Source organism: Syzygium oleosum, unplaced genomic scaffold, assembly GCF_021117445.2.
Source record: "Syzygium oleosum isolate NSW1041296 unplaced genomic scaffold, Sole_v2.1 Sole_v2.27, whole genome shotgun sequence".
Taxonomy (NCBI): Eukaryota; Viridiplantae; Streptophyta; class Magnoliopsida; order Myrtales; family Myrtaceae; genus Syzygium; species Syzygium oleosum.
The window spans coordinates 1,542,240-1,613,113 of record NW_026607511.1 but is presented as its reverse complement, the minus strand read 5'-3'; the positions used below and the strand labels follow the sequence as shown (position 1 = coordinate 1,613,113).

At 40.4% G+C, this 70,874-nt stretch overlaps 6 protein-coding genes and 1 pseudogene across 22 annotated transcripts; 2 read left to right on the top strand and 5 right to left on the bottom strand.

The window, feature by feature from the left end:
• Positions 1–18,172: 18,172 nt before the first annotated feature.
• On the bottom strand, positions 18,173–22,379 carry LOC115684315 (2-oxoglutarate-dependent dioxygenase 19-like). Its single transcript, XM_056303288.1, has 5 exons — positions 22,174–22,379; positions 20,589–20,735; positions 20,396–20,506; positions 18,829–18,886; positions 18,173–18,478 (listed from the first exon to the last, which is right to left on the bottom strand). The coding sequence occupies exons 1-5, from the start codon at positions 22,377–22,379 to the stop codon at positions 18,233–18,235; spliced, it is 768 nt and encodes a 255-aa protein (XP_056159263.1). The 3' UTR covers positions 18,173–18,232.
• A 15,071-nt stretch (positions 22,380–37,450) lies between these two features.
• LOC115684354 (2-oxoglutarate-dependent dioxygenase 19-like) lies at positions 37,451–41,755 on the bottom strand (annotated as a pseudogene).
• Positions 41,756–46,620: 4,865 nt separating this feature from the next.
• On the bottom strand, positions 46,621–50,812 carry LOC115668460 (protein FAR1-RELATED SEQUENCE 5-like). Of its 2 annotated transcripts, XM_056303367.1 has the most exons (5): positions 49,287–50,812; positions 47,107–49,207; positions 46,883–47,013; positions 46,752–46,808; positions 46,621–46,667 (listed from the first exon to the last, which is right to left on the bottom strand). In XM_056303367.1, the coding sequence occupies exons 1-2, from the start codon at positions 49,299–49,301 to the stop codon at positions 48,350–48,352; spliced, it is 873 nt and encodes a 290-aa protein (XP_056159342.1). In that variant the 5' UTR covers positions 49,302–50,812; the 3' UTR covers positions 46,621–46,667; positions 46,752–46,808; positions 46,883–47,013; positions 47,107–48,349. The 2 variants fall into 2 exon arrangements, with proteins under 2 accessions (XP_056159342.1, XP_056159341.1); XM_056303366.1 differs by lacking the exon at positions 49,287–50,812 and having other exon boundaries at positions 47,107–48,344.
• An 82-nt stretch (positions 50,813–50,894) lies between these two features.
• On the bottom strand, positions 50,895–54,089 carry LOC115663807 (uncharacterized). 9 transcript variants are annotated; one of them, XR_008814552.1, is made up of 7 exons: positions 53,094–54,089; positions 52,935–52,973; positions 52,751–52,825; positions 52,281–52,340; positions 51,738–51,795; positions 51,553–51,655; positions 50,895–51,068 (listed from the first exon to the last, which is right to left on the bottom strand). XR_008814552.1 is itself a non-coding variant. In XM_056303373.1 (6 exons), exons 1-5 carry the CDS (start codon positions 53,268–53,270, stop codon positions 51,739–51,741), a joined length of 408 nt encoding a protein of 135 aa, XP_056159348.1. In that variant the 5' UTR covers positions 53,271–54,089; the 3' UTR covers positions 51,183–51,655; position 51,738. The 9 variants fall into 9 exon arrangements, 5 of the variants coding, with proteins under 5 accessions (XP_056159348.1, XP_056159347.1, XP_056159345.1 ...); XR_008814551.1 differs by having other exon boundaries at positions 51,553–51,795; XM_056303373.1 differs by lacking the exon at positions 50,895–51,068 and having other exon boundaries at positions 51,183–51,655.
• Positions 54,090–55,795: 1,706 nt separating this feature from the next.
• Positions 55,796–57,376, top strand: LOC115662100 (probable LRR receptor-like serine/threonine-protein kinase At4g29180). Its single transcript, XM_056303368.1, has 5 exons — positions 55,796–55,992; positions 56,088–56,214; positions 56,311–56,373; positions 56,448–56,634; positions 56,943–57,376. The coding sequence occupies exons 1-5, from the start codon at positions 55,804–55,806 to the stop codon at positions 57,295–57,297; spliced, it is 921 nt and encodes a 306-aa protein (XP_056159343.1). The 5' UTR covers positions 55,796–55,803; the 3' UTR covers positions 57,298–57,376.
• A 2,498-nt stretch (positions 57,377–59,874) lies between these two features.
• LOC115662101 (acetyl-CoA-benzylalcohol acetyltransferase-like) lies at positions 59,875–61,397 on the top strand. The gene has a single exon (XM_056303358.1). The coding sequence runs from the start codon at positions 59,993–59,995 to the stop codon at positions 61,283–61,285; it is 1,293 nt and encodes a 430-aa protein (XP_056159333.1). The 5' UTR covers positions 59,875–59,992; the 3' UTR covers positions 61,286–61,397.
• Positions 61,398–62,081: 684 nt separating this feature from the next.
• Positions 62,082–66,971, bottom strand: LOC115662102 (2-carboxy-1,4-naphthoquinone phytyltransferase, chloroplastic). 8 transcript variants are annotated; one of them, XM_056303361.1, is made up of 12 exons: positions 66,852–66,971; positions 66,521–66,648; positions 65,442–65,685; positions 64,554–64,657; positions 63,854–63,925; positions 63,616–63,754; positions 63,307–63,413; positions 63,127–63,226; positions 63,007–63,045; positions 62,821–62,931; positions 62,611–62,676; positions 62,082–62,463 (listed from the first exon to the last, which is right to left on the bottom strand). In XM_056303361.1, the coding sequence occupies exons 2-12, from the start codon at positions 66,610–66,612 to the stop codon at positions 62,329–62,331; spliced, it is 1,209 nt and encodes a 402-aa protein (XP_056159336.1). In that variant the 5' UTR covers positions 66,613–66,648; positions 66,852–66,971; the 3' UTR covers positions 62,082–62,328. The 8 variants fall into 8 exon arrangements, with proteins under 8 accessions (XP_056159336.1, XP_056159335.1, XP_056159338.1 ...); XM_056303360.1 differs by having other exon boundaries at positions 66,521–66,752; positions 66,851–66,964; XM_056303363.1 differs by having other exon boundaries at positions 65,442–65,673; positions 66,521–66,752; positions 66,851–66,964.
• Positions 66,972–70,874: the final 3,903 nt, after the last annotated feature.

Here is a 70,874-nt window from a genome sequence, read left to right as displayed (position 1 = left end):
TCTTTCTCTCTCCCTCCCCCTTTGGCCGAAACTCACTCACCACCGCCGTCCACCACCCTTGCACCCTCATGCCACCACCCCTGGACCGCCGTGGACCACCGTGAGCCGGCCCTAACCCGCCGATCATGCCCCGATCAGTCGCCGTTCGCCAGATCGCCGTTTGGCCGCCGCCGTTCGTCGAAAATTCCAGATCTGACCGTGACTTGTGCTGCTAGTTTTGGCTTAGTTCTTAGCTTAAATTAGTGGTAAGTAACTCCTTAAACCTTGATTAGGTTAGTAGGTTACCAATGGATAGTGTTTAGGAGTTGTTAGGGTAATTTAGGGGTTATGGTAGATGGTGAATTAAGGATTTGTTGGTAGCTGGATTTGATGATTATATGGCTGATTTGAATGTTAAGACAGATAGATTATGTGACTTGAGCTTGAGCATATGTTTAATGTTGCTAATTGTGCTTAATTTGGCTATTTATGATTGTTTATTGGTTGTTTTAATTAAATTCGTAGATTAGTCTTGTGGCTGCAATAATCATGTGGTAGTGGCTGAATTGAATGATTTGGACATTGATCATATGGCCCCCATTGATTCTAGATTGGTTAATGTTAATTTTAGCGCTTAATTAACATGATTATGTGCTAATTTTGATCGTACGGTTTAAATTAAATTAGGATGTGATAAAATTTGATCTTATGGCTTATTAGAGATTTGAAGTTGATCGTGTGGCTTTGATTGACATCGCATGGCTAATTAGTCAATTATGTGCCGATTAAATGTTAATGACGATCGTGTGGTGGATTAGTTATTTAATGCCGATCGCATGGTTAAATTGTTTATTCGTATGGTTAATTTATTAATCATGGGTGAGTAGTTGACTATGGCTTGATCGTGTGGTTGGAATGATGATTTCGTGGCCTAGAACGAAGATCGTTGTGACATCTTGAAATTTGCCCATTTGGGATTTATGAAATACTTGGTTTTATGAACGTACTCGTAGTTAGTTCTCGCCCGGAACTGATCATTCCTGGGATACTAACCATTCGGGAAAGGCTAATTATGGATTTAAATTCGTGCGACTAAAGAAAATTCGATCGTGAATTGATTTTCGACCATAAAATCGTCGAGGTGACATTTTGAGCCACTGCAGGCCGATCCAAGGACAGACAGGGGTCAGTTCGTCACTGTCATAGTTGTGGAACGCGGGTGATTCCGCTGGATCACGAAATGAACTGACAAATGATCCTGAACCTATACCAAACGATCGTACCCGATGGGACTAGCGATCGAACCTCGCGATTACATGACAATCGAAGTCGTCACGAATCGAATGAACTTGCACGTGACTTGATTTATTATCAGTCTAGGGTCGAATATGCGAATTTCCCCAAAAGCCGCCCGTTAGTTTGAGAAACGCTCGAGTTACGTTAAGTAAAATTCAATTATTAATTAGAGTCCAAATTGGGCATCGGAAAATTAAGAAGTCACGACAGGGCGTTAGGACGACGTTGTGGTTGGAACGTACAGTTTTGAATTTTTCCCGAATCCTTTAGAAAAATTTAAATTCGGCAAGAAAATGGAAAAGTGACCATTTTACCCTTGAAGGATTATAAAGGGCAAGTGTTAAAGGGGAAGGGCGTTTTGGTCATTTTGCCCTAATTTTTGAGTTGGACAATTTTGCCTTTGAAATTTTATGAAATTCCCAAATTGCCCTTGGATATTTTTGGGAAAGATTTGATCTCGGCCGTCGATCTTAAGATAAGATCGAATCTCGACCGTCGATTTGATTTGTGAGACAAGGGCAAGATGGTCATTTTGGCCCCTCAATTATTGGGCTTGGCTATTTAGACCAAAATCCTCTCTCTCTCCTCATTCTCTCTCTCTACTCTCGGCTCCCTCCCCTCCCTCACCGATCCGGCCGTCCTCTCCCTTGCCGTGCCGCCGCTCGCCGGCCACCGCTCGTCCGCCGTACCGCGCCGTTCAACCATCGAACTGTGACACCACCACCACCCTCACGCCACCGTTCCCCTCACCCTCTCGGTTTTCTCTCTCTCTCCCTTTCTCGTGGCCGTGAGTAACCAGCCCAAGCCGCCGTCGTCGCCGTACGCCGTCCAGCCCATCCGCCGCCGCCAACCTGCTCGCCGCCGCTCACCGTTGACCGCCGCCCATTTTTCGCTTTAGCCGAGTTAGTCTAGAGTTCGGTAAGTCGCGCCCTAAACTTTATTTAGGACTTCGGGTATCGACGGACAAATTTGAGGTGAAATCGGGTTTAATTAGACGCGGATTAGTATAGTTTTAGGGGCGGAATTGATTAGCGGGCCTAAGGAATAAATTTGGGAGATTTTGGTGGAAAATTAGAGGCTAAAAGCGGGCTGTGAGTGGCTAAAATGCGTGTTGTGATGTGTTGTACGGTATGTAAATTGGGTATTTGGATTTGGCGATTAATTGTGTGAAAATGTCGTGAAGGGCTGGAATTGATTTGCCGTAGTTTGGATGTGGAAAAATGGCAATTTGTATGTGGATTGTGTGTTTGTAATGTGGCTGTGATTGTGGGACCGTGAGTGGCCATGTATGTTGTTGAGTGGTGGATTGTATGATTAGACTTTGTATTGTGATGTGCACGCTTGGGCCTAACTGAGTTAATTGTCAATTGGTCGTGTCGAATGCTTTTTGAGCATGAAAAATGTGTGTGGATTGGTGCATGCACGGGCCTCATGTGATTGGCCAATTTATTGGCAAATGAGTGTTGAGCATGTGAACGGATGAGAAATCGTGTGTGACATGGTATGTGTGATTTCGGAAATCCCTGAGGCGGTACTACATATTGATCCGTCCTGAGGCGGTACGACTACACGGGACGATGCCCGGTATTACCGGAGGACGGCCGACCTGAGGCGGTACCATTACACGGGTTGTGTCGTAGGTGGTGGGTGTTGAGCCTGAGGCGGTACCACTACGCGGGCAAGATACACGGCCTGAGGCGGTACCATTACGCGGGCCTTGAAGTGTTGTTATGAGTTAGTCGTAGTGAACCTGAGACGGTATCATTACGCGGGTCACTGGCGAGTTGTGGTGGAAAGAATGTGATGAGGCCGGAACGAATGCATGAAACGTAATTAGAACGTGCATGTGATTGGAAATGGTGTTGTTGTGACTAACGTGCAGGTGGCACGCTGGAAAGGTCCAGGTAAGCATAATTGAGTGCTTGTTATGTGATGGCTGAGTGTGATTGTGGTTGTGATTATCTGGAGGTACGTGATAGCTTAGGTGGGGTTTAGGGTGTGTGTTTGCTAAGATGTATTCTCATGGTTGTTTCAATCAACAATTTCAGAACCCTGACCTGAGCAATGAATCCTCCTCCGCCACCGCCACCCGAGCATTTTGGAGTACCGGTGCACATCGACCACAATATTGTAGAGTTTCCTATAGATGATAATATGACCTGGGTTAAGCATATGACGGTAGTTTGGGTAGACGTAGGACTACCCCTCTTGCAAGCCAGCACGTACACGGCTTGGTTCTTTTGAGACGGGATAGACGAGTTTGGTCCCGTTCGTGGATTTGACGTCTCCTTTGATGGAGTTGGGAACTGAGACCCGTCTGCTATACCTCCTCCTGATGGCGAGTTGACTAGTGTGGAGACTAGTCTGGCGCAGTCTGGATTGCAACAAGCGCCTGCAGCACCTGAGCTCTCGGAGGCTGAGCATGAACCAGAACCTGATGAATCGCAAGCGGGGTGCGATCCAATGGACGTGGATCTCAAGGTGATCCTAGAAGAAGAACCGGAAGAAGAAGAGCCCGAGGCAGAACCCGAGGATGAACCTGCTAAGCCTGAAGGAGAACCGAAGTATATACCCCCGTATGAGCAGTGGATTGACCCCGAATTTGTACCAGAGTACGGGTCTGATGAGGAGTCCGACTCGGAGGAGCGGGACGAGGTTCCAGTGGAGTCGGGTGACATCAATCACCCAATCGAGATTGAGGCCGAGCTTGAGTCCTCGGAGGAGCAGACAGTCCAGGGGGATTCAGGTTCAGAGGATGAAGAATCAGACTCAGAGTAGACGCCAAACAGAGGGCGTAGAGGCTAGGTTTAGGGGTTGATAATAGGCTTTTTGAGGAGTTCCATTTTTGGCGATAGAATACCCAGGTCATAGATCGTTTTGAATATCGGTGGTTTATAGTACGATGTCCATATGTATATGGTGGTTTGACAAATGTGAATATTATATGAGTTTGAATGAGAAATGAATATGTGCATCCTCCCTATTTACCCCAGTTTTAATTGTCCGGGAATTGATGGTTTTCGCTGATCGTTTTAAATCTCTGATAAGTCAAATTGGGTCGGCGATACCCTGGGACATCGCATTAATCGACCAGAGAAGTGTGTCACGTGCTCGATAGGGTTCGGGGCGTGACAATCATATGGTTGAAATTGATGTTCCATGGTTGATCTTGCACTTGATGAATAATCGTAGGATTTTAAAAGTGGATCGTATGATTAATTATGGCTATTGTTGGCTTAGCATGACATATCGTGATCATATATTGATGTTTGATATGAAAACGAGTGCGATTCATGGCATATTTATTCGTAGTAAATTGAACATCATAAACACTTGCATTGGCTAATTAAGGAAGATTAAAATTGGCAACGCGTGATTGTTTACGTGTATGGCCATGGTGAGTTCCATCTAAGACGAGTTCTAGACGATGCCCGGCGGAAGTTCGGATGCTGTCTGGTACCCGACTTGTCGGGGGGGTTCGATCCCAGACATTGCCGATCGCGATGAAGGCCGGATCAATGCTCCTAAATGGAATGCCGTCCGATACTCGACTTGACGCGGGGGGGGGGGGGGGAGGAGGGGTTCGATCCTGGACGTTGCCACGTCCAAAGTAGTGGGGTGATTCCTGGCTATGCTGGAAGACCGGCGAGAGTTCGATGTGACCTATGTTGGGTCGTTAATAATCTGGACAACTTCGAGTGTTATGTGCATATGGCATGCTTTGCCCTTGATTATGGGATAAAATCGTGAGGCACGGTATGGGACGGGCCAAAGTGATTTCATCTTATAATCGAGACTCGTGTGAATAATTGAGTATGTATGGATTATTATTATTGCTGTTATGCATAATGATAGTATGCCATGATTGTGATGCAATTCGAGACTTTGCATGGTATGTAGTACCATTGTTCGTTTGATAGGAACTTACCCTATTGGTTAGAATTGCATGATTAGGGTGCCGGAGGTACGTATTGCCCTAATCGAGGCTTAGGCAGTTTACTTATTGAGATTTTATCTCATTCCACGTTGTTAAACATTTTAGTCCCTCGAACTTGATTATGACTGAGCCTCCGCTACATTTCAGGGTACCAACAGAAACGAAGCATTGGGTGACTGAGTACCCAGCTGGCGAGGTTAGGGAGTATCAGAAGTATGAGAGTACAGTTTGGGTCGATGATGGTCAGCAGTACTTGACAGCTCACAAGTATTGTAACATCCTCAATTTCAGTTCCTGAGAAATGGCTACGGTTTAATTTTGGTAGTTTTTCACATTGAAACCAATTTTTACTCTTGTTCTGGAAAACCCAATTTCGGATCCTTTGTACCCCTTCGTTTTGTTATTTTTGTGGAGACTTTTGTGATCCGAATTTCCAAACACTTCCTTCTTGAAAGTTTCTCCAAACATCTTAAAGTTTTACATATTTTAATTTCAGAATTTTTGGACTTGATATGAGTGGTACGATGGCCTGATTTTCGGACCGTGTAAAACTGCCCAGAATGGGTATTTCGGTGATGTTCACACTTTATTTATTTTCTACAAGCTTTTCTGGGCCGATTTTAGAAAATTTTCCTTCATAAAAGTTGTTGAGAACTTCCTTTTCTATAATGTATATAAATTTGGGAATTTTTCGAGATGATTTGGATTCTGGAAAGAGCTTACTTTTAGAAACAAGAATTCTGTTCCAGTAAACTGTTTTTAGTCTGTCTTTGAGCTACTAAAAATGGTGTTTAATGAAAGATTCCGATTTTGTGTTCTTCATGAGAAATGTTTGTTAAGGCCTTGTTTATGACATATTCAAATTTGAGAATTTTTGGAGTCCATTTACTATGTTTTCAAGTCCGATTTCGTGAACAGTGCAAAACTGTCCGGTTTTGTCAGATTTCAAAGATTCATCATTTCTATATAAGAACGTTGGAATCTCGATTTGATGTCTTTTGGTGATATTTGAGGATATTCCCGCGCCGAACCTCGGGTTGAACGAGATTATTATACATGTTTTGTCGTGAAAAACCCTCGGAAATCATGGAATTGATTAAGATGCGGGTTTGCGACTTAAATGTCGATTAGTTGTTATTGTGCAACCCGATGGTGCTGAGTTATTGTGAGCCGAACCGACATTTCTAGTAGGCCAAAATAGGCTCCGCGTTGGTTTTGTTGGGAAGAAACTAGAAGATAAGGCTTTGACACGGTCAAAGCTTCTCCTTCAAGCTTCATTTATTAAGGTTCATCATGACATGCATTAATGAATGAAGACTTTGAGGCCTCCCGTCATGATGATATGCAATAAATGAACGAAGACTTTGAGGCCCCCTTCATCATGACTTGCATTAATTAGTTGGACTTTAGAGGCACCACCATCATGACATACATTAATGGCCCTAAGACTTTAGGGGCATTTCATCATGTTATTTTGTCCATTGTCCATTAATGCAAAGATTTCCAACATCAAATTATTAATGGCATTTCATGATGATATTTTGGCTCTTATTCATTAATACCGAGATTTTCAAGATCATTTCATTAATGACTTAGATTCTCAAGATCATTTCATCATGACTTTTGACTCATATTCATTAATGGCTAAGATTCTAAGAAGATTTGGTAATGATGACCAAATTTAGCCATTAATGAAGGAAGATTTGGTAATGATGGCAAAATCTAGGAAGATTTTGTAATGATGCTATTTTGTCTCTTCTTTGCTTGGGCTATTATAAATAGGCTCCATTCTCACACATACCACCAACCTTCTCTCTTGCTTCTTTGCTTCTTGTTCATGCCGAGAGAGAGAGAGAGAGAGAGAGCTCACCGACTAGCTCGTGTCTCTTCTTGTTGTTCGGCAAACTAGAGAGCTCAAAGCCAAGACACCATCTTCCACGTGTTCAAGCCTCACGCCAAGATCCGTTTACTCACGTGTTCAAGCTCGAGAACCGCCGAGACTCCCGTGTTCCTTTCTTGTTCTTGTTTTTATCGTTGTGTAAGTGAATTCCCTAATATCGGGAAAGTACGTTGAGATGCATTGTGACGTGGTTTGCTTGGACCGTTTCTCGATCGTTTGGTTGGTCGTAGTTGGTTCATTTTCTTAGTTTGATCATGTTTCATGTTTGATGTTGTTTTGAGAATAGAACCAAGCCTTGGTTGGTAAAGTGTACATGATGTGGCCATGCATGATGTTCTCTTGTTTGAACTTTGCTATTGATTTGCCATCGATGCGGGTGCAGTAAGGGCCAACTTATGTTAACGGCGATCAATATATTCTCACTTGATATTAGTGTTTTCACTTGCTGAGTCTCTCCGACTCATCCCCCGTTGTTTCCCCTTTTCAGGTCCGTAGTATGGCATCTCCCCCAGCCCGCGTTGGCAATCCTGTGGAGCAGAGAGCTAAAGTGTTCACCATGATAGATGTCAGAGAAGACCACGCCTATCGCCGAATCACGATGCTTGTGATGTTTGATGAGGGCCTAACGGACTTGGTGCCTCATCCGTACGTGGCGTGATATTGCTATGTGAACGGATAATGGGTTGGATCCCTATGTGGGTTCAATGGTGCTTTGGCGGTGTGGGCGGGCCGGCTCCAGGATAAAGCCACGGGTGGGATGTGAGATGGCCAGGCGGACGGGATCGGGGTGGAGGTGAAGAAGCAAGGAGCGAGAAGCCATAGTGGGTATAGGACAACCCAAGCCGAGTTTTGCTATTCATAGTGCGTGTGAAATATGTGTTATTTGCCATGGCCCGAAGGGCTTGTTAAAACATGTTTGCATGCCCTGTAAACATAAGGTTTGCTCATGATGCTGTTTGTCTTAATCCCGCTGTTGTTCTTAATGTGATTGTCCCGAAATTATGCTTCCGCTTGTGTGTAAAGAAAGATAACAATAAATGGGACGTCATGTTAATGACCCCGAGGTGGGGGTGTTACAAGTATATGGCATGGTTTCTAAGGATTGGAGCTCAGACTTTTGGTCCTCTCCGGGGATTTGATATTCCCCCTGACGATGGTTTAGGAGAGTGGGATCTTATGGAGATTGATCCCCCTGATGGAGCTGTTGTTAATCCTGAGTCCGAACCGATGGTTACGGAACCCCAGGCGTGATCCGAGGAGTCAGACCCTGAACCGGAGCCTTTGCCGCCTGGTTCTTATAGCGAGGTATCTGACCCGACTTCGCTAGGATACTGTGGAGGTTTTTGATAGGATTAGAAATCCCTACCTTTTTGGAGCTCCTCTTTTGAATAGAGTAGTGGAGCAGATCAACCACCCCATCCCTTTTTGAGTATGCGTGGTCTGAGTTTGTGGCCTTTAGGAAGGTTTGTATATGTTATTGTTGTATGTGACGTTAAGTTTATAAAATGGTTTGTTGGTTTGTTTAAATTGTCTCTCTCTGTTATCCCGTTTGAATGTTTGTTGACTGGAGTGTTCGTTGGGCTTCCGCGTATATTCTCTTATTCGTTGGTAACGGGTCAGCGATGAATCCTGGGAGTCGCATTTTCAACGACCATGGTGGGATGTTACATGTTCGTAGGGTACGGGGCGTGATAGGTGAGCCGAGCGGCAAGGGGCGGCGCAAGGATACAGCGAGACACGGGCACAGGTGCGGCAAAGGCGCGGCCGAGATAGAGAGGGCGACCAAGAGAAAATGAGGGCATGAGAGAGAGAGAGAGAGAGAGAGAGAGAGAGAGAGAGTGGTGATGGTGGAATGGTGAACCAATGGTGCAAGAGGCGGCTTCTCTATTTGTAGGCCTCAACCTTATCATCACTCCTCCATTTAGACCAATAAAATTCTTTGAAATGGCAAGCCTATTTTGATGAGTTGGCTAGCCTAGCAAGAAGAGGTGGCAAGCCTAAATAGATGGTGTGGCAAGCCTAAGCATTGGGTGCAAACTTGCTTTCTTCTTATTGGGCCACTTAGGGTGTGAATCATCCTAACGTTAATGAAGTGTAATAATGTAGGAGACACCTAAGCTAGGTGACTCACCCTTCCTCATTAGTGCTTAGATTTGGTGTAATCATGAGCTTAGGATTTGATCTTACCTCTAACTTGCTCTCCAAGACAAGCCCTTCTCTCTAGAATCATCTATTTTGTCCATTTTCCAAGAAATAAGGCTAACATGAGAACTAGGCCAAATAAAGTGCTAACTTGGTAGGGTATGAGTTCCTCGTATTCATCCACGATTGACCATGCCTACTAAACCGAGGTTCGTAGCCGAGTCACCATCGGAAGTGGCGGGTTATGACCAAAGTTGTTTTGGATGACAAAGTCGATGGCCCATGTCAAAGGCACAATGGCCGGCACTGACAGGGTACATGGCCTGACAAACCGAGCACACAGCTCATGCAGACAGGGCGTATGGCCGATGCAGACCTAGCGCATGGCCCATGCAAACATGGAAGATGGCCTATGCGTGACCTGGCGCGCGGTCCATCCGCAGCATCTACAAGCCGGACGGCACGTGGCCAGCGCTTAGTCTGGCCTTTGGCCTTATGGAAGGGTCCAAGTTAGGCACATGGCCAGCTTGTGGCTCGGTATACGGCCTGGCACACGGATTAGGCACATGACCCATTTGGCAAGGTCGTCGAACCAATACGCGACCGATCCACGACTGGTCCATGACCCGTCCAAGTGTCCCATGGCCCGTCTATGACTGGTCCATGGCCAAGCATACTTAGTCCGTTGACGACCCTCGGTTGTCATGTAGTTGTGTGGGACAAATTGTTCCGTGACCCACATACAGTCGCACGAATCGATCCATCATTGTCCGCAATTGGTACATAACCGTGCGGAACCACCCGCGACCGGAATAAGACCACGCAGAATCTATCCATGATTGTCCACCAATCTGTGGTGGTTCAGGACCGTCCCACGACCAACCCTTATGATCGAGAAGTCGATCGATGGTCGAATAGCTCAAGTAACTTGTATGGTCCTTAGATTGATTCACTGCCGATTCCTTTGATCATTCCATAGTCGATCTTTCAATCAGACCATGGTTGATCCCTTGGTTGCCCTCCCGATCGGGTTGATCGGTTCATGACCTATACTTGGATTGGTCCATGGCCAATTTCTCTCACAATCTGCACACCAATTCTATAGCCATTCCGTATAGCCAAAATCGTGGATGTCACAATTCACGGAAGAACGTCCGGACGTTCTTCCTTTTCTTCACGTGGCGGCTCCTCTACGATGCTTCTCGTCAATTCAGAAAAGGAGGGACCACAAAGTCTTCTGTTCCTTTTATATGGCTTCTGTTGGAGAGAGGAGTAAAACCCAAACCCTTGCTTTTGCTTCATTTCCTGACAAAAGACTTCTCTACCCCATGAAATATATATATTACATGCCCCTTATTTTGTCCTGTAGTGGCAATGAGCTTTCTCCCTTTTTTTATTTTCTTCTCTGTGTGGATATAGTTGTAAGCCCTCCAAACAAGTCTACAAAATTACTTGATGCTTGGATTACTCTAAACCAAGATGAGATGGTTCTTTTCAAGCAAGATCCGGACATTGTGGCTTGTACTTCCAAGCTAGTTCTTCCTCAAATGTTCACATGCAAATTTTAGCCATTAATTTTCTTTTCGTTCTCATTCCAACATATTCTGCTCATTTTCTGAATTTTGAATGTTTCTGATCTTGAATAAGAATTTGATAGACAATTTTTTCTTTGTTACCTAACAAGTCCTACTATGTCGGCAGAACTTTATGGTTAGTAAGTTTTTGACCTGAATTTTAAATATTATTTTGAGTTCAATGAAGTTTTAAAATTTTCGGCCAGTTAAAAATGTCATGAAAAACAGTAGAATATACGTCATCTTTCTTCAAGGAAGCATTTATCTTCCATCATATTATATAATAAAAAAATATAAAAAATATATTGAAAGATTAATCGCACTAGTTTTTTACAGCATTGCTAGTGTATTTTATGCCGTCGGGAACACAACAATCATGTTCATGTAGTTAAGACATCGATCAATTATGTGAAGTCAGAAAAATTTTCTAGTTAGCAGAAATAAATTTGCACAAGACAGCCATATAATTTGTACAGAAAAAGTTCCTATTTGGCGGTATTGATCGATTATGTGAAGTCGAAAGTAAATTTGAAACTTTAGCATGTTCTGACTTCACATAATCGATCAATTATGTGAATTCCTGACACAATATGTGGAGCTATATCGATTGATTATGTGAAATTAGAAGTAAATTTAGCCAATCCCCTGACTATATATTTGCGAAGGAAACAAATATTTGAAACATTAAGAGAAACGAAACTTATGCCAATTAGAAATTTCAAGTAGAAAATTCTTATTTTAGTAATAAGTATATTGTGCGAATTCAAATTCTATCTTGAACCTTTTAATTGTTCTAATTTAGTCATAAACCTTTATGTAAAATTTCAATCTAGTCCTCTTGGTGAAGACTCGCTTGCAATTGTTGATCTGACTATCTAGTCATCGCCAACCGTCATATGTTTCATAGTCAGCGATTTGACGTGGACAAATTTAATCGAAATAACACTGTTTTGCATAATTTCCTATTTTCACTTTCTTTTCTTTTCTTTTTTCTGTCCTTTTAGATATCGGTCATCCTCGTCATGTGCAAGCACACTCGATTCCACCGCTTCAGCTTCGCCCGTGAAGCTCATTGGCTGCAAGTCTCACAAGCTAGCTTGGAGAGCGTGTCCACTTCTACGTTCGCTGCGAGTGGTTGAGCAAGCTGAGATGAGGAGTCTCGGAGCCTTGACTAGTACGCCGAGATCTAGACCCATGGCCATCAAGTTCACCGAGATCTCAACGGCCACAAAATCGACTACTATATTTGTGAACTATATGTTTGGATGAAGAAGATATTTGCTTGTCATAAAAATTCCTTCACGGAAGTATTGCCAACAGTTCTCATGCTCTAGTATAAGGAGAAATAACATAAATGGTTCCTGAATTTTGACCTAATGTGCAATATGATCTCTGAATAATTAATTTGTTCAACATAGTCCCTGAATTTTAGCCTAATGTGCAATGTGATCCTTGAACTTTTAAATTGTTCAATATGATCCATGGACTTTTGGTACATATTCAATTTAGTCCCTGGACTATATGAAAATGTTCAGTGTTGTCTCTGAACTTGAATTTACGGAATGCCAATATTGAACATTTTTATATAGTTCAGGAACTAAATTGAACATGTATAAAAAGTTCATGGATCACACTGAATAAATTATAAGTTCAGGGATCATATTGCGCATTAGGGTAAAGTTTAGGGATCACATTGAACAAATTAATAGTTTAGGAATCACATTGCACCTTGAGCCAAAGTTCAATGACTATTTGTGTCATTATCCCCTAGTATAATACAAGCAGCATCACATGGGCTTGAAGAGAGATGTCACGCCTCGGACCCCACTGAGGTCGCAACATCCCCCCGTGGTCGTATTTTGAATGCGACGTCCTAGGACTCGTCGCCGACCCATGCGAACATCAAAACATAAAGCACAAGCGAAAACGATTAAAAGCACCCAGACAAGATTAAAGACCAAGGGTAGTAGAACACTTGAACAAATGAACCACATACTTCATTCAACGGCACGTACTTACAAAATCCAACCTTACATACAAAGGCCACTAGGGTTAAAACCACCATCATCAAAAAGGGCAAGTGGTCGGGTAGGTTAGCCTAGCTATACAAAAAGGGTCCACCAACTCCATGGGCTCCTCTTCGGGATCTTGCTCCATCGGCTCTTCCTCGGAATCCCAAAACGCTGTGACGGACCATTCATGGTCGGAGTCAGGGGTCTGAAATGGTTATATAATAACCATGAGAATGAGTCTCAATAAGCAACACCCTAAACCCTACCTAAGCCAATGCGTATCCAGACAAGTCTTACCCAAACATATAATAGAGCAACCACACGACTTAGGCCTTCGGGCCCAAATCAAACATATGTTGACCCTGCAGGTTAGGCACATAATAATACTGGCACTGAGCCCAACAATGGTACATACACACATATTAATTAGCCACGAACACATGCCATGCACATGCTTGCACTCGTTAATGCACTCGTTAATGCACTCTTGCACACGTGCCATCATTATGCATATGCTCATGTTCCTTTCTGCACACATGCACACGTGCCAACTTTCCATTTATTCACCGACCCGCGTTAAACGCATCAAGTCCGACCCGCGTAAAACGCATCAGGTCTATCACATACAACACTTCCTGACCCGCGTAAAACGCATCAGGCCCAGTGTCTCTAGCCCGCGTAAAACGCATTAGGCGCAACACCGATCTCCTTATACGGACCAAAACCCGCGTAAAATGCATCAGGCTGGCCGTCTTCCGGCAATCCGGGCATCGTCCCGCGTAAAACGCATCAGGACGGGTTCAACACCCCGCGTAAGACGCATCAGGGTTTTATGTGATCACACGTACTCATACCACAAATTATTATCTGAACCCCGCGTAAGACGCATCAGGGCGATTTAGGTGATCACATGCTCATGCCATTCGTGCACATTCACATAATGCACATGTTATGCCAATGCTCGATATACACATTCATGGCTATAACGTCCACGCTCGGCATCCACAATTTCCACACTCAATTAATGCCACAACATGCTCAATCATTGACCCACCAATATTAGCCACTAATATGCACCCAAAACCATCCCAATTCCAAACCACGAGCTCACCAATTCGACATTCAAGTCGGCCATAATCAATCGTAAATTTCACCCACACACGCCACGGCAATCCGGTCCTTTAACTCACCATAATTAGCCCACTGTCAACTAAATCCGTCAAAACGCCACGATAACACCGAATAATTCTCGAGAGAGAGAAAAACCGAGAATATACAAAATCGGGTCCAAACTAGGAAGTTGCGCAGTGACAGAAATCCATTTGAAATAAATAGTAAATCAACTCCAAAAATTCTGAAATTTGGATATGTTACATAAAACATCTTGATAAACATTTTCTGTGAAGAATTCGAAACCCAGTTCCAACCGTAAACACCTCGTTTTGACACTCAAAGCCGGACAGAACCCGGTTCGCTCGGACAGCCCCTCGGACCATCAATAATACAACTCATTCAGTACCCAAATCACTTTGGAAAGCTCTGAAATTTTTATATGTCATATACACAAGTGTTTTTAGCAATTTTTGTGAAGGAAGTTTGTTGAAATAAGGTCTGAAAAATTTTATAAAAATTCAGAAAGACAAGAAGGTCGGGTGAACAGTAAATCGGGCAGTTTTGTGACGGTCTGAAAACCGACTTCCGAATGACGCCAAAAAAATTCCAAAAATTCTGAATTTAAAGTATATTATACTTAAAGATTTTGGGAACAAATTCCATGAAGAACACTTTCTCAGATTCGGCCCACAATGATCACCAAAAAAATAATAAATCACAGAGGTACAGTAACAACTAGAAATCCGAGAATCATAAAACTTGCACCATTAGGCAAATCAAGCTTATACAACCACAAAACCAACCATCCACAGCCCCTAATCCATCCCTAGACATGCCATTAGTAACCCACTAGCCTAACCAAGGATTAGGAAGTCACTTACAAGAGAGCCTAAACAAGACAACCTAGTAAGGGAGCAAACAAGAGCCTTGGCACGGCAACGGCTACTCCGGCGAAGCAACGGCGAGGGCGGACAGCGGATGGCAGCTCAGGTGGTCGGTGATGGTGTGAGGGTGATCGTGGGTGGTGGTGATGGTGAGGGGTGGAGCTGGTCTCGGCTAGGAGAGGAAGAAGCCGAGCGAAAGCAGAGACAGAAGAAGAGACAGCAGCAGCAGCAACGTGATCAGCAGCAGCCCAGAAGAAAAGAAGAAAAAGATGAAGAAAGGGAAGAGAAGGAGGAGGGGGAAATGATGGGGAGTGGGTGAGTTGGTGGGGATGGTCAGCAGCAACGTGGGGGTGGAGAGGAAGTCAGCAAAAGCAGCAGAGGTCAGCAGAAGCAACAGTAGAAACAAAAGCAGAAATAACGTGGGGCAGCATGGGGTGTTCGGCACGGGTGGAGGAGAGGAGAGAGAGAGAAGAGAGAGAAAGTCAAACGCACTTGAGTACGATCCGACGATCCTCGTTCAAATTCGAAAACGATCCAACGGCCCACGAAAAACCCTAATTATAAACTAGCAAAAAGGCCAAAAGATAATAACTAAAACACACTACGAGGGAGGTCTATTAGTCCAAATTCGCACCCGATCCAAATTTTCACTTTCCCACTAGACCTGGCAATCTCGAGGCTGGCCACAATAATATCGATACCATTCAATTAAATTCGTCCCAAAATTCCGAAAAATTCGAAACCAAAGTTTGGGCTCTATATAACGGCCAAATTCGATCGAGTGCGATTCTAGCGAAATCTCTAATTTAAAAAGAATAACCCAGGAGTGATCAGTTCCGGGTGAGATTTTATTATAAGTGCACTGACGAAATACCCGTTTTATAAATCCCAAAAATGGGCCGAAATTCGGAATGTCACAAGAGATCTCTAGTAAGAGTACGAAAAAATCACCAACGCAGAATAAAGCCACAAGAGAAGGTAGGAGTCAGGCACTGAAAGTAAAACAATTGATCCCCGCCACATGTGAACATCCACGCCAAATACAAAAACACACCGGAAAGATATAGCAGCACACACATAATTCCACAATAACACTATGACCCAAAAACTGAGGCTCGCTAAAATTTGGAGGGGTGACTGAGATCGAACTTTGGAGGAGTAGTCGAGTGGCCGAGTGTGCCGAGATCTGGAGGAGCTGTGGCCGAGCTGGTTGGCATCTTGATGCTCGGCCATGGCCTTCGAAATCGCGAAGATTTCGACTGACACGATCTCAACGAGCATGGAGGAAGAGTGTTAAGCTCTCGGAGGTTTAGCAGAGAGAAAGGGGTTTGCACATTCAATCGTAAAAAGGAAGAAGTACGAGCCAGATCTTGCTGAAGGAGGAGAAAAGAAGGGAATAAAAGAACAAAGAAAAGAAACGAAAAAAGGAAGTAAAAAAAAAGAGATGACATTGAATTTGGGGCAAAACAATGTTGTTGCAATTGAGTTTGTTCACATCAAATAGCCAGTGTGTCGTATAAAATGGCCAGCGATGACTGGACCGCTACATCAACAATTTCATGCGAGTCTTTAGCGGGAGGGCTACATTGGAATTTTACTAAAAGCTTTAGGGCTGCATTGGAACAATTGAAAATTTTAAAAATTTAAATAGAAATTTTCCCTAATAGTAATGATTGTATCCCAACCTTTGTGATTAAAGATCCCGTGGCTAATAAGATATAATAATAGTTTTAGAACTAAAATAGCAATTTCCCATAGTATCAACATGATTTTATCCCAACCAATCGTAAGTTGTTTGTTGACACTATAACACCAAAGTATATTTGTTGAAAATATGTCTCAAGTTTGAGACCAAAAAGGAAAGTTTCCTAATTCAAGTAGGTTTGCTATTTTGAATAGGTTTCCGAATTAAATGGTTTCCTAGTTGGAAATTGTTTTCTAATTGGAGAAGGTTTCCTAAAGGGAGGTTTCCTATTTTGGATATGCTCTTGTCTATAAATAAGAGGTGTGACTTCTTATGAAGATCATCATTTGTTGGGAATGTGCAGCAGAAGTCCAATACCTTCACTTGAGGAAATCACCAAGAGGGAGCTCAAGTCCGAGCTCGTCAACATATCCAGTTGGACCCACCTTCACTTAAAAGCTTAAGCCAATGAGTTATAAGCCAACTATGATATATTAAGTGCTCAACACCACATCAATTATCCGATGTGGGACTTCTCTAACATAACTCACACGTTTATCTCAACAATCTCCCCCTCATGTGTGAGATCAAAGAGGAGCCCTGCAAGTGAATTATACTTTGAAGATATTCGAGTGTTTGTAGCGATTAAGTATTGCGGTAAGATTTATGTACAATTCCTTCGTGAGATTGGGAGATTATTTCATGAGGAATTGTGGGCTAAACACTGCATGAGTTATTAGGTGTAATTGGGAATTGGAAACACTGAAAGTGTTTGAGTGACTCGAGTGTGGTTGTAATCTCCGTTATATCGCTTGATTTATAGTGGAATTTCGTGTTGCTCTCATTGTGGATATAGGTCACTACGAACGAATCACGTAAATTAGGTATCCGATTTATTTTCTTTATTCAGTCTATTTTACTATTCGATCGCTTGGCTTACGCAACAAATAGTATCGGAGCCGATGGTTGATTAATGGGCCCTCAATCTGTTCCGGTGTTTGATGAATATCTCAATAAAGAAATCTCATGATCGATGCTTATTTTGGGTGGAAATTGCCATCACGGTTGATCTGGCGAGAAGCGACCATGGACGGTTGGTCTGGTGACGTGAGATAAAGACCATGGGTGATGCAATCTAAAGTTAGCAGTTGATGATGGTTGTTGTGCATAGTTGCTGGTTCATTGCAATGAGTTGGAGATTCAAGTTGAGATAAGCTGATACAGAAGAATACCTAAATTAAGGGGAAGCAAACCTAACACTGAGCTCACACGTGAGGCAGAGATTGTTGAGATACACGTGTGAGCTGTGTTAAAGAAGTCCCACATCTGATAATTGATGTGGTGTTGAGGAGTTAATATATTTTAATTGTCCTATAACTGATTGGTTTAAGCTTTTGAGTGAAGGTGGGTCCAACTGGATATGTTGACGGGCTTGGACTTGAACTCCCTCTTAGAGATCTTCCCAGGTGAAGGTATCGGACTTCTACTGCGCATTCCCAACAATATTGAAGTCCCTTCTATGGTGTATTGGGTTGATGCTTTGCACATTAAGTGAGGATTGAGTTAATCTCCTACGAATTTCATATCCCTTATGGATGGCGTACTTATTTTCCATAAGGTTGCTCTCCAATGAGTCCAAACAGTCTAGAAGCAGAACACAATCACACATCCCTCTTTAACATAATGCAGCATAACAGTAGGCTGCACAAAATCATATCTTTACTTGATTCAGGTACGATTTCCCATCAATTACTTTGCTCTGTTTAAATTCCAAGTAGTCCTTGTAATTCATCGAGATGTATGTGGCTTGGTTGTGCTCGCCATCCACCAGCTGCTTCGCTGGCACTACGACAGTGTCAGGCGATGGTCTAGTAGAAAAAGGGATCGATAGCCTTGCAGCCTTGTTGTTCACGATAGCTCGATGCAGAACGCTCTTGTATTTCCCATTGCTCACAATCTTGCACAATTGTAAAGTGTCAAGAAAAAAAAAATTAGTTGCAATAAGCTCGATCTGTTCAATGGGAGAAATTAGAGTAAATCACAAAGATTCGTATCAACTTTAACTGATTAATATCCGGTTAAAGAAACAAAGACAATAGAGTAAGTTTTTAGCAAATTTTTAAGACAACAGTATGTACTATAGTTCTATGTATAATAACGATGTCCGTTCCATAATACCTACATTTTATCAGCATCTATAAACCAAGGCACACAGTATTCACACCAAGATTTGAAATATATTGGACCTCTCTTGCAAGACAGATAAGGGAGATTAGAAAGATGAAACATGGATTTCTGTATACTTACCTCGAGCTGATCAACGGTGTTGACCACAAAGGCATTTGGAATGAGATCAGCTTTGACCCTGTTTACACCAAAAAATGGCCAACTTGTCGACATGGTTCGTTTGTGCCAAAGATCATCAAGGGACACATGGCGGAGAGTTGAGGTAACATGGAAGCAAATATCATCAAGTTGCCAACATAAGGGACACATGTCAGAGACATGTGTCATGTGTATATATTTACACCCAAAAATGACCAATTTTTTAGTATTATTGACAAGACTGGTCACGACTTCATCTTGTCGATGACTTCGACGAAATTGGTGTTCTGCGCTAGTTCGGGAAAATGGTCATAACTTCTTCGAGACAGATTGGATTGACCTGATTCCAAAGCCAAAGAACGAAGACTGATGGGTCTACAACTTTTATGTTTTGAGTTTACTCAGAAAATCACTGTAGAGTTTTCGAAATTAAGAGGAAGTCGACGGTCGTGACTTCATCTTGTCGATGACTTCGACGAAATTGCAGCTCTGCGCTAGTTCGGGAAAATAGTCATAACTTCTTCGAGACAGATCGGATTGACCTGATTCCAAAGCCAAAAGAATGAAGAATCTTGGATCTACAACTTTTATATTTTGAGTTTTCTCAGAAAATCACTGTAGAAGCCATCGAGGTTAAAGGAAGTCGACGGTCGTGACTTCATCTTGTCGAGGACTTCGACGAAATTTCAGTTCTGCGCTAGTTCGGGAAAATGGTCATAACTTCTTCGAGACAGATAAGATTGACCTGATTCCAAAGCCAAAAGAACGAAGACTCCTGGATCTACAACTTTTATGTTTTGAGTTTACTCAGAAAATCACTGTAACGTTTTTTACATTAAGAGGAAGTCGACGGTTGTGACTGGTTGGAGATGCAGAAAGAAGAAGTAACCGTCAACATAGTGGAGTCAAAGCAACCGCCAACGTAGTGGAGTAAAAAAAATCCGTCAAGGTAGTGGATTCAACGTAACTGTTGGAAACCACTAAGGAGCATACATGCGTATTTTGAGAGAACAGTTACTTGGAACCATGATTATGAGGAAGTTATCACTTGTGGACAAGATCATGAGACAGTTATCTTGAAAGCAGAATCATGGCATCACATGGACATGAAGACAAGATTTTCGGAATGAAAGAACATGGGCACAACTGTTGAAAACTGCTAAGGAGCAGTTACCACACGACCATTATAAATATCACCGGCCATCTACCGGAGAGAGAACCCCTGACAAAATCAAACAACATGTTATCTTTCAAGTATCTTTACTTTCATGTACCGCACTTTATCTTTCCTTTGCTGTAGCTTTCCGATTCGCGTCGTCGATTAAATTCCAGCATGTATCTCTATCCTGAGTGTTGCGTCGTCGATTAAATTCCGGCGTTACATCTTTGTGTACGTGTGCGGCTGTATTTTCAAGCTTTGTCGTCGATTAAATTCCGGCACGGTTTGTACATATAGTTCGGTTCGAAGTTCGGAGTAAAAGTTCGCCGTTTTTCCTTGTCTCCCTGGATATTTCTTGTCCAGAGTTGCCACGGAACCCGGTCTCCTCACATTAAGAACCGAAGAACGACTTTCGGTGAATTATATTTCACCGCGGGAGCATTTTCTGGTGAAACAGACCCACTTCCCGTCATGATAAACTTCAAGGCCGCCAACTCCATTCTGCATGAGGATGGTCAATAGGCCATAGTCTGAGTGTGAGGTTAGGCCCATGGTGAGTTCTGGCTGTGGGCATGCCGGATACAGATTCGTTGCTAATATCTGTAGGCTTGAATCCATGTTCATTGCCTCGTCGATATAGCCAGGTTTGAGTCCTAGGCCCTCCGATATACCCTTGAGCAGTTCCCTAACTAATTTTCGCAGCGCTCCAGAGTACTTTGCCAAAACTTTACTGCAACAGACATTGCTTTCATTCATCAGAGGAAATGCCGTGGTGGAGTTCTTTCATCTTTAGGGATTTCACAAGTTTCTATCACTCAAATCTTTTATCTGGGGTATTACCAATTGTTTTGCTCTATCAAATTGAATCCGCACTTTGCTTATTTTTTCTAGGCGTACAAAATTGTTTGTCTGACATCAAGATGATCCAAAACAATGCTACCCCAACATAAGAATCGTGTACTTTCTATTCCGATATTTCAAGACTGCCAGATTTCTAGGTAAATGTAGATCAAATTTACAAAACTAACAAACCGGAACCAAAGATGCTGAATAGCTCGCGTCTCAGACGGATTGAAGTTGTTCAAGTTCAGATCCCACATGGTTAATTGAGTGGTCAAGTAGATACGGAAAATCTGGTATCCAAATCATATCGTCTCGCATATAGGTAACGTTAGAGCTCGGATCTGCCTCCCAAATGGACAGAGTCTTATACATGGACGGAGATGGGAATTAGTCAATTCGAAGATTTGGATTCTCGTGTTAGCAGGGAAGAAGAATTTGTTCAAGTTCCTCATCGATTTTTTCTTTCCGATGTACCTGATAATTTTATACTGTAAACTAGATCTGGATGCATTGATAACTCTGAACATTATTTTAGCATAACGAGTTGAGAAGAGTGACTAACTTATTTTGCACTACCCACGTACTTACTCTTCAAATTTTCACTCCCTTAAGATTCTGTAGGTTCATCCTATAATCGATTGTGAAAAAAATGTCCACAAGGGGAAGGTTCTGTTGCTTCTGGACTGTAGCATTGAAGCTACAGTTAGGACATATAGTTGTCATTACCACTATTAGTAAAACATGAGATTGTTGATATTTGTGGTGTGGCAAACTCAAACTTTTATATACAAATGGAATTAAGCAAACACAAATACCAATACGTATATGCAAACTGAGAACATGGAAGCAAAGCGTAGAAATAAATTCAAGGGTAAAAGCCACAAAAATTCCCAAACTATGTTCACTGTGACGCGTGTACCCTAAAGTTTTTTCCGTGACACTAAAAGCCCCGTACGTGTATCTGTGCGACACATTTACCTGCCGTCAAGGTTCTGTCAATGAGCACTGTTGAAAATCTGCTTACTTATATATCGGAAAGCAAATGGCATTGACATGACTCCCTCATGCTTAAGTGAAATAAAAACAATATTATTTTGGCTAAAAAATACAAAGTTACAAATTTGGGGTTTTTTATGTCATAAGAAAAATTTTAGGATACATGTGTCGCAATGGGCATGGTTTGAGACTTTTTATGTCACAATAAAAAAGTTCAGGGTAAACATGTCACGGTGGACACGGTTTAAGGTTTTTTGTGGTTTTTTTTCCCTTATTTCAATACATATTAGACCTTTTTTTCAAAGAAAGAGAGGGAGAGAATGGGGTACCTCAAGCCTTCTGGTTTGGTGGGGCAGTGAAACTTTGGATGCACCGTCATCTTCAGGAAATCCCTCCAGAGGAACACTTTGTCGACCGAAGCTTTGAAGCTCGTCCCGTACCTTATGGGGTCCAACACGTGCTTCCCTTCGAACTCACTCTTCTCCTCCTCTGTCAGATCGAAGAATCCCATCAGCGCCTCGACCGTCGCCTTCATTCGACTCTCGGGCACTCCGTGGTTGATCAGCTACTCACATGTACAACCAAGGGCTATATGATCAATACGTGGTAAACAAGAAACTGTTGCTAGTTATGAGAATAAATTTACGAGCAGCGGCCAATCTCACGCAAGTTAAGCCATGAGAATAATTTCTCATTAATTCTCTTTAGCTCCGGCATGAATGAACAACCGTCTGTTGAATCAGCCAATTCGATTCAAATTGTTGCTAATCTTTCAAGAACTATTGCAGTTTTGCCAATTCAGTTCTAAATTTTTCAATTTTACCAATCGACTCCATCCATCCAATTTTTGGCAGGAATCCGATGATATGGATGTCAATTGTGCCACGTAAGACAACTAGCGTTGACGGAGACAATTTTAACAATTTTTTTGATATTTTTCGAATTTTTATTTATCTTTCTTTTCTTTTTCTTTTTGTTTTCTTTGTCCTCTAATTTTTTTTGTTGTGGCCAGGGAGGGTCTGGCGGCCCTCATTTGGCCTCGCCCAAATGTGGGGGAGGCTGCCTTCGCCGCGGCTGCCTTTGCGATGCAAAGGTCATCCTGACTATAGCAAAAGCAAAAGAAAAAGGGTCGAACATGAAGCAAGGAGGGATGACGCATGGTCTCCGTTCCTGTTGGTGGGTGATGCTTGACCATGGGCAAAGGCAGCCTCTCCTACAGCCGACGAGGCCATGGCGAGGCTGGCCTCGCCTAGATGTGGGGAAGGTAGGGTGAGGGCCGCGCGACTCTCGTTTGTGGATGGTGAGGGCCATTGAGCCTTGCCCAACCACATCGAAAAATTAAAGAAGGAAAAGAGAAAAAAAAAGAAAAAATAAAATAGGAAAGAAAAAATAAAAATTCGAAAAAAATATTAAAATATTATTTAAAATTGTCCGCGTCAACGCCAGCCATGCCACGTAGGATGGATGGCATCCACGTTAGTAAATTCAGGCTAGATGAACTCAATTGGAAAATTATCAAAAGGTTTAAGACTTAATTAGTAAAATTGAAAGGTTTATGACTCAATTGGTAAAACTGTAATAGGTTTAAGACTTTTTTGGATAATTTTCCCTTCAAGAATTCATGACAGTTGGATAAGTATATCCCATTGCCTATAATCCGTAAAACTATATCCTTTGTTTTCTTATTCATCCCCTACCAAATATGTCCTACGCACATGAATAGTTGCGTTTGATGTGAGGAATAAAGGTATATGATTGCCAAGGAAAACATGGTAAAAAAAAGGGCCATTGGAGAGAGAGGGAGGAGCCAAATCAAAGGTTAGGTGTCGTTAAGCAAACATTTAAGTGAATAAAGAAAGGAAGGGTCACGCTTTTTCCACTCCACATTTGGCTTAGACACTCCCTATCACGGTGTTTTGACCATATTATCCCTTACATGGCTCACCTTTTGGCATTACTCTCCTCTTTTTATTTGATGAAATGTGTTGTTCCTCTTTTTTTCTCTTCTTTTCTTTCGTCGCGGCGGTAGTGTACCTCTCTATTCCCTTTTTTTCCATTTTTTCGTTCATACACGCCTTTGGTGTCTCGTTATCTCCCATTTCTTCTAACAAAAAATTCAATTGCAATGCTATGTTGAATGCTTCCTGTGTTGGAACCAATATAAAAATAATAAAATTTTGGAATTTGGAATAAGGGTACAAAATTGAAGGGAGAAATGGTTCTTAATATATTCTCAATGTAAAGCATATTGAATATTTTATCCTCTCAAACTATCAATTAGGTTGGCACCATTTTATCAATGGCTAATAAATTTAGATTGTTAATAGATGGATTTTAACGCAGATTGGTAATAATTTTATAGGCCATGCATTTTCCACTTCTCATTTGGTTTGGACACTCTCTATTATAGTGTTTTAACCATATTGTCCCTTATGTGGCCCGCCTTTTAGTATTAATCCCCTATTTTTATTTAGTCAAATGTGTTGTTCCTCTTTTTCTCTCATCCTTTCTCCCTTTGAGACTCGTAGGTCCCATTTTCCTTGTTTTTCTTATCTTTCCAGGCCTTCAGTGTCTTCCAACCGTAAAGTCCCTCTGTATTTCATTTTTTCTATTTTTTCCACTGCAGACACACCTTTGGTGTCTTATTCTCTCCATTTTTTCTCAAAATAACATCCAAATGCAATGCTAAGTTGAATGCTTCCTATGGAACCAAAAGAATAATAATAGAACTTTGGAATTTGGAATAAGGGCACGAAATTGGAGGGAGAAATGGTTCTTAAAACGCTTTCTGTTGGCTTCGGTAGATATATAGCACTCACAATCACGTCCTTATATAAAAGCAAAACACGTACAATACATTTAATGATGAGACAAATAGTTCACACTTATTTAATAGGGTTAATATCACGAAAAGCCCCAAACTGGTACACCGGTGATAATTTTAACTAGAACTAATTTTTTAATCACTAAAATCCCAAACTGGTATATTTGTGACAAATTTATCTTGAACTATTTTTTTACCACAAAAAACTCTGCACCGGTATACTTGTGACAATTTTAGCCCAAACTAACTTTTTGACCATCAAAAATTCTAAACTGGTACACCTGTGATAATTTGAGCCCAAACTAATTTTTTTACCACTAAAAACCCCAAGCTGGCACATTTGTGATAAATTTACCCTCCGATAGTATCCATTAAATTGGATTAATATCACAAAAAATCAAAAATCGGTAAACTTGTGACAAACAGAGGGGTAAAACCTCAAACTGGTAGACCCGTCAACTATCACGTGTCATCAAACTTAGCAATTTGACAGTAAAATTTAACGAAAACTAACAGAGGGTAAAATTGTCACAGGTTTACCAGTTTGGGGTTTTTGGTGGTCAAAAAATTAGTTCGGGGTAAAATTGTCATAGGTGTACCGGTGTGGGGTTTTTGGTGGTCAAAAACATAGTTCGGGGTAAAATTATCATAAGTGTACCAATTTAGGGTTTTTGGTAGTCAAAAAAATAGTTTATGGTAAATTTGTCACAGGTGTATCAGTTTGGGTTTTTTCGTGGTATTAACCCTATTTAATATAAGGACGAAATGTCAACACAAAAAACACACATTACATGAGCCAATAGCTATGAAGTCTTCTAGCAGCTCCTTTTAACAGTTGGTCATACTTCACGTTTTTTAACAAAACCCAACAAAAGCTCCTCTTTTCCTTACGAAAGCTGCTAATTGTTGAATGGTGGAGGGGCTAACCAAAGATAGCCCACCGGAAATCATATTGATTTCCTTTCGTCTTGGTTCTTTTTCTAACACCCACCATAAATCAAGACATCAGTTGAAGAATATTAACAACCAAATCTAGAACGCAGCAACCCACATGCTAAAATCTTCAACAATTAATTTTAGATTATTTTAACAACCTCTTTTAAAATTGATTTTGGAATTCAAGAACACCAAGAATCATCTTTAATCTTTCAAACAAATCCGCGTTCAATGGTTTCGTCAAAATATATGCAAAATGATAATCTGATCTGCAAAAATCAAGCTCAAACTCACCATCTTTGACTCGCTTACGGATATAGTGATACTTGACATCAATATGTTTGCTCTTGCCACGAAAAACATGATTCTTGGCTAAAGCAATAGCTAACTTATTGTCACACATATTTTGGTAGGGCATGTTTGTTTATGCATCAATTCACATAGCATCCACTATCATCACCTTTGTAAGATTTTTGCTGAATATCCCATGCTTCTTTCATGTCTCCGCACTCGATATCTTTTCCAATGTCGTTTCCTCCACGGCTTGAAAGATCACATACAATGCTTTCTCATCTTTCTTTTGGGACTCCACCAACAAATCTTTCTCCTCCTTTTTAAAGCATCGAAGGATTTAGCATTGGCCACTTCGGTGTAGCCATTTCCCAAAAAATTCCACAAATCTTGTAATTTGAAGAGAATCTTTATCTGGACAGATCAATTATTGAAATTCTTCAAGTTCAACTTTGGAAGTTGCAATTGAAAGAAAATGTGGATGTCATTTCTAGCTTTGATACCAAATTTTGAAACCAAAAGAATAATAATAAAACTTCGGAATTTGGAATAAGGGCACAAAAATTGGAGGGAGAAATGGTTCTTAGAATGCTTTCTATTGGCTTCAATAGATATACAACACTCACCCTCACATCCTTATATAATAGAAGAACACTGACCATGCATTCAATGATGAAGACAAACAGCCCACACACTAATTATCCTAAGGACAAAATATCAACACAAAAAACACATTTATTGAGCCAAGACCATGCAGTTTTCGAGTAACTCCTTCCGACAATTGTTGAACCTTCACATTCATTAAAAAACCAACAACAGCTCCTCTTTTCCTTATGAAAGCATTTACTCACTGTTGAATAGTGGAGGGGCTACCCCAAGATAGCCCACCATAAATCATGTTGATTTTCTTTTGTAATCGTGTGAACCAGTAAAGTGCTCCCATGATTTTGGTAAAAAAAGCTAACAACACATGCTGTGTTCTTTGTCATCAAGGATTTTACCAATGTTTCTTAAATCTGTCATGAGTTTATTGAACTTCTCTAGGAGGGATCTGATAAATGTATCTTCAGTGTATCGAAATTGAAATATCCTCTTCAACATATGTTAGCGATTATTCAAAACTTTCGTTACATAGAGTGCCTAAAGTTTTGCCCACAACGCTGCGGCATCCTTCTCCTCAGCCACCTCTCTTAACACCTCAGCCAATAGGTTTAACAAGATTATACTTCTTGCCTTCCTCATTAGCATGTCCTTTTGGCATCTTTCATTATTTGGAAAACAACTTAGCCTTAGCCACCAATGCTTCAACCAAACCTTAAGTTGTCAATAGCGCCTCCATATTGACGCTCCATAATCCAAAGTTATTCCTTCTATTAAACTTCTCAGTTTCTACTTTCACTCCAAACATTATTGTAGCAACAGAATTTTTAGATAATAATCAAAGGAGCAAATGTCCTGAATCAAAATCTAGAAAATCCTATGCTCCAATTGTTATAATATTAATGTGGAAGCTAAATATGATTTTGCAATTAAATTAACGCGAAATCACCAGAAAAATAAATAAAGAACAATAAAGGATACCAAAAATCCACAGTGAGAAAGGAGCGAATAATCCACTATAATCGGAGAATTAGAGTTACAATCGTTCGCTCACACGCTCGAATATTTCCTACATTTAGATTACATCCAAGTCTATAGTACTTACAAATAAACAACTCAATATGAATGTGAAAATCACAGCACAAAATCATCGCATATTCAAGCCCAAATCAAAATTCTTCGCGCGATTCACTTGAGAACGTCCGTACGTTCTTTTTTTCTTCGTGTGGCGGCTCCTTTGTGATGCTTCTCGTCAATTCAGAAAAGGAGGGACCACAAAGTCTTCTGTTCCTTTTATACGGCTTCGGTTGGAGAGAGGAGTAAAACCCAAACCCTTGCTTTTGTTTCATTTCCTGACAAAAGACTTCTCTACCCTATGAAATATATATATATATATATATATATATGCCCCTTATTTTGTCCTGTATTGACAATGAGCTTTTCTCCCCTTTTTTTTATTTTCTTCTCTGTGTGGATATAGTTGTGAGCCCTCCAAACAAGTCCAGAAAATGTACATAAACTCAAATTGGAAAATGTACATAAACTCAAACTCGAGACATAATTTAACTTGATGCTTGGATTACTCCAAACCAAGATGAGATGGTTTTTTTCAAGCAAGATCCAGACATTATGGCTTGGACTTCCAAGCTAGTTCTTCTTACAAATGTTCACATGCAAATTTTACCTATTAATTTTCTTTTCGTTCTCATTCCAACATATTCTGCTCATTTTCTGAATTTTGAATGTTTCAGATCTTGAATAAGAATTTGATAGACAATTCTTTCTTTGTTACCCTGACAAGTCCTACTATGTCGGCAGAACTTAATGGTTAGTAAGTTTTGGATCTAAATTTTAAATATTATTTTGAGTTCAATGAAGTTTTAAAAGTTTCGGCTAGTTAAAAATGTCATGAAAAATAGTAGAATATACATCATCTTTCGTCAAGCAAGCATTTATCTTCCATCATATTATATAATATAAAAATCTAAAGAATATGTTGAAAGATTAATCGCACTAGTTTTTTACAGCATTGCTAATGTATTTTATGCCGTCGGGAACACTACAATCATGTTCATGTAGTTGAGACATCGATCGATTATGTGAAGTCATTCTAGTTAGCAGAAACAAATTTGCACAAGACAGCTATATAATTTGTACAGAAAAAGTTCCTATTTGGTGGCATCGATCGATTATGTGAAGTCAAAAGTAAATTTGGTGCTAAATTTTAGGGACCACATTGAATAAATTAATAGTTCAGGAATCACAATGCACATTGAGCTAAAGTTCAAGGACCATTTATGTTATTATCCCCTAGTATAATACAAGCGGCATCACATGGGCTTGAGGAGAGATCTTTAGAAAGAGTACGAAAAAATCAACAACGCAGAATAAAGCCACAAGAGAAGGTAGGAGTCAAGCAATGAAAGTAAAACAATTGATCCACGTCACATGTGAACATCTACGCCAAATACAAAAACACACCGGAAAGATACAGAAGCACATACATAATTCCACAATAACACTATGACCCAAAAACTAAGGTTCGCTGAAATTTGGAGGGGTGACTGAGATCAAAGTTTAGAGGAGTAGTCAAGTGGCCGAGTGTGCCGAGATTTGGAGGAGCTGTGGCCGAGCTGGCTGACATCTTGATGCTCAGCCATGGCCTTCAAAATTGCAAAGATTTCAACTGACACGAGCTGAACGAGCATGGAGGAAGAGAGTTGAGCTCTCGGAAGTTTAGCAGAGAGAAAGGGGTTTGCACATTCAATCGTAAAATAGAAGTAGGAGCCAGATCCGGCTGAAGGAGGAGAAAAGAAGGGAACACAAGAACAAAGAAAAGATATAAAAAAGGAAGTAAAAAAAAAGAAATAGAGATGACATTGAAGTTGGGGCAAAACAATGTTGTTGCGATTGAGTTTGTTCACGTCAAATAGCCAGTGTGCCATATAAAATGGCTGGCAATGACTGGACCGCTACATCAACAATTTCATGCGAGTCTTTAGCGGGAGGGCTACATTGGAATTTTACTAAAAGGTTTAGGACTGCATTGGAACAATTGAAAACTTTAAAAATTTAAATAGCAATTTCCCTAATAGTAAGGATTGTATCCCAACCTTTGTGATTAAAGATCCCATGGCTAATAAGAAATCATAATAGTTTTAGAACTAAAATAGCAATTTCCGATAGTATCAATGTGATTTTATCCCAACCAATCGTAAGTTGTTTGTTGACACTGTAACACCAAAGTATATTTGTTGAAAATAGGTCTCAAGTTTGAGCCTGAAAAGGAAAGTTTCATAATTCAAGTAGGTTTCCTATTTTGAATAGGTTTCCGAATTAAATGGTTTCGTAGTTGGAAAACGTTTCCAAATTGGAGAAGGTTTCCTAAAGGGAGGTTTCCTACTTTGGATATGCTCTTGTCCATAAATAAGAGGTGTGACTTCTTATGAAGATCATCATTTGTTGGGAATGCACAACAGAAGCCCGATACCTTTATTTGGGTAGATCGCCAAGAGGGAGCTCAAGTCCGAGCCCGTCAACATATCTAGTTGGATCCACCTTCACTTAAAAGCTTAAGCCAATGAGTTATGAGCCAACTAGCATATATTAATTGCTCAACACCATATCGATTATCCGATATGGGACTTCTCTAACACAACTCACACATTTATCTCAACAATCTCTCCCTCATGTGTGAGATCAAAGAGGAGCCCCTGCTAGTGAATTACACTCTAAAGATATCCGAGTGTTTGTAGCGATTAAATCTTGCGGTAAGATTTGTGTACAATTCCTTCGTGAGATTGAGAGATTATTTCATGAGGAATTGTGGGCTAAACACTGCGTGAATTATTGGATATAATTGGGGCTTGAGAAACACTGAGAGTGTTTGAGTGACTCGAGTGTGGTTATAATTTCCGTTGTATTGCTTGATCTATAGTGGAATTTCGTGTTGCTCTCACTATGGACGTGGGTCACTATGACTGAACCACGTAAATCAGGTGTCCGATTTATTTTCTTTATTGTGTCTATTTTACTGTTCGATCGCTTGGCTTACGCAAAAAATAGTATCAGAGCCGATGGTTGATTGGTGGGCCCCTAATCTATTCCGGTGTTTGGTGAATATCTCAACAAAGAAATCTCATGATCGATGCTTGTTTCAGGTGAAAATTGCCATCACGGTTGATCTAGCGAGAAGCGACCATGGACAGTTGGTCTGGTGATGTGAGATAAAGACCATGGGTGATGCAATCCAAAGTTAGCAATTGATGATGGTTGTTGTTGTCACGCCCCGAACCCTATGAGCACGCAACATCCCACTATGGTCGCTATAATGCGACGTCCCAAGACTTGTCGCCGACCCGTTTATTTTTATCTTTCTTTTTACTATGCTTGCAGAAGCGATAACAACCAAGACTCAAACAACAACAATAAATAGGGATAGGTAGGGAAAACGATTCACAACAATCAAACAACAACACCATTTTAATATTTACTTGATTAACCCCTGGGAACATTTTCTTTACAAGCCCACTTCGGGCATTTCCATAAAAAGCCTACGAAAAGATACTAGGCTGGGGTCAATCTACTTCGTCATCAGTGGGTCCGTCAAAAAGTCAGCTTCCAAACAAGTCTCTCATGGGCTATCCATATAGAACGTCGATGAGTCAAAGTAGGGGGAGTCAGGGTCATGCTCCAACGGCTCAAAATCCGACAGGTCCTTGGGAACAAAGTCGGGCTCGGGCTCAGGATCCTCTACTGACCCGTCAGGTGGGTCGATCACCATAGGATCCCATATCTCCTGCCCAGGACTCTCTTCCGGAGGACCGTCGAACCCCCTAATAGGCCCAAACAGATCCTCACCATTCCTAACAAACCAAGCTAGGAACAGGTGGGGGACCCAATGAGTCAGTCCCTCATCCACCCAAACTATCGTCCGATGGCGCTAAAAAATGTACGGCTGGTCAGATACGTGCATGGAAACAATAGTCTCCATGTCCTGAGGTACCTCAAACCGTACTGGGTGCATCGACATGCTAAGGTCCTGAAAGAGGTTTAATAACAACAAATGAGATAAAATCTCAATAAGTTAACGGCCTAAGCCCCACTTAGGAGGCCAACTCGCCTCGGGGTTCCTAGCCAGGCAACCACACATCGAATACGGATCAACCACATGCCGTTTAACAATCACAAGCATCCTTACCTCACCTTGGCACAAGCGTCACACATGACATCAGTCAATAAATATCACAATAATGCATCCTGCAGAACACGTACTCGGAACACAAAGAGATTTCCCATGCATCATGCATCCATACTCGCGCATGTCTCGATTATAAGGTAAAACCCACTTGGCACGTCCCATACCATGCTTAGTAGTTTTCGCCCCATAATCAAGCACTATGCAACATGCGTGTTCCATTTATCATGACCCCTCTGGGCCACTACACATCAAGCGATACGCAGTGAGATGGTAGTCTTCCGGTATGACCAAGCATCGTCCCGCTCCATCGGGCATGGCAACGTCAAACGATCTACAGGATGACGGCATTCCAATACAACAACATCAAACGATCTACAGTAAGATAGTATCCCGTAAGGAGCATCGAATCCGCCATCGGGCCGCAATTCGGTATACGGAGTATCGGCAGTCCAGATAATCTCCAAACATCCGATAAAATCGAACGCGATCTACGGCGGACCTCGATAAATCGGGCATCGCCAAGCGATCTATAGCAAGACGGCTTCGACATGTGACCACACGAACACACAAGCATTCAAGTCAATTCTTATATTTTCAATTAGCTAATGCAAACATGAATTGTGCTCGAATTAATGCCACATAACCATTTTTATGTGATCACACATGCAAACAGTTGCTCAATTTTGTAAATCATCATTTCGAAACACGCTTTTCGTTCTCAAAGCCTCAAATTCCTTTCTCAAACATAATTATAAAATAATCTATTTTCAAAGATTCAAAATCTTTTCTCGAAATATAATCATTCAAATCATTTGGCCATATATGCCAACTTATACGACGAAATCCAACTTTGGCATCACAATTTGTGCATAAAAAATCACAATTCGATATTAAAAATCATTCAAAAATATTAATATTTGATTTTCGGAAATTAAATATTTTTTTCTTTTTTTGAGAATAAAATATTATTATTTAATTCCGTAAATTAATTTAATTAATAAAATAAATAATAATAATAAAATAATTGATAACTTATCATCAAATTCGAGATAACTTATCGCCCATACACCGATAGCCTATCATGTAATTAGTAATAGCCTATCGCTCAAGTATCGATAACCTATCACCAATTTCACGGATAACCTATCACCGATTTTCAACGATAATTTATCAATCCAACGATAACCTATCATCCATGGTTATCAAATAATTCGCTGATAACTTATCCACTAATTTTATTTAAACAACCATTAACTTAATCTAAACCTAAATTAAACTACCCTAAGCAAGTTTAACACCCTAAACAAGGGATTAGGGGTTAACTTACTCGTCTAACTACGGCGATTACGTGATAACGACGGCGACAACACGACTGTCCACGGTGGTTTCCAGTTTGGGCTCGGCGGATGGCAGACGGCGGCGAACAAGCACGGCAAAGGGAGCGGCTGCTATGGGGCTGTTCGGGGGCTGTTCCCGGCGTGAACGGCAGCTAGTGTTGGTGGCTAGGTAGCTGGACAGCGGTGGACAGCAGCTATAGCGGCGGGCAAGCATGGCAAGCAGTGAGCGGTGGTGGACGGGCGCGATAGAGGAGCAGCGGTCGATGGCAGTTTGGTAACAGCTTGGGGCTATTCTGAGCGTGGGACAGCGGCTGGTGGTGGCGGTTTGGGGTGTTGGACAGCGGCGGTGAGCGGCATGGCTATTTTCGATGGGAAACGGTATGATCGGCAGTGGCAGCAAGAAGGAGTAGAATGAGGAAGCAGAAGCGAAGAAGAAGTAGAAGACATGAAGCAGTAGCAGTCAAGAAGGAGAGGAAAAGAAGAAGAAGAGGAAGAAGAGGAGTCAGTAGGGGAAAGTCAGCGGCATGGGGGAGTCAGCAGGGGAAGAGGAAGAGAGAGAGAGAGAGAGAGAGAGAGAGAGAGAATGTGGGGTCAATCATGATCCCACGCAAAATATATTTCATTTTTTTTTGCAATTTTTCTTAAATTTTGTCCCCCAAATTACCATTTTGTCCTCGGCCCAAGTACCAAATTACAGACCGACTTAACCTTATCGGCCCTTAATGACTGGCCTTTCTTGGTCGCGAGGCCCAATGGGCTTGGCTCGGCACACTTCCGCTTTTTGTGTTAAATTTCCGATTCTTCGATCTTTTTTTGGGAATTGAAATTTTTCATGGTAAACTCGTAAAATTATGTGGCGACGTCCTATGGTTCGGATGTGAAATCCTTGAGCATTCGACACTCAAAATCGGATCATAATTTGTGGCTGAAATCAATCAATCGCGGCTACAGTACAGCTCAAACTAATGGGCGGCTGTTAGAAGGAAATTCCTCGATAGTCTTTCCCCTTTGATTAGTATTCCCTGAGTGATCAAGTCAGGGTGAGAATCAACCAATAGAGCGTCGACGAAATCACCATATCATAAATAACCAAATTGGATCGAATTTTCAGAATATCACAATTGTGCATAGTTGCGGGTGCATTGCAAAGAGTTGGAGATTCAAGTTGAGATAAGCTGATACAGAAGAATGCCTAAATTAAGAAGAAGCAAACCTAACACCGAACTCACACGTGAGGGGGAGATTGTTGAGATACAAGTGTGAGTTGTGTTGGAGAAGTCCCATATCTGATAATTAATGTGGTGTTGAGCAGTTAATATATCCTAGTTAGGCCACAACTCATTGGTTTAAGCTTTTGAGTGAAGGTGGATCTAACTGGATATGTTGACGGGCTTGGACTTGAGCTCCCTTTTGGCGATCTTCCCAGGTGAAGGTATCGGGCTTCTGCTGCGCATTCCCAACAATATTGAAATCCCTCCTATGGTGTATTGGGTTGATGCTAAACTGCACATTAAGTGAGGAATGAGTTAATCTCCTACGAATTTCATATCCCTTATGGATGGCGTACTTATTTTCAATGTAGACTTAATGGAAGTACTTATATGAGCGTGGAGTAAGGCCATTGCTATGAGATTCATGGTTGCTATACAACACTCATGAATAACCAGGTGCACACACCTAGTTATTCGCTTGTTTATCAAGAAAGGGATACTAATTCAGTCGTCAAGCACATTGAACAGCCGTCAAAAGAATCCTAAGTATCTGAAGGGTATTGTTGGTTATTCGCTTATTTATCAAGAAAGGGATTTGCGGCTTGAAGGCTATTTAGATGCTAACTGGGGAGAAGATTTAGATGAAAGGGAATCTACTTTTGGATTTGTGTTCGTACTGAATTATGGTGCCATATCTTGGAGCAGTAAGAAACAAACATGTATAGCCTTATCCACAATGGAAGCCGAATTCGTGGCACTTTCAGCAACAGTATTGGAGGGTGTTTGACTTAAGAGTTTTTGGATCACTTAGGTGTTGCTGAAAATGCTGCAAACTCATTGTTGGTTAATTGTGATAGCCATGCAGTGATAGCTTGCACCAAGGATCCCAAATTTCATTGCAAGACCAAACATATAGATACCAAGTATAAGTTTGTCAAGGATATGGTTGCACGAAGAGATGTGAACGTTCTGTAAATACCTACGCAAAGAATGATAGTAGATCCTATGATGAAGCCATTCCCTAAAGATGTTTTCCTTGGTCATGTAAAATCTCTAGGACTGCGTAGAGGTTGACGTACTAGACATTTGTATTTCCCTAAAAGTTCATATTCAATGATATTTTTCTATCATTATTAATGCCTATGAGTTTATTTGACATTTATACATACGCTTAGTGCATTATATTAAGAAAGTATATTGGATAGATGAGAGATTAGCCCACTTACACGGGTAATCGCCTCTATTTACTATGTGATAAATAGAGATGAGACAATTTTAAGCTTATGATCAAGGTGATAATTGAGAGCTCAAGTTTAAAATATAGATGTCGTCTTAATAAAATGTTAAGATGAGGTCATAATATTTATTATGTCCGAAAGTAAAATAACCAACATATTTTACTTTATCTATCTTTGATGCCAGATGTGCATTCTGATAGATTAAAAAGAGTAGATTTATGAACTCAAGTTAGATATTGGAAATGTCTGAAGTGTCATCTGTATGGTATTGACAATAAAGACATATGCTCTACGGGAAATAACTTAATACCGTAAAACATATTTCATATTACGTATGCATAAGATGACCAATAAGAGTTGGCAAATGTTTAATCTCAACTTTTAAGCCGTGTGAGACTCTTGAGGATAAGAGTTTCTCAATTAGGTGCCCTCATGACTCTTACTTATTCTCAAAATTTTTGTTCAATGTTTGCTATCTTAGAATGTCGCCAATGATCATAGATGATTCGATCTAATGGGACATTACTAAAAAAGCAAATTGAATAAAAATTGAGAGATTTAAGGAAAGAGGAAGATCAATTTGTTATTGATGTCACATTACATTTTTGTATTCACAGGTCCAACTAATTATGATTATTTATGTTTAATCGTAATTGTGAATATAATATATATATATAATACTTAAAGAGATCAAGAGAGATATAAATGTGACTAATTGATCTAGGGTACAACATACTACATCTACTTTGACTGATAATATCCAATTTGAGCTGCTATATATTCCTAACAGATGTATGGCAACGAGCTCTCAAACTATGTTGATCGCACAGATTATTTGTTGATATGAATTGTGCAAAGAAGAGAGAGTTACATTTGTCCCATCATGGGCAAGTGGGAGATGATAGTTTATGGGCCACCATCGTTGGGCAAATAAGCACATATTCAACAAAAGTAACTGTAAAAGGCAGTTACTTGTATTTTAGTGAGATGCCACTTCCAAAAGGGAAGTTACGTTCTTTTGTTCTTCAAGAAATAAGAACTAAGAAAAAAGTGACATACATCAACACAAAGAAAAACATAAAGGAAAAAAGTTCCTCTAACTCTCACTCTCAGTCATTCTCTTATATGCTCGAAGAACGGAAACCGGAACTCTCTCGAAGTTGTAAACGGGCATTTAATCTGTGGAAATCAAGCTACATTCCGTTGCATGATATATCTTTTGATCAGTGATTCAAGTATTCCTAGAGACGTTTTCCGCATTTTCTCATGTATGGTATTTGGAATCCATGTTTCCAATAGGTTGGAATGAGATTGACTTCCATCTACTTTCCACTGTACTCAATGGGCACAACATATTGCAAGCACAGGATTGGCCTGAACACTTCACTATCATCACGAGAATGAGACAGAGCTATCCTCGCCCATATTGGCATGAATCTGAAGATATTGGACTTCTGTTCAACCAGATGTTTTTGACGTAATGAGAGGGAAGGGGAACCAAACACAAAGAGACTAAGAAAGTTGTCTGAACACGATGAGTTCTCTTGTAAAACATCTGAATTATGCTTGATTTGCTTCGAGAACTAATCATTCTGTTTGATCGCTTAACATAGGGGGAAAATACCCTCTCAGCATCCCATCAAGATTGGACAAAATCAGGTTTCATCGGTGCAATGTCTAGTCGAAACTGTGAAAACTAAAAGAAACCGAGGTTTTAGCATCATCCTAAACATGGCCCAAAATGCCTCTGTGGTTATGATTCTAGAGGTCAACGTATTGTCTCAGCCTAAACATATCAGTATTTTCCTTGAGGAGATTATCTTCGAAAAACGTTCATCGAGTTGCGGCGAGTACCCAATATTTTCAGCCAAATGAAGTGGCCATTTCTGGTGAAATCTAGACAGGCAAATTTGCTTGTTCATACTGACCAACCATCGTGATTTTGTATAGCACTACAAACTCAACAGTGTTTAATCAGGCATTATTTAGTTCTCACTTCCATTTATTATGTCAAGAAGATACATCACAGAAAGGTTCAGCTTACATACATCAGTGCCGTATGTTTCTTGCTCCTTTCACCACATAATATTAAACGTTCCATAAGGTTGCTCTCCAAAGAGTCCAAACAGTCTAGAAGCAGAACACAATCACACATCCCTCTTTAACATAATGCAGCATAACAGTAGGCTGCACAAAATCATATCTTTACCTGATTCAAGTACGATTTCCCAGCAATTACTTTGCTCTGTTTAAATTCCAGGTAGTCCTTGTAATTCATCGAGATGTGTGTGCCTTGGTTGTGCTCACCATCCACCAGCTGCTTCGCTGGCATGACGACAGTGTCAGGCGACGGTCCAGTAGAAAAAGGGATCGATAGCCTTGCAGCCTTCTTGTTCACGATAGCTCGATGCAGAACGCTCTTGTATTTCCCATTGCTCATAATCTTGCACAATTGTAAAGTGTCGAGAAAAAAAATTAGTTACAATAAGCTTGATCTGTTCAACGGGAGAAACTAGAGTAAATCACAAAGATTCGTATCAACTTTAACTGATTAATATCCGGTTAAAGAAACAAAGACAATAGAGTAAGTTTTTAGCAAATTTTTAAGACAACTGTATCTACTATAGTTCTATGTCTAATAACAATGTCCCTTCCATAATACCTACATTTTATCAGCATCTATAAACCAACCAAGGCACGCAGTATTCACACCAAGATTTGAAATTTATTGGACCTCTCTTGCAAGTCAGATAAGGGAGATTAGAAAGATGAAACATTGATTTCTGTATATTTACCTCGAGCTGATCAGCGGTGTTGACCACAAAGGCATTTGGAATGAGATCGGCTTTGACCCACTTCCCGTCATGATAAACTTCAAGGCCGCCAACTCCATTCTGCATGAGGATGGTCAACAGGCCAACAGGCCATAGTCTGAGTGTAAGGGTAGGCCCATGGCGAGTTCTGGCTGTAGGCATGCCGGATACAGATTCACTGCTAATATCTGTAGGCTTGAATCCATGTTCATTGCCTCGTCAATATAGCCCAGTTCGAGTCCTAGGCCCTCCGATATACCCTTGAGCAATTCCCTAACTAATTTTCGAAGCGCTCCAGAGTACTCTGCCAAAACTTTATTGCAACAGACATTGCTTTCATTCGTCAGAGGAAATGCCGCGGTGGAGTTCTTTTCATCTTTAGGGATTTCACGAGTTTCTATCACTCAAATCTTTTATCTGGGGTATTACCAATTGTTTTGCTCTATCAAATTGAATCCGCACTTTGCTTATTTTTTCTAGGCGTACAAAATTGTTTGTCTGACGTCAAGATGATCCAAAATAATGCTAACCTAACATAAGAATCGTGTACTTTCTATTCCGATATTTCAAGACTGCCAGATTTCTAGGTAAATATAGATCAACTTTACAAACTAACAAACTGGAACCAAAGATGCTGAAGAGCTCGCATCTCAGACGGATTGAAGTTGTTCAAGTTCAGATCCCACATGGTTAATTGAGTGGTCAAGTAGATACGGAAAATCTGGTATCCAAATCACATCGTCTCGCATATAGGTAACTTTAGAGCTCGGATCTGCCTCCCAAGTGGACAGAGTCTTATACATGGATGGGAATGGGAATTAGTCAAGTCGAAGATTTGGATTCTCGTGTTACCAGGGAAGGAGAATTTGTTCTAGTTCCTCATCAATTTTTCTTTTCCGATGTACCTGATAATTTTATACCGTGCACTAGATCTGGATGCATTGATAACTCTGAACATTATTTTAGCATAACAAGTTGAGAAGAGTGACAACTTATTTTGCTCTACCCACATACTTACTCTTCAATTTTTCACTCCCTTAAGATTCTGTAGGTTCATCCTATACTCGATTGTGAAAAAAATGTCCACAAGGGGAAGGTTCTGTTGCTTCTGGACTGTAGCATTGAAGCTACAGTTAGGACATATAGTTGTCATTGCCACAATTAGTAAAACATCAGATTGTTGATATTTGTGGTGTGGTAAACTCAAACTTTTATATACAAATGGAATTAAGAAAACAGAAATATCAATATGTATATGCAAACTGAGAACATGCACGCAAAGCGTAGAAATAAATTCAAGGGTAAAAGCCACAAAAAATCTCAAATTATGCTCACTGTGAAGCATGTACCCTAAAGTTTTTTCCATGATACCAAAACCCCCATACGTGTATCTATGCGATACATTTACCCGCCGTCAAAGATCTGTCAATAACCACCGTTAAAAATCTGTCTACTTATATATCAGAAAGCAAATGGCATTGACATGAAGCCCTCGTGCTTAAGTGAAATAAAAACGAAATTGTTTTAGCTGAAAAATACAAAGTTACAAGTTTGGGGTTTTTTATGTCATAAGAAAAAGTTTAGGATTATGTGTCGCAGTGGGTATGGTTTGGGACTTTTTATGTCACAATAAAAAAGTTCCGGGTAAACATGTCACGGTGGACACGGTTTAAGGATTTTTGTGGTTTTTATATCACAATAAAAAAGTACCTAACACATTGTATCGTTAGGTACCACAAGCCTTCTGGTTTGGTGGGGCAGTGAAACTTTGGATGCACCGTCATCTTCAGAAAATCCCTCCAGAGGAACACTTTGTCGACCGAAGCTTTGAAGCTCGTCCCGTACCTTATGGGGTCCAACACGTGCTTCCCTTCGAACTCACTCTTCTCCTCCTTTGTCAGATCGAAGAATCCCATCAGCGCCTCGACTGTCGCCTTCATTCGACTCTCGGGCACTCCGTGGTTGATCAGCTACTCACATGTACAACCAAGGGCTATATGATCAATACGTGGTAAACAAGAAACTGTTGCTAGCCATGAGAATAAATTTACATGCAGCGCCCAATCTCATGTAGGTTAAGCCATGAGAATAATTTCTCATTAATTCTCTTTAGCTCGGGCATGAATGAACAACCGTCTATTGAATAAGCTAATTCGATTCAAATTGTCGCTAATCTTTCAAGAACTATTGCAGTTTTGCCAATTCAGCCCTAAATTATTTAATTTTACCAATTGAGTCCATCCATCCAATTTTGGCGGAAATCCGATGACGTGGATGTCAGCTGTGCCATATAAGAAAACCAGCATTGACGTGGACAATTTTTATAATATTTTGATATTTTTCGAATTTTTATTCATCTTTTTTTTCTTTTTCCTTTTTTTTTCTCTGTCCTTTAATTTTTTTTGCTGTGGCCAGGGAGGGCCTGGCGGCCCTTGCTAGTCGTGGGCAAGGGTCGCACGGCCCTCATTTGGCCACACCCAAATGTGGGGGATGCCGCAGTGGCTTCATAGGCAAGGGTCGCGATTGCCTCCGCGATGCCAAGGCCATCCTGACTATGGCAGAAGCAAAAGAAAAAGGGCCGAGCACAAAGCAAGGAGGGATGACGCATGGTCTCCGTTCTTGTTGGTGGGTGGTGCTTGACCGTGGGCAAAGGCAGCCTCGCCTACGGCCGGCAAGGCCATGGCTAGCCTCGCCCAAATGTGGGGGAGGCAGGGTGAGGGCCGTGCGACTCTTGTTTGCGGATGGCTAGGGCCACTGAGCCTTCCCCGACCACATTGAAAAATTAAAGAAGGAAAAGAGAAAAATAGGAAAAAAGAAAATAGGAAAGAAAAAATAAAAATTCGAAAAAATATTAAAATATTATTTAAAATTGTCCGCATCAATGCTGGTCATGCCGCGTAGGACAATCGACACCCACGTTAGCGAATTCAGGCCAGATGGACTCAATTGATAAATTATCAAAAGGTTTAGGACTTAATTGGTAAAATTGAAAGGTTTATGACTCAATTGGCAAAACGGCAATAGGTTTAGGACTTTTTTGGATAGTTTTCCCTTTAAGAATTTATGGCAGTTGGATAAGCAAAAGCTGATGAAAAATACCAACCGTTTGTTTTGCATGTTCGCAAGATAATAAAATAAAAGAAAGGTATTGTGAAGCAGGTAATGAACTAGCTAGGAACATTATGTACCATGAAGAAGCCCCAGTCCTCACAAGCCTTTGCAAGATCCGAGACGGCTTTAGATCGTTGGTTGGGATTGCTTGAGGAGAGAAGAGAGAAGTCGATGACCGGGATGGAGTCATCGTGAATGGCTTGATCACCGGAAGCGGAGGTGGTGTAGGCATAGTGGGAAGGGATGGAAGTGAGGTTGGAAGATTCAGTCAGAGTCTTAACACTTGCTATTTTGAGCTTTGAAAAAGTAGCTTCTTAATGGTGTGGAGTGACTGGGCAAACAGTATCCATTTGAGACGAAATTGACTCTTAGGGGTGTCAATGGGTCGGGTCGGGTTGGGCTTCCATGATACCCTACCTGACCCAAAACCAACAGGGTCGCGCTTGACCCGCCCAGACCCAGCCCAAGACCCTGTTCAGCATGTACCCCAGGGATCGAGTCGGGGCGGTCCGGGTCGGGTTTCGAGTTTGATCAGCATATATGTCACGCCCCGAACCCCATCGAGCTCGCGACATCCCCTGCTCCGGTCGAAATGATGCGACGTCCCAGGAACGTCGCCGACCCAACCCAAACATCAGAGCCACATGCGGAAGCGAATAACAAAACCCCGGACAAATAATGACGACAACGGGGTAGAACAACGTAACAATCCAAAGAACCACATATTCATACAACACCAAATATACAAACATCATATTACGGACATAAATACAAACTAACATCCTCAGTCACCGTTTAAATAAAAGTTCAGGGGTTTGGTTATCTTAACTTCACTATCGGATATCCCAAGTTATACAACCCCTAAAACACCCTAGGGAAAAACTTAGGGGTCGCCCTCTTCCATTCTGCTTCTGAATCTCTGGCTTGAATCTCTGGAACTCACCTGCAGCTCCACTGGGCACCAACAGCAGCTCCCCGGACTTCCAAAAAGAAAAGGCGCGCTTCCCGGGTTTAGGGTCGGGGGTCTAAAAGTGGCGGTTATACAACCGTGAGACGAATCTCAATAAGTGTACAACCCCAAACCCCACGTAGGCACTCACGTACCGCCAGACGAAAACACACATAACACACAACGGTCGATCAAACTAACAATCACATGCGACCCTACCTGGAATCCATCACGCACGTTCCTGCACGTTAGACAATAACACAGCCAACACATCACAACAAGGAATCACAGACGCGCGCGTGCCTCAATTATAAGACAGAAATCACTTGGGCACGTCCCATACCGTGCCTAGCAGTTTCTACCCCATAATTAAGCATCACATCACGCGATACAAACACACTCGCACGCTACTCACACCATGCATCACTTTCCTCAATCCTTTCGCTTGTCTTGCCAAATCCCACTCATTTTCTACCTTTCCACCACTACCGCGCCCGCGTAAAACGCATCAGGCCAACGGTCTTCTGACCTCGTCAGGCATCGTCACCCCGTCGGGCCGGGCATCGTCACCTCGTCAGGGACGGCATCGTCCCGCGTAAACGTACACGCCTCAGGACGGAATCCTACACACACTTTCCTTCTACCACGCCCGCGTAAAACGCATCAGGCCAACGGTCTTCTGACCACGTCAGGCATCGACACCTCGTCAGGCCGGGCATCGTCACCTCGTCAGGGACGGCATCGTCCCGCGTAAACGTACACGCCTCAGGACGGATCCTTTCCAACCAATCTCACATTTCCGTACCCTCGTTCCACTCAAACCACACTTGCCACGCAACCACACAAACACACTGCCAAACATACACACTTCACACACATTTCACATTTACACAACCTCGTCACACAAACACCGCACGAACACCCAATCACACATTGTTGGCACGCGAATACAATACGCGAATGCACTACCACACCACCACACTTCACGGCCACACACACGCGACACATGGCCAGTCCACAATCAGCCCAAGCACAATCCCAAATCAGCCACAACCACACAGTCATATCACAACACACACGATCAACACACAAACTAGCATTTCTCCACACCCAAACGTTATCAAATCAGTTCAGGCCCTTCACGGCAATTTCACAAAATCTCGGGCCGGACCTAACAAGCACTAACCACACGACAAACAAGACCCCACAAGACCTAAAACCACACATCACAGCCATCAATCAGTCTTTTTCGCCCTCAAAATCACCATATCTCACTCCCGGCTCTTCACGGCACTTTCATAAAATTACGAGCCGGTCCTAATGGTACTAACTGCGTATCGAACAGCCACTCGCAGCATATCACACGGCATATCACAGCCAGCAAACAGTCCCTAAAATCACTTAAACCGAACTTCAAACGAGCCTAGAAATACCCGAGTTCCTAAATGACATTTGGGGAAAACACTTACCCAAAAAGGCGAGACAGAACGGGGCTGGAACGGGCCGGGACAACGGCAGCAGCGTCGCCGGCGATGTACGGACGGCGTGAACAGTGATCCCCCCCGTACGGTGGTGAACAGTACTTCCGTACGGACACCCCGTACGGACAGGCCTGGGATGGTGGCCGGCGAGGTGCTCTGATGGACACCAGCAAGGTCCGACGGTCCGGCGTGAACAATGTGATCCGTACGGACGGGAACAATGGCCTGCATACGGACACCGTACGGATCAGGGCCGGACGGCGACGCACGGCGAGGCCGGACGGCCGGGTGTCGACGGAATGGGGATCGGAGCTCCGACGAAGCTCCGGCTGCATCAGCTTTGCAGACGGAAAGAGAAAAACAGAAAACAAGGCTATTTTGGACAAAACTCGGGCCGTGGTGGCCGCACGCAGGTGGAAATGGTTGCTGGTGATGTTGGCTTGGTGGGGGCAAGACGGCCGGGTACTGTTCCTAGGTGTGAACAAACTCAAAAATGGCGTAAACGGACCGCAACCGTAAACGTGAAGAAGAAGAGGAAAATTCAGGGGAAAAAATGGCTGAATGGGTCAGCACGAGAGAGAGAGAGAGAAGACTATCTGGTCAAATGGGTCAAAGATAGCTTAGTGGGATCCAAGTGTCACAATCTAGGCCCATTGGACAATTTTGCCCCTAATCCAAGGGCCCAAATTTGATCCAATCCAATAATTTAGGGGTAGAATGGTCATTTGCTCTTAATCATGGTTGACCAGACCTGAGTTAAGCCTAACTCACCTTGGTTAATCCCAAAATTAAATCCAATTTTCGGAATTAATCAAAAATGGCCTAGGGGCATTTTCGTAATTTTCCGATCCCGAACCGAAATTCCAATTTTCGCACATACGTGTTCCATATGTGCGTGGCCAACATAATATGGCGTCGGAATCGCGAAATTCATCGCGCAAGCCCTCGAAAATCCACGTCAAAGTCTCGGGAATAAAATAATATTATTTTTCCAATTTTTGTCGAAATTCCAATTTTTGGTCAAAACCACTCTGAATGTGCGTGGCCACCCCAAAATGACCTTGGCCGCGAAAAATAACCTCAAACGGCCTCAAAATCCAACATCGGTGTCCATAGGGGCAAAACCATAATTTTTCTGGCCCCGGACCGAAATCTATTTTTTTGCAGAAATGGGTGGCCCCAATGTTGGCCAAGCCAAAAACGTCATCGGCCGTCCAAAATTGTTACTTTCAAAATTCTCGATTCCCGGGCCCGAATTCCAAGAAATGACTAAAATCGAACAATCACGACTTTAGCTTATCTCTGGCTAACGGGTGGCTCTCTGGAATTACGCGCTCTCGACCCGTGACCGACACTAAGTCAAATCACGTTTAAGTTTGCTCGAACCAAGACGACCTCGATTGTCATATAATTGCGACGGTCTGTCACTAGTGCCCTTTGGACACGATCAATCAAATAGATCGGTCTCGATTGGCTCAAAACATTCCCTCGTCAATCGATATGGTCGAAGATCGAACCCAGGTCGAGTTCTTTGGTCGTGCGAACTCAATCCCGTAATAGCCCTACCCCTAAGGTTAGCATCCCGTGAATGCGCGGGTCCCGGGTGAGATCTCACTATAGTGCATTGGTCAAATTCATTTCCTAAATCCCGGGAAAAGGATCGAAAATTCAGACTGTTACAATATACCCCAAGGTCATGTCAGCGGAGGCCCCGACCTCCCGCCTCCGCCGCCCCGATCGCCGCCGTAGCAGCTGCCGCGCGATCGATCTCTTCGATTCCGACGAAAACCTAATGCTGCCCGTCCGCGATCCGATCGCCGCTGCCGATCGAACTGGAGCCCCGAGCGGCAACGTCGCTTCCGATCCCTACTCCGACGATCTGCAGCAAGCCTTGATGCAACTGGCCTTGGTGTACATACATGCCAAGTCTAAAAAAGTCCAAATACCAAAATTTCTGAAGGCTTTAAGATTTACAAACTTGTACTTTTAGTTGCTTTCTCACACCTTGGAACTCCAGCTACAGAATAGTGTCCTGCAATTACATATAAATTAACAAAAGTAGATCCACAGCTGCATACTATCCAACGATAATGGAGATGGACATTCCATGTCCAAAGAGAAGTCTCTCTTCAATCAGCCATGGAAATGTTTCAAACATTCAGAGTTAACAGCAAGGACAAATCATCCAAATGTCTACAACGAAGTGATGTTCGTTCACAGAAAGGAAAATATCACAATAACAACTCCTGTAACATTAATAATTTAGATGACCCCTATTACCAACCCGAAGGTAACTACTTCAAATTTCAAGGTCAAGCTCTTTTACCTCTTCTTGACGAGAAGTGGCGGGAATCAAAGTCGAGCTCATCCACAACGAGCTATAAATTCAAGCATGTACATAAAAGAGAGGGAGAGTTCCTCCTCCTCCTCCTCCTAGAGAGAGACAAAATTATGAGTTACTTCAGACAATTGATTTATGTTCCTTCAGAGTCGTTCAACTCATTCACCCTAGGATGCTGAAAAGAGTTTGATGACCCCTGCACAAAGGAATAACCAATTTATTTACATTTTACTAAACAAATGCCAAGATAAATGTCTCAAATAAGTGTTGAATAAAAAAAAGCAAGTTGTACCTGACTCAAAATGATTCCATGAGATCTATTATGATACTTCAACATCTATGCAGCAGAAACCATTAACAATAAATATTACTATGGTAATAATAAGGTGAAATAACACTAGGATCTAAAATGATTTCATAATAAGCACCTGACTAGTGAATGGAGAAATTCCATTCATAATCCCTAGCGGCATGGTGTATTGTGATTGCATCTACATATAATAAATTTGTCACTACTAATTTGTTTTGCAAGATTATTCTCATTCATGTATCTGATAAGTTCAGCTTTTAAATACCTGACTGGGAAATGGGCAAAATCCACTCATAATCCCCGGCGGCATGATGTATGGTGGCTGCTACATCCACAAAAAAAACTTGACCAAATTAGTAAAATGTAAATACAACTGAAAGATTACGAGCAATATACCTGATTATGAAAACTTAGATTTACTCTAGGACCACCAATATTGCTAGGATAAAAGGCACTTTGAAACTGATTTGAATTATGCAAATAATCTGGGAAATGAGCTCCATCTTGTGTTGCTTAAACAACCAACTCTAAATTACAAAGTAATAAATATGTTATCGGCATCATGTGACATAAGCAATAAATTTAACTAATCATATTAAGTAGAATAATATGCCACTCACCTCGACTTTCTATTCGTGTTGGAGGTGCTCCTTCCTTAGATTTTTTCTTCTTTTTCTCACTTGAGCTTTTAAGCCTCCCATAACTTATTCCCTTTGCTTTCCTTCGATGGGGTTCCAATGCCGAAATCTTGCACACAGAAGCCTCATTATCATCATCATCACCAGCATCATCAGTCACAACCATACTCGATTTATGTGATAAAAGTTTAGCCTTCGTTTTTTCCATGTCCCCCGTCACTATTCTCATAGTATCAGCATCTTCGGCTCCCAAACTCATCATTTCAAAGGATTGATGCATTAACGTGGAAAATCGATTAAATTTAGATGAACCCGATGCCATTTCATGAGATTCATCATTCACAATCCCTTGTTTGGCACCCTTAGTCCATCTTTTCAAAATATAGGGAGATGGAACACCCATAACCGATGATTTCTCACTCAACACTTTCAACGCATGGCAACACAACCACCATTTTAATTCAAATAATTTGCAATCACACGAAACTGAAGAGTCTGCAGGGTCAAATTTGACAACATTTCCACTCCCATTTAACTTCCCCTTTAACTTGACAGTAAAAAAACAAACCGATCCATCAAATGCTTCACTTGAAATACGTTGAGAGACACTTTGCATGAATTCATCATTAAACCGTTTAAAAATGGTACGGGTATACACTTTTGAAGCATGTGTCAAGATGTCATTACCCAAAATTGCCAATTTGGGATTCCCTCGACTACTGAAATCATCTTGAGTTTCAATTTCTCTCATGTGCTTCACTTGTTCTTCATAGTGGTGGACAAACTCTACAAGAGTCAATGTCTTCGTCGACATACGTTGGAAGACATTATTGGTGCTCTCACTCCTTTGACTGGATCTTATACCACATGTAAAAATGTCACGACCAAAAGCTGAACTCCATTTGTGTCTAATGTCGTGTAATCTCCGAAGCCAAGGTTTATTCGCAGTATCCCACCCCTTTTCCATTTCCCTCCAAGTAAATTTAATTTCTTCCTCCGATGTACATCTATACATAAGCGCTAAGAAATAAGTATCCTTAAAACCCGGCTTATGGTAAAGATGTGGGATGTTTTGGTTGGCATTTTTCCCGATGTGCCAAGTACATAAACAGTGTTATGTATTCAGAAACACCGTTATAATGGCTTTTGCCATGGCTTGGTCTTGATCAGTGAATATGGTTTTCGGAGCCTTATTTCCCATAGACTTCAAAAAAACATCAAATAACTATATAAATGATTCTGCAGTCTCGTCCAACAAAAATGCACAACCAAACAAAACATTCTTCCAATGGTAATTAATCCCAATAAATGGTGCATATATCATGTTATATTTGTTGGTACAATACGTGGTATCAAACACTAGCACATCACCAAAGCAATCATAATCAAATTTTGACATGCTATCTCTCCAAAATAAATTTGTCAATCTACCATCTTGATCTAACTGTACAGCATATGAAAACATTGGATTTTGCATTTGCATGAGATGAAAATGATTTAGAACACTTTGACCATCTCCCCCACTTATACCATCGGATCTTTTCGTTTGCAAATAATTTTGACAATCACGCAGGTTAAAACCCAAGTTTTTGCTTCCTCCAGCTTCATTTGCTAAAAACGTATACGCTGTAGTCCCTCCAATGCCGGCTTTCCTCATGTCAACTAAGACACTCTTAGAAGTATCAGACATAATTCTTCCACATCTAATCAAATGCTTTTGATCATCCGGAATAAATGCATGATTATGCTCAGAAATATGCTTCATGACTTCATAGACACCATTGTTAACCTTAAATTTGATACGAGCAGGACAGCCACATCTAACTTCATACCTCTCAAATTTCTTTTCTTGATCAGATGAGCTGACCGAATGCCCCTCACAATGGCACACAAAAGTTCGTCGGGTTAATTCTCCTTTACCATTTTTGAACATATTACCCTTTCTCACCCCAAATCCTTTGCCGATTGCATAGGCCACATACTTATCGTATGCTTCAAGTTCATTTGGAAAAACCATTCCTACCGCAAACTCATAATTTTTTTCCATATCACGCATTACGTGTGCAAGATGGGAAGTTTCATGCTGCAACTAAAAGAACAAAAAGTTATCAACGCAGTGGTTTAAGAAAAATATATTTCACATAGTATGAGCAAATAATTACCTCTGATTCAGCCATCCGATAAATTTGCACCCAAATTGATACCAAATTGGGATTAAAATGACACCAAAACAGTCCCAACCAGCAAGCTTGAAAGATAATTCCAGCAGGTTTAAGTTCAGTAATGTCCCTACTTGACGAGAAATAGATGTATATCAATTGTTACGGATGTCCATACTCATGTATATGCTCAGAAAACTAGAATGTGGAGTTCATTATCAGAAAAGACATCCAAAACTATAATGTAGAAACTACGCACGCACGATACATATATGCAACACAGCTGGGGTTTTTTTTTTTTTCAAATGGAGGTTGTCATCCATGGAAAATTTATGTACATGAGCAAGCCACTGCCATATATGTAAGTTAGAGATGACAGTATCCGAAAAAATTGCCATCATGACAAAATGAGCATGAAGTGTGACATCGATTCGCAGGTGACATCGATTTAATGCAAGGGGCTGAAATGTGATGCACTACCATTCATTCTAAGGAGCTCAAACACTGAACAGCAAGTGACAATTCATGCGATACTGCCAAGTTCAAAACTAAGGAAAACAACTTCCTAATTTAAAAAGTGGAAGTCATATTCCAAAAAAGTAAGGAGGACTATTCTTACCCAAGTGTTTTGACGGATGACCAAGTAAAAAAAGGATCTTTTCAAGCATACGCACTCAAGTGAGGACGCATTTTCATTAGGAGACCACAGAATTCTCCAGACAAAACTACCATGAACTGCTCAAACGGAAAAAAAAATTTGTTTCAATGCGATTCACAATTAGATATAGAGTCTAGTTGATGCACCAAACTAGCAGTACGTCATCACACACCAATATAAAGCAGGAAAAGCACTCTCACAAATTATGTTCAACCATGAATGAAGTAGGACCCTATGCAACACCAGTGCAGGTACAGAATTAGTCCACTCGTTCAAGGTCCTCTCCACATCATCTCTAATATATTGTCGTCATCTCTAGTACACATTCACAAAAGATGATTATCCGGTGAGATATTCAACTCAATTTTCTCTGGGGAATTTTAACGAACATCTGGCCCCCCCCCCCCCCCCACAACAACAAATTCTAGCCGCAGCACACCATTCATTCGGAAGCCACCAGATAAAGTACAGCACGTCATTCATTGTGATGTATCGAGTTACGCTAGCACTACCCTATTCATTCGGTCCATTCGATCTAGCAACGTCAAAACCTCAAACACTCAACAGATTTGGCTTAGGCATTTTTTCAAACACAAGGTGAGCAGCAAGCTAAGGGGCAAATATCGATCCATTCGGCACCAAGAAAGTATAAATAAGTACTAGTTATTGGCGGCTCAGTCCATGTCGACTTATTGACAGGAATGTCGAGACATCTACTCTATACTAACTCACGATCTTTCACACACTAACAAAAATACTTCTTTTATTTGATGGGATAATATGCACCTTAGAGAGAGGCATTAAAATGACACTTTCAAATCATTTCAAATGCTCAGAAAACACAATTAACAAAGAAACAATGTTTTGAGACGAGCACCAGAACTATTTTGTCAAAGAAGTTGGAACTCCCACGCCCAGAACAGGTTCTTTACAGGTTGGAAAGAGCGACCATAAAGTGAGAGGTATCAAAGAATGCTGCACTAACCAAACAAAGGAACTATAATATTGAAAGTCAACCTCAGCCTTGCATGACAAAGAAGAGGCAACTACATGGTCTTTCCCTGATCAAACCGAGCAACACGGAAAATTCATAATCGAGACACAAATTTCACTACAGCAACTAGATCCTTATAATAAGACTAGAAAGCTCAGGTTAAACAATCACAGCAATAAACAAACACAGGAGAACCATCACTAGTGCTATACCATACAAGGTGAACATAACAAGCACAAACTCACCATTTTGATAATGCAAATAGAAATTTTCCCTGCTTTATTGAATCTAATTTACAGTCTAATTATTTGCGAGTCATTTACCAAGATCAACCGCAGAACGACAATTACACTTTCAAATTTGGCCATTCAGAATCCTGATCCCAAGTTGACACAACTCAATGAGGGGACCCCAAAAAATGAAATTTTTATACTAATTGAAGGAGCTCTAGGATCAGTCCCATGTTGCCAAACATAAACAAGCTCATCCCAACCTGTACTACTGAGAAGCCCTTTGACAAGCACACTCATGTCAACTAAATGTCGTGAATGAAAATATACATGAGGAAAAAAGACATCACGATCTAAAATATACCTCGCTCGTGGGAGGTGACGGACGTTGCTCGTGGGCAGCGGCGGACCTTGCTTGTCGGAGGCGGCGTTAGTGTCGACTAGGTGGGAGTGAACGCCTAGGCAAATCAGAGCTCAACCTCAAATCCACCTATTTTGTAATTTGTAAATCCAAGTTCAACCTCAAATCGCGGGTAAACAAACACCCACCAAGCAATACACTTCAACTCTACCTCAAGCAAAGGAACCCAACAAGAGCAGAACCCGGAAAAACCATTCTTCTTCAGAGTCCTGAGGCAAACACAGAATAGAACAACCTCAACACACTCGCACCACTAAACATAATGTAGCTCATCTTCTGTACTAGACCCCGAAAAAAGAAAACTTCCTTCCTTATTTTACTTTTAACAAAGACCCAGTAACAAAAGCAAGCTCTCTCTCAGAACACGATGTGAATTACATTGAGTAATACCTCCTTGGTGAGCTATTGTTTACACGCATAACCTTCGATGATTTATGGTCAGTGGAAGAAACCAACTCTTTCCAAATAGTCGATGCAGTACTACAAGCACAGTTAACAACCTATACATAAATTCTCTTTTACCAGTCGAAAGTAAAATTTCTATTGCTACGTGCCTTGCTAGTATTTGCCAAAACCAATCACGCAAAAACATAATGATGAGTTCGCTTTTGATAAAATATCTATGGAGTAAATGACCATGCGTTGTTGCACTATGATAACTTTCCAGTGTGTCTGCAAATTCAAATGTCATCACCTTCTTTGCAGCAAGCAAGGCCGCACGAGATACAAGATTTATAGCAGCCAACTGTCCGCCCTGTATCCCAACAAACATAATTAAATAAGTCAGATTTTCAATCTCCTTGTAATTATTAGTTCAAGCGCCATGCCAAATAAATACAAATTTTTCATTAACTACAGCGCAAAACCTTAATTTGCTAGGTCATTTATAAAGTGAGTATAGAGACTTCAAGAGAATCATTCAATTATGAAGGAGACCCCCTGCATACTCGCTGCATGCTTTGTCTTCTAATTTACTCTTTTTGATCCACAATTGTTTATCCCATTGGAAGAAGGATAACGCTTCTTACGCACTTTCGCTTCTTACGCATATTTTCCACAAGCATTAGATCATCCAGTAACCAAATGAACAGGATGTGTATTCTATTTCCATGTCGTGAGGACTTGATGAAGTTAATGACAATACAAAATTTGCCAAGCACTTACTTTCTTGACAACTTCCTTTCTTATCTGATAGTTAGCAGCTTCTAAGAGGACTTTCCCCGATAATCTTCTTGCAATCTACCTTAAAGAGGAAACTAGGTTAAAACATATTAAATGGACCTAGTGAAGGAAAGATTCTCTTTGACCAAAAAAAAAGTAAAGATTCTCAGGTGAATGGTGCGCTTACCAGCTGAGAAATCTTTGCCAAAGTAATCAAACCTCCCCCCTATGATATTGAAAAGGAGGAAAACAAAATTGAGTTGGTAGAAGTATGGAAGGACTAAAAGGGTAAAGAATAAAGATCACGAAATAAATGCAGGCATAAAAATGGATAAAAAAAGAGGACCTTAAAAATCAGGGAACGGAGTTCTCTTGCCCCGAATTTTGAAGCTGCAAAAGCTTGAACCTTCTGCTCATCAAGTCCAAGTCCTAGGCTATCTTGCACATCAGAATTTGCAGAGGATTCCCACGTGGGCAAAGAAGTTTTAGATTCTTCACTACATGAAAAGCACCTTACTCTCATTAGAACTTTAAGAAAGGTAAGCAAAATCAACTAGAAGATGTCATCAACCAGGAGATGTCAGACATGATGCAGTAAACCACAAAAAATATATGGAAGAGAGATATAAATTGCACAGTTTCCTGCTCCAATCCTAACAGAAAGTAAGACGGATGAGTCATCAGAGTTTCCCATACTATGAGCCTGCAGTTTTAATCTAAACCAAGTACTGCTCCTGCATTATTTTTAGTGCACAAAAGAATTAGTCCTCTTCCATTAGTTGGGAGGTACAGTTTCAATCTCCGAAAGGCACAAAGCACAGAATTAGAGCTGATGACATCCTTTTTTTGTTTCCCTATAGCTACTCAAATGAACAATCGCAACACAAGATAAGATGTTACAATCCATGTATTTAAACAAATCCATGTGATGGACATGCCATTAATCTCCCTATCTCATAAGTGATTATTTACCTACCGAGAACAATCTGCTCATTAAATACTGTTTTGCGAGAAATTTATACCATATATTAAGATAGATAGAAAGAATACATCAAGTAATCTTGCAACAGATGTAGAAAGATTTCAGCTTCTAGGTCCTCGGTTGAAATTTTAGTTGAGCAAGGAATGTTCAACTTTTTCCTCACAAAAGACCCTAACATTAGATATCGGAAGAAAAGAAATGGTTCCTGCTTTCAGTTCCAAGTGTACTCTTTGGCTTCACGGTTTACCAGAGCAAGGAGAGAAGCAGAGGGCGAGTAGCTTTCACGCTTCCAAGTAGAAGAAAGAGCAGCATTCCGCAAGCAACAGGAGAGCAGTTGGCGGTTCATAAATCAAACACCCCTGAAACAGAATGAAAGGAACCTGAAACAGAATGAAAGCGATGAGCGAGATGTAACAAAAGCATTCCCCTTTTCCGGCAATGTGGAATACCTGCCCATATTTAAAATCCTCGAATCTCTTATTACCACCAATACCCGCTCCCCCCTCCCCCCCCCCCCCCCCCCCAAGCTTTTGCACAAGCCTGTAACTAACTTCAGCATGATCAAAAGTAGAATAGATTTTTCTGGTTCTGAATACCAAAGCCGAATGGCAACGACAGTAAGGAATAGGTGATTAATTGACTCACGATCTCTTCTATATGTATCTGATAACATGAAGAAGTAAAGCTAACTTTAGAAGGGAATAAAAAACTTTCTGATCTGCTCTTAAGGAAGCTGGAATTGCATGAAACTTCAAAAACCTCGAAAAAGGGCCTGAAGTAAACACACACCTGTTCTTAGATTTCACATCAGCTTCTCTTTATTACTACACTGGATTCTCAATCCATTCAACTTCTAAGTAAGTTGAAATGTGGATCTCTTAAAGATCGTGGAATAGTGAAAAATTTTGGACCCAAAGCAAACATCCGTCATTTCACCTTAAGAACATTGGCTCCAATCTCATCTTTATAGATAGAAATAAGGAACCGGTCTAAAAAGAGTTTTAAGTGCTGGAAATTACGCCATCTACCAAACCAGAACATTGCTTTTCTCCCATCACCCATAGTGAAAGTGGTACTAATCCTTCCTGATATAATTCCAACCTACCAAATCTTAAGAACACCAATTAGTATACCCATGTTCAATAGTTTACTTCATAGTTAGCTTACTTTTCTTCAGCAAACCTCCGAAAGCATTCAACAAAAAGAGTGGATTAAGTAAAAAAAATGAAAGTCCTGTGCATAGACATTTGTTCAGGTGGTGATAGAGAACAAGATTTGGTTCTCGAGAGCAGAGCAAAAGGAAGGAAACGGTCTTCAAATTCGCCACCTTTGATCCCGCTCAAGATCCTGATGATTTCAACCACGCTTTTCCTCAATCTCCAGCATCATCACCATCAGCACCACGTGACTAAACTGACGGCTGCATCAGAGCTTTAGTCAGCCAGCTCGCCGTCGCTGGTACTTCTTGCATCTTAACATTTCGGCCACGACACTCACACGCACTCATGCTCACATTTCTCTCATTTGTGCTTGTGCCCATCATTCCAAAGAGTCCTCTGGCCTATTTGTAGGCTCTGTAAGTCGGTTACTTTTTCTGGACAATACTTGCTGGATTCTTCAATAAAACATCATGTAAAGGTGACAGGCAACGTGATTTTGGAAAAGAACAGACCCTAAAAAAAGAAGAGTGTTCTAAAGGGAGGATGATCATGATGTGCTAAATAGTTCTAGAGAGTCATGTTGGTTATATTTGATTGAGCTCCTAATAATTAATGACCCAGAATTTCATCCATGACAAGCATGCGAATAAAGTAACAACTTGAGAATACTATTTTCCCTGATTAGTTCATTGCTCCGCAAGGTGCCAGAACTTCAATCCCTACTGTTTTTTTTCCCTCTTTGTCATCTTCTCCTTGAATATAGCTCCCAAATTTCAGAAAATGCTGCCCTATAGGTTGGATTTCTCAGCAGCAGGCATCTTGCAAAGATTTTCCTTGATAATCTACTTGTCGATCTTCGAAAGTTGTTATGTAGTACTTATTGGAAAGATTATGGTGTAAAACCTAGGGAAAAGATGCTGAACTTAAAGGATGGACCTTTTAAATATGGCGAACTTGCGAGGATAACGGGGAACTTTGGAACAGTTCTCGTTGAAGGAGGATCTGGAAATGTATATTTTGGCACACTAGAGGATGGCACCAAAGTTGCTGTGAAGGTCTTCTTTTGTTTTTCTATGCGAGGGTCCAGGGAATTTCAAGCCAAGGTTAGATAGAACAAGGCAAATGATGCATATTTAGAAACTTGGTCCCAAACTAATGTCGGTGTAAACACTGGTAATGCACACTTGTGATTTTGCAGGCCAAACACTTGAGGGCTGCTCACCATGAAAACTTGGTTTCTCTGCTTGGATATTGTGATGGCACCAAAACCAAGGGGCTAATATATGAATTTATGGATGGTGGAAATCTGCAACAAAACTTAACAGGTATTTTATCATTCTCTTTTACAGTCCTTTCTCTAGAATTATCCCAAAGATGCCTGTTTTTCACATATAACGGTGGTAGATGTGTTGATTTAATAGGCGACAGGCCAAATTTCTTGACTTGGAGTAAGAGACTTCAAATTGCCGTGGATGTAGCACAAGGTATGTAGATGAAATATCCACTATTGCAGTTTTTGCTCTGGCACGGTTTAAGGAGTTTTTGCAAAGAATTGCAGGTTTGGATTATCTTCATCATGATTGCCACCCACCCATCATCCATGGAGACTTGAGTGCTGCAAACATCTGGTTGAATGAGGAAATGCAACCTAAATTAGCTGACTTTGGTATCTCAGCTTTTGAACCTCGAGCTCTTGATTCTTATCCAATTTGTCCTCTGGGCACTCCAGGCTACTTCGACCTAGAGTAATGACTAAAACTCAATCTTGTCCAATCTCTTTATGCACAAAATCAGACATTCCCCAAGATTTCATGTGTCACTTCTCATTTATTAATATCCATCCCTTCTTCACTACTTGGATACACACGAAACTACTGGCGAAACATTTCAATGTTTATAGGTCTTATCTTTTCCACTTCTTAAGTGGTTAAAATTTGGACTTGACAAAAAAAAAACAGCTCAAAAAGGATAAATGACTCAAAGAGATTCAAAGAGAAGCCTTATCATGACCTAGAAATTGTCTTCTCATCCATATTCTCATATGTATATGCAGGTTTTATCCATATTCAAGGCCACACACGAAAAGTGACGTTTATAGTTTCGGAATCATACTCTTTGAGCTAATTACAGGACATCCAGTAGTAACTAGAGGCGCAGTGCGCAACTTTTTTTTACTTCAGTGGATGACTCCTATCGTTGAAACTAAAGAAATACAGATGATTATGGATCCAAGTTTACAAGGGAAGTTCGAAATTGACTCGGCTTGGAAAGTGATAGAGATTGCAAAGTCTTGTACACGGCCAACTGGAGTAGAAAGGCCGGACATAACTCATGTACTGGCGTTACTGAGGCAATCTTTAGCAATAGAATTGGCATCTCAGTGCTACCACTCCGAGGTAGTTAACTAACTAGAAAATGTCAACTTTAGGTGCAAAAATATCTGCAGCAGTTTAGTACTGAACTCAAGTGGTGGCTTATGTTTCGGAGTTCATACTTGTATTTAAATTTGGATTCTGATACCACTACTCATTCGCGGGATTCCAAGAAACCAAATGCTTTTAGACAGACAGCTTATCCAAACAACTTTCTAGAAACTTAATAGGCCCCTCACATGGAAAAATTATACGACACATGTAACTCTACTAGTACTTCTCACGACTAGTACATGTCTCCTTGTGCATAAACATACGAGTTTCATTGATCATCTGAATCTTGTATCAGAGCAGAGGTCAAAAGTTTGAATCATGCCATTGCCTCTTATCTACATTATTCATCTCCTTAGAATGGTGGTGTTATTATCTCCTATTGATTGTTTGAAGCAGCTGTTTTCACGCCCGCATCCTGCGTGAAGTCTGGTATACAAGCGATGGGGAGTATTAAAGGATGGACCCATTTCCCAACACTTGAGCTTTTGGGCAAAAACAGTTTCTAACAAAATGTACCATCAATATGCATTGCAAGTGAAAAGGAAAGAAAGATAAAAGAAGATTTAAGAGCAAGAATCAAGTTTAGTTTTACTCTAACACTTTGAGTTACCCTCCATTTCTGCGAGCCACTAAACTGACAAGATACACGACGAAAACACCAAGCTACACATTCCTCTGTTTCTTTTCTTTCTTTCCTTTTTTGTTCTTTTTTTCGGCTGAACAAACAACTTCAATATAGATAGAACGACCTTATAAATAACATCTCAAACCCCAAAATCATCCCTTTAGAGATTGGGCTAAAGAAAACAAAACATTTAAGGAAAAAAGAACTTACCCCATTGGCATGAGCTCGCTCAACGAGCTTGGAAGGAGACAAGTAGCGATCGCTGCACTCGCTCACGGACTTGAAGGGGTCTTCTAAGTCCAACTTCATTTAAGGCTTGCCATCATGAAGGGGGCTTCTAAGTCAAGGGCCATTTAATGAGTCATGATGAACCTTAATAATAGAAGCTTGAAGGGTCAAAGCCTTATCTTCTGGCCTCTTCTAAACTTTTCCAAACCGTGGACTCCCTAGAGCCTTCTGGATTTGCTGGTTTCTTACGTAATTGATTCGGGCCAATCGGGTCACACGAAATAAACTCATTGGCACTAAAATCACAACCCGCATCATGCTTAGTTCTCAAGATTTTCCGAGGGTTTTTCGCGACAAAACACGTATAATAATCTCGTTCAACCCGAGATTTGGCATGGGAATGTCCTCAAATATCACCAAAAGACATCAAGTTGAGATTCCAACGTTCTTATATAGAAAATGATGAATCTTTGAAATCTGACAAAACCGGACAAAACCGGACAGTTTTGCACTGTTCACGAAATCGGACTTGAAAACATAGTAAATGGACTCCAAAAATTCTCAAATTTGAATATGTCATAAACAAGGCCTTAACAAAAAAATTTCGTGAAGAACACGAAATCTGAATCTTTCTGTAAACACAATTTTTAGTAGCTCAAATACAGACTAAAAATAGTTCGCTGGAACAGAATTCTTGTTTCTCAAAGTAGGCTCTTTCTAGAATCCAAATCATCTTGAAAAATTCCCAAATTTATATATATTATAGAAAAGGAAGTTCTCAACAACTTTTGTGAAGGAAACGTTTCCAAAATCGGCCTAGAAAATATTGTAGAAAATAAAGAAAATGTGAACATCACCGAAATACCCATTCTAGGCAGTTTTACACGGTCCGGAAATTAGGCTGTTGTAGTACTCATATCAAGTCCAAAAATTCTGAAATTAAAGTATGTAAAACTTCAAGATGTTTGGAGAAACTTTCAAGAGGGAAGTGTTTGGAAATTCGGATCACAAAAGTCTCCACAAAAATAACAAAACGAAGGGGTACAAAGAATCCGAAACTGGGTTTTTCAGAACAAGTGTAAAAATTGGTTCCAATTGAAAAACTACCAAACTTAAACCATAGCCATTTCCCAGGAACTGAAATTGAGGATGTTACAGGATATATGTATTTTTTAATCCGAGTAGATTTTACTTTCAAAATCTAGATCTATGTTTTTCTGAACTCGAGTAGACTGCACACTTTAAAATATAGATATATGTATTTTCTGAACCAAGTATATTTTACTCTTAAATCTGGATATGTGTATTCTCTAAATCGAGTAAATTTTACTCTTTAAATCTGTATATATATAATTCTGAATTTGAATAAATTTTACTCTCAAAACTTGGATATATCTATTTTGGATAGTACATGCTTGCCTCAACATTATTTTATGCTTATCTTGTCAGAAAGATTTCCAAATCATTAAAATAAAAAATAGTACGTACTTGCCCCCGACATTATTATGATGCTTATCTTGTCATAAAGATCTCCAAATCACTAAAATAAAAAACTAGTACATATTTGCCTGGCATATCTTGTCGTAAAGATCTCCAAATCACTAAAATAAAAAGTAATTCGTACCTGCCCCCGACATTATCGTGATGTTTATGCACCGAAAGATGTCTACACAGCCTGTCATAAAGGTCGATGAGAATCATTTCCTGCGCTGTGTATAGACTTGTTTTGTCTCTTCTTTTCTGGTTCATAACCTTAAAATGTGCATGAAGAAGATCCCTTGAAATACTAAAACGAGTACCGAAGTGATAGACAGTGTACCAAACATGAAGGTCGAAGTACAGTCCACGAAACTGGTCAAGCCATCGGCTCCGACGCCGAATCAACATCGAAAGCTCGGTGTGTCCTTCATTGATGACCTGTTATTTTCTAAACATGTCGGCATCATTTTCTACTATCGAGCTCACAAAAGATTGCACGAGATCGATACTCTTCAGAGGCTTCACCGCTTGGAGGAGTCGCTTTCCGAAACACTAGCCCTCTTTTACCCTCTAGCCGGTCGGTACGTCGAAGACGGGCTCTTCATCGACTGCAACGACCAAGGGGTGGAATTTATTCAAGCCAAAGTGGATGGCACTCTACAGCAGATCCTTCAGGGAGATGTTGACCCTGATCTTCTTCACTGCTTGTCGAAATTCCCGCTGCAAGCAGGGAGCAATCCGCTGGTCGTGCTTCAACTGAACGAGTTCTATTGTGGCGGATTAGCAATCGGCATGCGCTTTTCTCACAAGATAGGCGACATGTGCACCATGGCCACATTCATGAACTCGTGGGCCACCGCATGCCGGAGCGGAATCCAAGAAGTAGTCCCGCCGAATTTCGAGCTGCCATCTCTATTCCCGGTGAAAGAACCCACATTCATACAATGGCCCGCACTCCCCTTCAGGAAAGAGTTCGCGCTGGCTAGACTCAAATTCAGCGGCCTAGCCTTGTCGAGACTGAAAGCTGCTTCCAACTCATCGGATTCAATAGCTAACAACGGCCAAAGGTCACGCGTGGAAATCGTGTCTGCGCTGATATGTAAGGCTCTTATCAGCGTTGATCGCGTGACAAAAGGCCTGCCGAGGCCTTTCGCCTTTTCCGCACCTATCAACTTGCGCGAGAGAGTACAATTAAAGATACCCACAAACGAATGCGGCAACTTCTTTGCTCAAATCACCTCTCCATTTGCTGTAGAAGAGAGAGAGCCCTCTTTCAGTGGAATACTGAATCTGATAGGCGACGCGCATAGGAATGCCAAATTGAAGTACGCCGCGATAGCAGACGCAGGTACGTTGTGCTCGACGGTGGCAGATTCGTTGAGAGATTGCGTCGGTATGTTGGGCAGAGATGCAGCAAACGTGATTCTGATCGATAGCTGGTGTAGATTCCCACTCTATGACAGTGATTTTGGGTGGGGGAAGCCAGACTCGGTGAGCAACACAAGCCCTCCTCTGAGGTCAGCTGGTCTTGTGGATAGCTCCATTGATGATGGTGGAATTGATGCTTGGATTACTCTAAACCAAGATGAGATGGTTCTTTTCAAGCAAGATCCTGACATTGTGGCTTGTACTTCATAGCTACTTCTTCCTAGAAATGTTCTTTGTAGAAACACCACTAAATAAGTGTGAGTATTACTCGCTCGGCATGTTCACATCCAAATTTCACCTATTGATTTTCTCTTCGTTGTCATTCAATTTCTATCATATTCTGCTCATTTTCTGAATTTTGAATATTTCTGAGTTTGCATAAGAATTTGAAATATAATTTTTCTTTGTTTCCCTAACATGTCCTATTATGTCGGCATAAATTTATATGGTTTGTAAGTTTTTCGATATGTATTTTGCATATTACATTGATTTCAATGGGATTTTAATAAACTTGGGCTGTTAAAAATACCACGGACAATAGTAGAAAATATGTCATCTTTTGTCAAGCAAGCATTTATCTCCCATCATATTATATAATCCACAAGGAGTTCAATCCTAATAATCTCATTGATTTCGACAATCATTTTCATGTTGTGAGGACTTAATTCATAACCATGCATTATGCAAATTTTATTACACATTATAACTAAGAATAATGTATAAATTGGTTTCCTTTTTGTATAAATAAATATAATAATTAATGTACCCCTTGCATTCGTTTTTTGATCAAGATTATATGATATAAGTACGTAAAAAAACATGGCATAAACCACACTGCAAGAAAAATAAACATCGGGGTGGAAGAAAGTGTAAGACTATAAAAATTTGACATTACTCCTAAAAAGGAGACAATAGCCACAACAATCATAATTAAATTTGTCAATATCTCTAAAATAAAATTGAAATAAATAAAAGATTTTCCGTGCGAGGACGGGTCTTCTAATAGTTTGGAATAAATGTGCTTCTCATTCGTAATTGGTACAGGACTATAAACAGAATGTAGTACCTAAGTCTGCTCATCTTGCAGAGCAAGGCAAGCACATACTTTAGTACAACTACAAACAGATTGCAAAATTGTGGCCTATTCTTGGCAACATCGACGCATCGTCATAATCCAACCAAGTACTTCGTGACTTTTGGCATGGAAGCTCGTATCTCATTGAGTCCTTGATGCATGAATCGAGGTCAAGAACTTAGGATAAGATCAACCTCGGAACATATCTCTTGTAGCCAAATTTAGCTATCACCAATCCGGCAGCTAATGAAGCTCCAAATAAAGCATGTAACCTCACGCAATAATACTTTGCCATGAATATTGACCGCTTGTCCTTTATAATGACATTACGAAGAAAAAGGAACATCATCAATCTACTACTCAAATAAGCCAACAAAGCACGAACTATATATATTCGGGCTGTAATAGAAAAATCAAATAAATCTCAGCTTCGTACTGTGATTTCAGGTTCCCCGCTCACCTCATGATTCTCTTCGACAAAGCTAACAACCCGGTTTCCCATAGGTAAGGTCAGAAGGCACAGTATCTGGATTGAATTGTTATTAAGATGGATATCAGTATGAAGGAGTAATTGAAAACAAAATCAATGCAAGACACGGAATATTTCAACATATCCTTGATGATGAGATGCTAAGAGATTAAGGAAATATGCAGTCGACAAGACGCTCACGATGCAAGTAAAAGGAAGATCTCTGCTGAGACCGGAAGTTAGTAGAAAAGAGTAAAGTGCTACGACTGCCACTTTCACGACTGATGAACCTTTCTCTGTTCCAAGCCTAACCTGCACATGAAATTGCGGTGTTAATGTCTAATTTTGTTTTACAGAACCTCATACCACAAGGGACAGCTAACTCACCAGAGGGGATATTTTGCCGACTTTGATATCTTCTTCCACCTGAAAGAAAAAATGACCGCAAGTGTGTCAAAATTAGTGATCCCAAGAATGTCAACAAAATCTGGCTCAATTCGAGAGTACCTGATGAAAGTGACTGCAGAAGAGGATTAAAGAGGTTGTGAAGCCAACAAGGAGAGATGCGCACAGAACAGTTCCAGTTAAGGGAAGATAGCTCGCGCTACTGTCAAGTAAAAACATAGAAGTGACACCTGTCCTAATAGCGGAACATCAGACTTTGGGACGAAAATCAGTTACAACTACCTGTTGTTGCCCATTAACCAGTAAAATGCCGTAGTAGCGAAAGGTCCAAATGCTGCAAAGCACAAGGGCTCTCCAAGTCCATGGTAGCTTAGTCGAAATGGTGGACACTGCAAAAGAGAATTTCGGGAAAATGTGAAAGAACAGTCTTCGAGATGGATCGAGTTGTGATTAGCCTCGGTCACAAAGTTATGTAACCATTTGAACATCAATTTTATAGTTTCAAGCTCACAAGATTGGCTCAGATGCTTGAGCATTTCGAATGAACCACACCGAAGTAAAAATATGTAAGTAAAACTTTTGACTATGTACCTGATATATATAACCACAGATGATAGCACAAGCCAGTAACAGCATTGCACGTAAATGTCCTGCCTCTAGTGATACCCGTATCAGACCCATCGACCCAAGAACAAGAAACAAATAGGCTGCAACAAGAGTTCCTGTTCGGCTGCCAACATGAATCCCGAAAAGCAATTGTCAGCAGTTACCATCAAGCAAAACGATGTGATAATAGACAGTGTAAAGGATGCAAAGGCAAACTGATTACCTTCCAATCAGGTTCACGACTGATTCCTTCTTATTTTTATCCGCTCCTGTATCGAAATCATAAACATCATTGCTGCGCAAGTACATGTAAGGTCTTCAATGCCTGAAATGGAATTGGATCTAACAGGACAAATCTATAACGATATGATGTGAGCAACCCATGTGCCTTCAGGCTTAGATGCTGCATTTTTTTTTTTCATTTTTTTTTCAAAAAGATTCTCATTCGGCAGTTTTTATCAACTGTAGTTTCTGTACCTCTGAAGGATGATTTCCATGTTTCTAGGAAGGGACAATCAGGCACAATTTATCAGATCAGACATCACCCCACAGTCCCCCGAGACCAAGAAAAGAATCATTCTATAAATAGAACACCACATACCACAATACAATATCCAAAAAAAGCCATTGTACGCATAAATTAAAACAATTAATACAGATCGACTAACATTTCAACGACAATCAGACCAGTTAACACAGTTCCCACAGAAGAGAGCACATGTGGACACTGCAGAAACCATGAACAATCGGCATCTCACTCATATATGACACAAAAAACTTAATACCTTAGTAAATGAATAAGAAATCTTGAACCAAAAGAAACACTCTATATCACAGAAGTCAAGCAATATCTTCATCCAATCAAGGTGAAACTACTTTTTACCACTCAGTCTAAACTCAATATAAACAAGCATTTTACTAACCTTAAATTCAGCCAAGTGATCACGAGAATGGAGGAAACCAAGAGCACAAAGTAACGTGTTGCAGGGAAAGTGCTAGACTGCAGATAGGCGGATGTACTACCAATCTGTTTCAAAAAATGTAATGCAAGAAATATATATTCAAAATAGGTAGAAAACCAAAATGATGTCATCCTGAATAGATTCGTAAAGGCTTCCAAAATTTTATGGACTTCACACTTCATCCAAAATAGCCAAGGACGGACAGGGTCGCATGAATGCGACATGGCAGGAGAATAGAGAAATGGGATGCCATATAAAATTACCATCACATTTATTAGGCCAGAATTATGTTACACCATCTAAATTCTTTGTTCCATTAGTCCTAAGGACTCTCTCAAACCTCAGTATTTCCGGTAAATTGCTTTTATGATAGACCTGCCAAGGACTGTCAAATTAGCTGGACTTATACATGTCTGTGGTTTACAAGGGTCAGCAAGGAAAGGACCACTCTGACAGTAGCATTGTGCAGTCGTGTAGCAGTATACTTAATTTCATTTTTGAACTCACATGGAAATTTTGACTATATATCTCCACAGAAAGAAACAACTAGTTTCCATAACTTGTACTTCTATTATGTTCCCACATCTTCCTGCATCCTTCCATCAACTTCTTATCTTTCTAGACTGTACTTCTGTTGCGATCCAAAAGGTAATTGGAAGTCATCATTATCAACTTTGGTGTTTCCTATATACAGCGAATTGATGGAAACTCTCATTATACTTGTGTTTGACAAAGTTTTTCAAGTTTGTGCTAGACTGTGAATACTACTAATTAGAGGTTTCTTTGTGTAACTTGACATCATCAATGAAGCATAGAAAAATCCATCTTTGGAGTATAGAAAAAGCTCACCGTAAGTGGAACCAGGGCAACAGAATAAATTGGCAACTTGATTGCCCTCCATATCAATGTTGCCATGGAAATATCATCTTCTTTTGCCAATTCTGAACTATGAGCATTCTTCGCAAAAGAAGCTCGGTGAAGCTTAAATCTTTGCTTGACTTCCACATGCTTCGTGTCTAGTTTTTTGAGAAATTTATGCTGCCTAGAATAGGAGCATAGTTTTTGGGCATGTGCGTGAGACCTACAGAAAGAGCTGGCATATGTGAGATCATGAAAATGACTAATATCTCCTTTTCCATCTTTTCCACACAAATCAGGTGGAATAAGAACATCCTTTTTCCTTGACAGACACATATGAAAGGATGAGAACATATAACTGATAATGCAGGGTTTTACAGCAGTTGAGATAGAACTTGCTGTAGTAAAGTATCCAAGTTAAAGAACAATGCAATCACAACAGAGTAGCACAATTTTCAACTTAACAAACAAATCATTTATTTATCAAGTCTTAGATCACCTATGCTTTACTCAAATAAAGTATCGTCAAAGTCGAATCACCATGGAAGTTGCTCGTTCCAAGTCAATATAGAAAAAAACTCATTCACACATTATTAGTTCATTCAAACAGTAAAAAGTGAAGCTTCTAATTAAGTTGCTTTCAATCCATTTATACAATCAATAGGCGAGATTTCGGTCATGAAAGGTCATTATATTTTCCCCAATGAAAGTACTACCATCCTACAATAGAAATAATATTTAAATATGAGAGAATATAGGACTATACCTCAGATGGGTCATGGCGGATTATACTCATACATGATAACTATACTTGGATCAAACAAAGGATTAGTATCCAACATAACCCCCTGCCTACGGATAGCATCAAATTGTTTCCTTAATGAGGACGGTCGTTCATCAGACCGTCATTCACATCCAAAAACTAAGGGATGTCCAACTCCTCTCATGACAATCCATAGACAACATCAGATAGTTCTCCGTCCGATGGTAAACAAACACATTGACTTTCTTCATAAGTACAATTTACCAGCCAGACGGGGTGTACTGCGAAAATGAAGAGGAAACGGTACCTTGTCTTCCCATTCTGGTCCGAGAGGAAGTCATGGAGTTTGGGAGGACCAGAGCGCAGGTTGACATCACAGAACGAGGCAGCCATCAGCATTACTCATGCGACATTTTTCCAAACGCGACTGCCCACAAAAAAGAAACCGTCTCAAGACCAACTCTTTTATACAGCAACTCAAAACAAACACGCATGAACTCCACACTGAATCCGCACGCCACTTGGGTGTGTGCCAGACTCTGGGAAAACATAGCCGGATGACGAAAATGACCAAACAGAGACACCACACCAGCACAAGAACCGAAAGAAGGAAAGAAATAGGAAGAACCCAACTCACCGTTTGGTCTCTTAGTCCTGCCGCATGGAATTCCAACAGAACATGATGTCCGGGACAAGCTTGGACAGGGCAGAGAAGAACAGAGCTTCAAGAAGAGAGGGAGAGAGAGAGAGAGAGATCATATCCATATCTGCTATAAAATCCAGTCTACTGTTGAGGATAATGTTAGAACGCCGGTGCACGTGCACAATTGCATTTGCATGTGACTCGTTCTCATTCAATTTCAATTGCCACTGATGAGTTAGATTTTGTTATATAAATTTAACTATCCATACGCTGGATTTTTATAATAAATTGTTTATTAAAAAGAAATTGTGCAGATGTTGAAATTTTTCAGGATAATAAATATAGGTCGACTTTTTCTTCGCAAAAAGGAATAAAAACTTGATTTTCGTTTACCTGAACATAAAATTTAGAGATCTTATGAAAGAGAAGAAGAAAAAGCACTTCCTTACAACTATAATGTTATAGGTAAACTTCAAAAATATTTAATCACGTGTTTATCCTCGTGTTTGTGTAATTTGAGAAATTTGGTAAGGGTATTTAGGAAAGAGGGGAGGAGAAATATCTAGAAAAGTAAGAATCTATCTTCCCATCACATCATCATCATCATAGTAATAATAATAATAATAAATGTGTGTGAGTATGTGGAAAATTAAAGAAAAAATTACCGAAGAAAGAAAATTATAACTTATCTTACTTCAAGTAATGATAAAAATTAGTTCTTAATCCGGTAGGGAGCTGCCTTCAGCTTTTAACTTTTCCAAGGTTAGCATTTTTTTTTTGGTAAGTAAACTGCTCATTAAGTTTTGTACTTAATATCATGGAAAACTCAATGTCCAGGCCTTTTTGGGCAAAAGAGCTCAAAATCAGTTTGATGAACTCACGAATATGCTTTCCAAGAATGTGGGAATCTCGGACAGTAACTCGAATGATTTCAGAATTGTGAGAGATGAATATGGTCTGAACATAACAAATAAGGCCACATTGCACGTCACCACGTGACAAAATCCCGGGCATCCACGAGCCGTAAAATTCACATCCACATCTCCTTATTCATGGCCACATGTGCATCTCGCACGACCAATGCTCACATACCTCGCACATGACTTGATCAAGTGCCAATCACATGCCAAGATCATGTGCCATTCACACGGCTTTTCCTCTGCATTTCCATGAACCATCACACACTAGAATAGATGCCTAGCATAAGACGGCATGTGCCGTGCACATGCCTCAAATCATGTGCTGTGCTCACACCTTTCTCACATGCAAATCACATGATCTCTTTTGGATGCTACTACGAACGGCGCATGCACAATAAGTCTTAAATGGCCCAAAAACTATATCCACACAATATATGAAAAGATTTGAATGCTTAATTGTCAATTCCAATGGGACCAATATTAAATATTTTTCATATATATATTAAATATTATATATATGAAAAAATTATAAATATATATTTATGTTCATTTTGATCTCGACCGTTGATCGAATATTGTGCACACTAGAGATAAATGTCATATTTCCTCTAAATTTTCATCATAATATCTTTGATTCCAAATTAAGCTGACCTCTAAAGCCTCTAAATAGACCCTCCATCAACCATTACAAGGACACACACTCATTCAGAGCTCTCAGAGAAACTCTGAAATTTTCTACGCGATAAAGTGCTCTCTCTCTCTCTTTGATTAATGCATTGCATATATAATTAATATCTATCATGCGTGTCGTTAGCATTTTAGCTAAGTCCCACTTTTCATTGAGTTATGTGCTTAATATCATGAAGTAATTTAGGAAACCATGAAGTTTGTCTCCTGCATGACTAGGATTCAAGACACATTATCTCCTAGTCAATTTGGTCATCATGTGGATTTTGACTAATTTCTTATTTCTAATTCACAAAGGAAAATTCAAAAAATATTTTACTAATGGCTCACGTAGAGTGCATCTAATTATACAATTGATTCTTGATTAGCTCTATAATACCCATGCTGCATGTCATTTAGGGGGCCACGTGTCTTTAGGAATTGATTTTGATTGGCATCTTATATATATATATTGCATTCAGGATTAATGCATTGCATATAGTTTAATATCTATTATGGATGCCATTAGCATTTTAGGGATACATGTTTGCTTAGATTATGCACGTCCTATCATTAAAAAATTTAAGTTATGTCATGTCATATTGCATTAGATCATATCATCTAGTATGCATGGCATTTGTTCTTTGGGTTTTATACTAAGTCATTTGAATATGCCTGAATCAAATCATTAATTTTGGGCATCTTAGTTATTAAGATTTTTATGTCATTGCATCATAATGCATGCATATTTCGGCCATTAGTATCTTAGGGTTTAATTGCTTATTCATCATGGCATTTAAATGAGAAAACACCAAAAGATTAGTAAGGTTACATACTAATCCCCTTGATAAATAGTTGTTGGTTTATGCATAAACATACATTATGCATTTCATATGTGTTTGCATATCAATGCCTATTTGTCTCTTGAGTTATAGTTTGCAGAAACCTCGTTTCAATGGACAAAACGTGATTTCGCGTACATTTGCTCATGCATCCAGGTTCTTCATATTTTCGTAATTTTTTTACTGCTTTGATTATTGAGTATTACTTTATTGCTAGTATACCTGCATAATCATCTCTCACATATTAATGACAGAGGATAAAACTGACAAAGATTGCATGCAAAATATTTTTAAAACAAAGAGAAAATATACCGAAGAGTGTTAAAGTAATTTAGCGGAATCAAGTTGTTGTATCTATAAATTTCTAATCCGCAAAAGTAAGGCATACTCTTGTGTATTACTTGAGTGTCTATGGATCCATAATTGATTAGTGGCAACTTCAAAATGTAAGTTTAATTAGGTGAATGGAATTGAGATCTCAAGTTGTTTTGGGTATAAGCTTATGAGAGCCCACGTTAAGTGTATGCACAATTTCTTTCGAGAGTAACCGTTTGTACGCGCTTAGTTATCTGTTAACTTTCCTTGGTGGTTTAGCTCAAGAGAGCTCACCACCGTATGCTTGCATCTCTTTATATAAGTTGGTTAAGATGACTTCTAAATAAACTGAAGTGAAGTTTCGAAAAACTTGAGACCTATTGATGATCTTTACGATAAAGTGGACCCCACGAGTTCAAACCAAAAGAAAAGGGTAAAGAAATGAAGTAATAATACAGAGAAAACTCTCACTCCAAAAAAAAACAAAATGAAAAACATATACAAGCAAAAAGCCTCTTGGAGGCCCAAAATGTGGAATTGTAGATGGGTCCCTAAAATTCCCAGGAAGGCCCCCTCGACAACGGAATAGGAGAGCCATGCATATTAAAAGTGAGTAGTTCTAGGTCACCTGGCGAACTAATCCATAGGAACAGATTTTCATTTTTTCAATATATCCATAAATTATAACCCAATATCTTGCAACTGTGGTCCTAAATTTTAATTCTGTTCAATGTAATCTCCACCTTATTATGGTATATGTTCATTTTAGTCCTTAAACTATTCGATGTTATCTACGAAATTTCAATTTGTTCACTTTTAATTTGTTCAATATAAAAAATTAACAAGTCATAAAATGAAAGCTTAAACTAGTAGTTCTGGATTATACACTCATCATTTAACGTCATGGAACAACACATGATCACGCGAAGAAATTTGACCAAGAAAAATACGAAAACTTGTTTAATACTCATCAAAACAGTTTTCCAATTTTGGAATCTGGGAACCTACTCCCCGCATACTTTAGAACCTAGTAGCTAAAGTTCTGATTCTCACTGGTCAAGTTTTCAAGTTCTAGGTTCTATTCTAAAACCATGCTCTATAATTGTTAAAAAATGAAAATCTCATGAGCTTAACTCTACTTATTTATATTAATGCATATTTAATATTCAATTAATAACATATATCCTTTTACTTTACTTTAATTTTAAGTTTAGATTTGCAATAAATTGTAATAAATTATATAATACAACAATACAATTTTTATATATTGCTTGT

Excerpts from the sequence above, each read along its gene's own strand:
- LOC115684315 (XM_056303288.1), bottom strand. The coding sequence starts at position 22,379 with ATGAAGGCGACGGTCGAGGCGCTGATGGGATTCTTCGATCTGACAGAG. Across the intron at positions 20,736-22,173 it reads ACCAAACCAGAAGGCTTGAG|TAAAGTTTTGGCAAAGTACT; the intron begins GTACCCCATTCT and ends TGTCTGTTGCAG. Across the intron at positions 20,507-20,588 it reads CAGATATTAGCAACGAATCT|AATGGAGTTGGCGGCCTTGA; the intron begins GTATCCGGCATG and ends ATCCTCATGCAG.
- LOC115662100 (XM_056303368.1), top strand. The coding sequence starts at position 55,804 with ATGCTGAACTTAAAGGATGGACCTTTTAAATATGGCGAACTTGCGAGG. Across the intron at positions 56,215-56,310 it reads TCTGCAACAAAACTTAACAG|GCGACAGGCCAAATTTCTTG; the intron begins GTATTTTATCAT and ends TTGATTTAATAG. Across the intron at positions 56,374-56,447 it reads TGCCGTGGATGTAGCACAAG|GTTTGGATTATCTTCATCAT; the intron begins GTATGTAGATGA and ends AAAGAATTGCAG.
- LOC115662101 (XM_056303358.1), top strand. The coding sequence starts at position 59,993 with ATGAAGGTCGAAGTACAGTCCACGAAACTGGTCAAGCCATCGGCTCCG.
- LOC115668460 (XM_056303366.1), bottom strand. The coding sequence starts at position 48,139 with ATGTATAGATGTACATCGGAGGAAGAAATTAAATTTACTTGGAGGGAA.
- LOC115662102 (XM_056303361.1), bottom strand. The coding sequence starts at position 66,612 with ATGCTGATGGCTGCCTCGTTCTGTGATGTCAACCTGCGCTCTGGTCCT. Across the intron at positions 63,227-63,306 it reads TGGTTAATGGGCAACAACAG|TAGCGCGAGCTATCTTCCCT; the intron begins GTAGTTGTAACT and ends TTTACTTGACAG. Across the intron at positions 62,677-62,820 it reads ATCTTCCTTTTACTTGCATC|ATACTGTGCCTTCTGACCTT; the intron begins GTGAGCGTCTTG and ends AATTCAATCCAG.
- LOC115663807 (XM_056303369.1), bottom strand. The coding sequence starts at position 53,270 with ATGAGAGTAAGGTGCTTTTCATGTAGTGAAGAATCTAAAACTTCTTTG. Across the intron at positions 52,974-53,093 it reads TCCGTTCCCTGATTTTTAAG|GGGGGAGGTTTGATTACTTT; the intron begins GTCCTCTTTTTT and ends TCAATATCATAG. Across the intron at positions 52,341-52,750 it reads GAAAGGAAGTTGTCAAGAAA|GGCGGACAGTTGGCTGCTAT; the intron begins GTAAGTGCTTGG and ends GTTGGGATACAG.